Source organism: Durio zibethinus, chromosome 10, assembly GCF_047325235.1.
Source record: "Durio zibethinus cultivar Kanyao isolate XHJ-2024 chromosome 10, ASM4732523v1, whole genome shotgun sequence".
Taxonomy (NCBI): domain Eukaryota; kingdom Viridiplantae; phylum Streptophyta; class Magnoliopsida; order Malvales; family Malvaceae; genus Durio; species Durio zibethinus.
Window position 1 is genome coordinate 10699368 of NC_143171.1, and position 65381 is coordinate 10764748.

The following is a 65381-nucleotide window of genomic DNA, read 5'->3' on the forward strand; positions in this document are numbered from 1 at the left end:
TCTATATTCTTCATCTTTGACCCAATCATCATCCATATTTTTGGGATCCTCAAATGAAAATGTTCTTCCAAGTCTCTATTTTTTTACTTAAAATCACCCTTTCAGGTTTCAATTTAAGTTTTCTTTTTTTGTCTTTTTTTTTTCTTTCTTTTTCTTATCGCATCAAAATCCCAAAAAACTTGCCATAGTTTAATTCATAATTTGAGTATTCACATTTGATCAAAATGAACTTTTAAGGGACATAACATAGGCTAGAGTGAGGGATTATGAAAGAAATGGATAGAATAGGCCCAAAATATATATGAAGTGTAATCAAACCAAGGATCATTTTTTTATATGTAGAGCACATTGACATTTTTCCCATAAATTTCTTATTCATTTTCATTTTTTCCTTTTTTTTCTTTTTTTTTTACACTTTTCATCATTTTTTCTAAGAAAGATCTGAGCACAAAAGGGCTTTGCCTCTGAAATAACTAAAGATCTTCACTTTTCTTTTCGTAAACAAGCTTCTCAAACTTTGTCCCCAGTGTAGAGGTGATCTTTGGTTAGGATTTGTTAAAAGAAAATTTTAATAGGCTCAAATGGGGTAACAAAGGATAGTTTTACTCTTTTTGTGAAAAGGTAGAAGAAAGATGGCCAGTTTTCATTTTAAATATGAATACTCTCAATGAAAAACATTTATTAACCAAAAACAAAGACCATGCACTGCATCAATTTCATCTTTCAATGAGCAAAATTTTTTTCCAAATTTATCTTCTTTATTCAGGAATCCAAATTAACAATATCAACTTATCAACCATATCAATATGAATAATATTTTCAAAATCGAATCCTGAATTATTGTCATGATTGTTTGAACATTCTTTATTTGAAATCTAGGAATAGATATAGGAAAAGATGTAAAAAGGTAAAAGCATATAATAGTGATTCACATAAAAGAGGAGATGTTAGGAAAATGCATTATATCTGCCACTTTTATTAAAATGATGAAAAATAAAATAAAATTCAAGTACATAAAAGGTCCATTTTCTAAAAAAATCTTAAAATGACAAGCAGTTTCAATAAGTCTTTTCGTATCCTTTCCAAAATTATGCCTTTGGGTGATCAAGCAAAGGGCCATTATGGACATTCAGCTCTTCTGATTTGTTGAAGCTCACAAAGTCTGCTCAAATTAAACTTTACACCTTATGCCTGAAAACAGGGTAGATTTATATAGAGTAACCCACATTTTTATTATGGTAATCATATGTGGCATTAACATTATACAATTTATGATATCAATGGTTTTAAATGAATTGGTAATACCAGGTCATTATTAACCAATTTTAGGAATAGCTCAATACAGTTATGGGGATAGAATCAATATAAGCTCTATTTTGGTTGCCCCTAGATCTTTTCAAATCACTCGTTTAATTGTTAGACCTTGAGATTAGTGCAGTAACAAGACTAGGCCCAATACATGTGCTTAAAATGTTGGTTCATAAAGACTTAGGGAGATATTATTCATGGCTAGGTAATGAAGCTGGTAAGGGATTTGTGTAATATTATTAACCACAAGGTAGTAAATTGGATGAACTGTAGTGGATATAGAGCATAACTTCTGAATTTTTACCCCTAAAAACTCACAACTTGGGTTTTAACTTTTTTTTGGGCATCCCACCTTTCTTGGTACTACTAGCCTCTTCTTTCTTAAGCTTGCCACTATTGGTGACATTTTCAATAATGTCCCTTAAGATCACTATGTCAGTAAAGTTATTTGTTGTATTTTCTATCATATTCTCATAACAAGGTGCTCTAAAAATGCTAACGAATAATACTATCATTTCTCTCTCAATTAGAGGAGGTTGAACTTAAGAAGTAGTATCCCTCCACTGTTTGGCATACTCTTTAACGGATTCGATTGACTTTTTTTTTTATGTTTTGCAAAGAAAGATGATTGGGAGCCAAGTCAATAATGTGACAATACTGATTAACATATGCCCAAGCAAGCTCCTCTTAAAAATAGATGTAGATTCAATCTAGTTAAACATACCACCTTATAGTTGAGCCAATAAGGCTATCTTGGAACACATGCATCAATAGCTTTTCATCATTAATGTAGGCAATTATTTTCTAACAATATATAATGACATGTGTGATCAGACATTTTGTACCATTATTCTTATCAAACTCAAGGACTTTAAACATTGGTAGGATTAAAATTTTGGACTAAGCATAGGTTAGCAACATTTATTAAGCCATAAAAGTCTATTTTCTCAACGACCTGTAATCTCTCTTCTAGCATATTCATTTTTTGTTTAGACTTCAAGTCCTCTAAGCTTTCATCCATCTTTAATTTTAGCTTTTCACCCTCCTTCGAGTCATATAGGTTGGGAACTTGAATTTGTTCGATTGTATTTTCTATGAATATAGGATTAACAAAGCTTTAAAGTTACCCTTGAGTCAATTTAGTAGACATCCCTGGATAAGTATATCAGGCAGAAAGTGTAAATTACAGTGAAAGAATATCTTGGGTGGATTGGGCTTAATATGGGCCATAGCCATGAGGACACAGAGGGTCAACAACTTCCCATAGCATATGGTATTTAGGGTTAGGGGTGATAACAGTTTGGTTCGGATCAGATTCAATTCAATTTTTTTAAATATTGCATAATATTAAGAAATTTAAAATCTTATCTGAATCTGAATTCAAACTTTCATTCAATTTGAACTGAATCGAATCGAACCGAATTTTATTAGTTCAATTTGGTTTGGTTTATCGATTTTTAATTTTTTAATTTAATTTATATTATTTTAATGTAAAATTTTAATATTTAAGTAGATTTTGATATAAAATTATTATTTTTATTTTATAAAAATTTAAAATATACATAAAAAAAGAAAAATATATAATTCAATTCGGTTTGATTTTTTTTTATTTTTCATTTTTCGATTTGAAATTCAATTAAAACCTAACCTAACATCACGATTTCGAATTGATTTTCGAATTTCTTGATTTTTTTCTCACCCCTATTTAGAGCTAGCATATTCTTCTATGGACTTTTCCTTATTCAACTTATTCAGTGCTTTGAGAATTTTACTTAACTCTCCTTTAAGCTCTTTTTGGGCCCTCTCCAACTTTTCAACACAGCTTGCATTATCTTGCTCTATTCTTTTGGCTTGAGCTCGAGTATTATACTAATGGTGAATGGGCTAAGCTATATTTGAACCTTGATTTTTCACTATTATGGTGCAAATTTAGAGTGATATTTATGAAACTATCAGATTATGCATGAGAATGAATGCAAAAAATGCATGAATGCAATAATGAGGATTTACCACATAACAATTGTTAACAAAGAAAATCTTTATTGAATTTAAAGTTATTTCTACCAAAATCTAATATTACATCTATGAAAAGTCTAAAATTTATTGAGGAAAAAAATCCCTAATTTGTCTATATTGGCTTTGCACTTCATTAAGAAAATCTAGTATTTCTTGGTCATGTGCTCCCATTACTGGCACCCTTGTCTTCCATTTTTCAACCTTTCAGCCATATCTTTAGCTTTATAAGCGACATAGTGACTTGGTTAAGCAGAGACTTCAACTGGTTATGATTTATTATATATGCATTTTTTAATTGTTCACATTCTTCATTTACAACCTTTATTTGTGCTCCAATTTTAATCACAAACCCATTAGTATTTGGATATGCCTTTGTGCTTCAAAGAGTGCCTTCTTCCTTTCTTGTAGCTTTGCTTGTAACTGTTTATTTTTTTTCAAAAGTTGGGCCAGTTTTCGATTAGTGGATGACCGTGTTGTGTTAAGGTTTGCAAACAAACTCTTCCATTAATAATTTCCTTATTCAAGTGCTTGAACTTCTTTTTTTAGCCTTTGTTTGCAAGCTTCAACTCTTTGGACTCTCTTTTCAAGCTAGTAGAGGACTTTGCTAGGCTTTCCATAGATGTAATTGAGATTTTTTTTGTTAAAATTATTTTATGGCAAGTACTCCTTATGATAAATCTAATATTTGGATGCATGCATAGTAAAAGAAAAGGGTTAGTATACACATAATATATATATAAAGAACAATAAATACAAAGAACAACATAAAGGGTTAGTGTGCAAATAATATATATATATAAATAATACATAAATTTACAAGTAGAATAAATATCCCATTATATGTCCTATTTAGGATTTTCTAACATAAGGGAAGGTATGGCTTTAACTTAGGTTTGAACCTTTATGGTTTATTTATATGCTAGGTTTAAAGGTTTGACAATCTAAGGGTTCCCAAATTGTTCCTTACATCATTGTCTATTATAGACTAGTAAGACATCCCAATCCTCACATATTATAGACTACAAGTGAAAATGGTTTAATTTGAGTAAGAATATTTTGCTAGCCTATGCAAGACATGAAATCTCATGAAAGCGTAGGTACTTTTCTTTTTCTTAAGAGACAAAACTTGAGTGTAGAGGTCATGTTATGTATGTGCAAATAAATGATAGATATGAAAATAAATAAATAAATAAAATACAAACAAGGAGAAAAGTTCTTAAATTTATTAAGTTAGGCTTGGATAACAAGAAATTATTTACTAGCTTGACTCTCAGTCCCCCTAGTGGAGTTGCTAAATTGTCATAATGTATAGATCCGTAAACTTATCGCTAAACATCGATTTATGAAGTTGGCACCAATCTTTTTAGTTTAGGTATGATTATCCATCTAACTGAATCTGTCCCATTTTATAGAAAAATCTTAAGCTTGACTTAGATATCTTTAAATGGTGGATTTTGGTCTACTAAACTAGATTTTGGTTCAAAAGTGTGGTTACGCAAATAAAGCTTATAGCACCCTTATAACGTCTATTTAAAGGATGGTACTAGCTTGATTTCAAGTTATTCAAGCCTTAAAACATTTTTATAATTTTACCAAATAATTTAATTATTAGAAATTGAACCTAAAATTACTCTAATAGTGTGGAAGTAATTTAAGATAAATTTCTCACATCAGGAATATTCATGAAGACTAGTGTCCCGCATTGAAGAAGCTCTACCATCAAATTCATTTAATTTTGCTTGTGGTAATGAATTTCTATAAACATGGTTCATTATAAAAAATATCTTCAAATATGTTGGTAAAATTTTCTGTCGAAGATTATCTTCCAATATGTTGGTAAGATTGAAATTTTATTTATTTGTGAAATCAAGTTTTTTTAAGAAATATCTTTTAATATTTTAATAAAATTTTTCATCAAGAATTATCCTCCAATATGTTGGTAGGATTTTGAAATATATATTTTTTAAAGAAAATTCATTAAGTTTTCCAATAGTTTGGTAAGACTTAATTCAAGATTTAAATCATTCAATAATTTGATAGGATTGAAAAATATTTTTCAACCCTTTTTTAAATTTGAAAGAAAAAAATTAAAATAAAGAAAAATTATCGTGCAAAAATTATCATACAATATTAATATAATATATCATACAATGATAATAAACTATCATGCAATTATATTAATTATCATGCAATTATGCAAAATATATTTAATAGATAACACAATAAATATGAAAATATGTAATTAGATTTGAAAAAAAAATGCAAATATATTAAACTCATGCTAAAATAAGTACTAAAAAAATAAATTTATAAAAATATCATGCAAAAATGAACTATTTTTCATCTTTCTTTCTCACTATATTAATTCAAACAACCATAATAAATATAAAAATATTATATAAAAAAATAAAATAAGATAATAAAAATCAAACAAAAAAATATAAAGTAGAAAATAAACAAAAAAAAGAAAAATCTATGATTGGGTTAGGTCTACAGCACGGGTCAACACACAAATAGCTGGGTTCACATGTAGGTCAGAGCTTCCCCAAAATGAAATCGTTTCACTAGTGTATAAAAACAAAAAAAAAATGATCTTTTCTTCATAAGGCCTTTCTTTTTTTTCTCTCTCTAAAAGAAATTTTCTCTAGTTTCTCTCTAGACCTTCAAACAGAAAACTTAATTGGCCAACTAAATTCCATATTTTGGCACCTACTTCAAACGACAACTGAAATATTCAAACCAACCTAGAAATAACCCATAAACCATAGCCAAAATTCTTCGATCACCATGAAACCCATTGAAAAATTCAAACCTCTGCTGAAAAAATTAGACTAAACCTAGAAAATTTTCCAAAAACCTAGAATTTCACTATAAACCCAAGAAAAAAATAAAAAATTTTCATAAACTCCAAAACACCTCAAAATCCAAAATTAAACCAAATACCCAAATTTAAAATTTCACTTCAATGATCAAATCAGAACCTAGAAAATCGAGATCCAAGTTCTTCGAAACCCAAATTCCATAACAGAACCACACTTAGAAACAAATTAATCTAAAAAAATCCCAAACAAGTCCTAAAATCAAACTCCAAGAAATTAAACTTCCAGAATTGATTGCAAGACACCAAGAACCCAAAAACACAAAACCCATAACATTTTGATTGTTTTACTTTGTTTTTGGCTCCCCTCTATTCACTTTCCGTGTATGCCTTTTTATAGAGATTCAATCCCTTTACTTTCAAAAAAAAAAAAAAAACTCAACTAAATATTTATTTTAATGTGATTTGAATTGGTTTTATTTTGCTATGAATTGATTCTATGATTAAGTCCCAAGAATCTCCCAAAATCATCTTCACTCGTTTTTGTTCAAACTTCCTCTTTTTTCATTTTTTGACCTTTTTCTTTTTTTTTTTATTCTGACTTTTTTTGACATTTTACTTTTTGAAAAAAATAAAATTAGACAAAAAATACAATCAAATTAAAGTTTTTTCTATTGGACCCAAAGCTTCCTAATCGGGTCCAATTTACAGTCAAAGGCCCATTTTAATTTCGAAAAAACTCTCAAACAAAATGAGATGTCTATAGTAATAATAATAATAATAATAATAATAATAATAATAATAATAATAATAATATTAGTTTTTTCTATTGGACCCAAAGCTTCCTAATCGGGTCCAATTTACAGTCAAAGGCCCATTTTAATTTCGAAAAAACTCTCAAACAAAATGAGATGTCTATAGTAATAATAATAATAATAATAATAATAATAATATTATTATTATTATTATTATTATTATTAAGACTACATTTATTGTATAAATAGTATATATGTAAATATTAGTGAGTCCCATGCTTATTAAAGACACATACTATCTATGAGGTATAATAAAAAAAAAGCCAAAAAAACACATGTTATTCTTTTTTACAACAAAAAATCCCACCTAAAAGAACATGTAGATTGATGTCGGATTGTTAAGCTTTTAATTTTAATTATTAGGTTCAAATTCGAACAATCTTAAATAAACTTGATAATCTAAAACGTGATAGTGACATGGCACAAATACAATATGAAAAATGGACGTGAAAGTGATACAGTTTAAAATTTAGTAATAACAATTTATGGATTTATCAAAACCAAAAAATATATTTCATATTTTTGTGTCAACAAAAATTATGACACATAATTCTTGTGTAAAATAAAAAATGAATGTATGAATTTTAGTATTTTACACGATAAAAATACACAAATCTTCAAGTCTAATATTAAATATAAAAAATCAAATTAAAATTAATTTATCTCATATGAATATAAGGTGAAATCAATACAATATATTAAAGCCATCCCGTTTTTCAATTTGATACCAAATCATCAAATTTATTGTTCATTTTAAATGCCAAATCCACAAATAATTAGGTATTCAAAATTTAAAAAAAAAAACTAAACATAAATAGTCCACAAAATATACAAAAAACCAAAATAAAAAGAAATGGAGGTCGGCAATTTAGTGTTTAATGGTTTTTTTTATGGTTTTTAAAGGTTTTATTGGAAGAAGAATACTAAGAGAGGGAAGATAAAAAGGAAAAAGGGAAAGGAAAACCACCACAGATGGCAGTAGTAGTGACGATGGATGGTAGTGAAAGTTTTAAGGGAATTTGAATGGTGGAAAAAAAAGAATAAGAAGTGGAGAAAAACATACTTTGATTTCAGTATTTAGACGATGACAAGGGTGTTTTTGGTCGTTTTTAGTTTCAAGTTAGAGTTTTAGATTTAGCAAAATATAGAAGTTTTTTACTATAAAGAAATATAGCGGTTTTAAGGAAAATCGAATCCAATAAAAGTATTTATGAGGAAAAAAGAATTTTAGGAGTAAACCGACATTGGGAAGCGCTAATTGGGGTGGTAACCAGTTGTTTGATTTTGAGTTTCTTTAAGGTTGTTGTTTGGGTTAAGAAAGTTAGAAAATGAGTAATTTAGAGATAGGGGAGTGATGAAAATGAAGAGTGAAAATTTTTAGGTCTTTTATAGGTTAACCGAAAGAATGTAATTTTGGTTTAAAAAAAGAGAAAAAATAAAAAAATAAAAAAAGGGTTGCTTATTCGCACCTGAGGAAGGGTTGAATAGTTTTAGATTACTTTATTTTGGACTTGACTTATAAGCTTTATGAGTTCCATTCTAGAAACAATTTTAACCCATTCCAAAGCTAGATTTAAAGCTTATTAACATTGGACTTCTTGCTTAAATTGGATTTAATCCAATATTAATGAAAAAAACCTTTTTTTCAAATTTTTTATTTTTTATTATATATATTATTTGAAATATATTTATTATTATATTTTATTTCTTTTTAAATGCGTATCCATATATAGGTTTTAAGTTTGTTAGAGTTAGAGTCCATAGAAATAAAAAAATGGTTAAACAAAACCTAAATAATTAAATAATTACAATATATATATATATATATGCATGCACCATTATATTTTTTTATGTATTGTTTTCACTTAATAAAGAGTATGGGAATAAATAAAGATCTAATTAATGATGAAAATTTAAGACAATTACAAATATGTGATTGTTTTTAGAAATTTTTAGATGATAAAATTTTTTTAGTTTGTCAAAATATTGAAGAATTAAAAAAAAGATTTCATTATCAAGGACTTACATTTTGTTCCAAATTTTTTTAAAAAAAAACAAGAATTTAAAAAATATAACTTAGAAAAAATAAAATTGGAAGAAAAAAAAAATGTTAAAAGCAATGTGAATGGATAAAAAAATAATAAAAGAAGTGGGAAGAAATAAAAATTATAAAAAGATTTTACAAAGGAATGAACATATGATTATGTTAATAATTTTTTTATAATTAATAAATATATGATTATATTAATATTAATTTATATCAAAATAAAAAAAATTAAATATTTCAAAAATAAAAATTTAAATAAAAAGTTTCACTCTCACGTAAATCCATAGATAAAAAAAGCTAGTAATTTAAATTAATATCTTAAATAAACGAAATAATTATCTTTACAATAACTTTAATTACTGATTAATATTTTTATCATGCTCCCACCAAGGATTTAAATTGGATTTAAATTGCTGTTGTCACTGCATTCTCAGTCATGTCACGTTTATCACGATTGCTGATATAATGGAGACAATCACGGTTGTAAATTTTTTTAGAAAAATTTTTGCACAACTAACTATAAGAAATAGTAATTATAATTATAAAAATTCTTATTTTATAACTTTAAAGTATATTATGACACCCATGTCTTTTATTTATTCGAGTACAAAATTATTCACATTTTTTTAGATTATGATAAAATATTTATATTTAGTTTAATAACAAATTTTTAGTTAAGTCAAGTTGATATTTAATATTAATTTCAAACAAATCAAATATTAATAAATTAGAACATGTTAAAACTCAAGTATTCTTATTTAATAATATTACAAACTTAAAATATAATAACTTGACATGCCCTCTATTCCTTTGCTCATGAATTCTTTACATAGTGGCATGCTTGATATTTTGTATAAAAGAAAAATAATTTTACATTTAGAAATATATAGATTATGTTACTTATTCCATCATTAAAATTTGAATTTACCTTAAATTTTTTAAGTTTTAGTTTTTAATTCTAAGAGTATTATATTTTAAAATGATCAATCTATTAAGTAATTTAATTTTTGGCACATTAATTGATTTAATATTGTTATCATAAATGATTTTTAAATTATTATATAATGGCAGGCATTTTCAATTGTTATTTAATTGCACAAAAATAATAATAAGAACTAATCTAATACATTAATTAAAAAAATTAACAAAATACAAATGCCAAAACAAAAAAAAAAAACTAAAATTTAAATACAAAATCATAAATTAATAAAAATAAATCAATATAAAATCATTTAAGTTTAATTATTTTTCATCTAAGTTATAAAAAGAATTTATCCTTTCAATTTTCATCAAACCTTTTACTCTAAAATTTCTTTATCCAAGTTATATTAATTTTTAAATTTGTTAAAATTTCTCTCATATAGTTTTACCTTTTAAATTTTTTTCTTATTAAATTTTTTACAATTTCCTTCAATTAATAAATTACAAGAAATTGTTACAAAATAAGAAAAACTTTATATTTGTTGTTCGAGGTGAAACTCTACGTATTAAAATAATCAAAACTTTAAAAGTGTAAAAATACTTGTCTCGTAAAAGAACATTCTTCCCTTTTTTATTCTTTTTCTTCATTTTGCCCCAACTTTTCACTTATTTTTATTCTTTTATTCCCTAAATTTAAAACAAAAAATTGCAAAGTAACAAAACCCCATCCACATACGTGTTTCACCTCACACACTTTACAAACCAAAAATTTTTCCCTAGTCCGTCTTATCCCCTCACTTGTCTTATGACTCATATTTTTTTTCTTCTTTTCTTTTCTCTTATCATATTCTCATACTTTCATTCGTCTTTCACTTTTCATCTCACTCTTAGGCACAATTTTTTGCCTTCTCTCCCTCAACCCTCAAACTCAACTTTCAAAAGGACAAAACACCCATTTTCTCCTCCCTTGAAACAGCCTGCCACCTTCCCCTTTCCATGGTGCCTCTAGGCTTTGGTTTCCCATCTTAAATCCCAATTTCCACTAAAAAACTCACTGGCACCCACACAGCAACAGATGACCCCTAGCTACAACCCACTCTAGCAGCCAACCCTTGTTAAAGATTCAAAAGTTAGACGATGGAGAAGAGCCCTCACCCTCAAATTCAGAGGTAGAGCTCTCAATCCCATTCAAGATTCAATAAAAAGTTACAATTTTTTTTAAAAAAAAAGGTAATTACTTGTGTTAAATTATTGATTGTGTTGGATTGAGGCTGGATTTATGTTTGATTGAAGCGAATTTGTGTTTGATTAAAAATTAAGGTTTTTTTGGGACCTTTTTCTCGGATGCTTGAATGACTTGAAAAACTAACTAGCAGTAATAATGGGTTATTATTACAGCTATTCATAATTACATCAATTTTTGTGGCTGTGATACACTGCTACCAATGTGATTTAAATTCTCAATAGATATTTTTTTCAATAGTGGTGGCGGATGGTGAGGTTATCATGAAATAATGGCCATTATACCATTACTCCACCACTATTTAAATCCTTAGCTCTCATGACAAAGTGTAAAAAATTAGCTTGTATCCATAATATTAAAGTTGTAGAGATTGGAATAGAGTGGGGTGTCACTTTTCCCTTATTCCATTCTCTAATTTTTTGTTTTTATTTTTACTAATTTATATTTTTTTGTTTTTGGCTTTATTATTTGTTTTTTATTTGATCTTTTATTAGATAAATTTTATGAAAAAAAAGTCAATGGAGGTAGGATGATAAAGTAATATGTATCAATTGGTTTTAATTCACATCGATCCAATATGTGTGCATTTTATTAAATTGAGATTAGATCAAAATTTTTTAAAAAATGAAGTCAAGTTGGAGACAGATTTAAAGTGTTTCACCTCGTCTTGGGTTTTCACTTGGCAACTCTCTCATTTTGTTTATTTTTTAAAAGTTTTTGCTTTTTATACGGTTTTTTTTTTAATTCTCTCATTTTTTTATTACATAAATATCATAATAAAATGTCAATTGACATAGAGATGACAACATAACCTACATTTAATGGGTTTCTATTCATCCCAATTCAATTGGTCCACTTTTTCTTAGTTCGAGATAATTGGGTTGAGTTTTTTTTTTAATCAAGCTTGTGTCAAAGGAAGGTTTTGAGGGTTACACCTTTTTGATATATGTATATAGATAATATTTTATTAGTTATTTAATTCTACATTTATATATGTATTTTATTTAAAAAATGTTATTTAATACCTTAATTTAATAAATTCACGTGCCATTTCATTTGATTTTTTAATTTTATTTATTAGATAAATTTTGTAAAAAAAAAAGTCACCGAATGTTGAGATGACAAAATAACCTATATTCGATAAGTTCATTCGGCATGATTCAATCAATGTGATTTTTTTAAAAAAATAAAGATTAGGTTAAATTTTGTTGCTTTGAACTATTTAGATCAAGACAAGATTAAGTTTGGGATGCTCTGCCCTAATCCTCCTTAGATTATATAAAATAATATATTTTATTATTTATTTCATTTATATTTATATATTATAATAATAAAAATATTATTCAATAGCTTATTTTAATAAAAAATACATTTATATATAATTAAGTTATAATTTGTATTAAAAAAATAAATATATTTATATTTGTTTACAGATTATCATTCATTAAAATTTGATATAAAAATTTTACTTCTCTCACATTTAAAACATAATTTAAAAAAAAATAAAAAATAATCCCGAGAGCGAATCTAATCTAATATATAATTAAAATTTTAAAAGTTAGGGTTAATATATATCAGTCAATTCTATTAAATTAATAATTGACATATAGGTATGTTTCATTACCAACTTAACATCTTAATTACCATAAACAAACAAGATGGTTAGTATAATTTCAAGCAAACAATAAAAGTAATTATACTCCATTATAAGAAACATTATTTTATATATGTGTGTGTGTGTTAACCTACTGAAGTTGATTGCATGAGTTGGCATCAATAAACTGTTGTATTTTTATAAAAGATTTAGAATACTATAATATTAATCTTACTCTCAACATCTCTTTCAATCTTTACAGTGGTATTGGTAGTGTTGTTGAATTTTTTATTATAAATTGGTGCTAGCATTATTAATTGGCAATTTGTATAGCAAACATTTGTTGGTTGAAATTGATTAAATTGACAAAAATCATATATATTTAGTAAATTTAGATCAATTTAGTCAGTTTTGAATGTATATCAGTTTTAATTTTGATTTTCATAGTTTTTTTGGTTGGTTATTAGTGGTGAATTTTAATACTTGAACCAACTAAGGAAATCAAATTACACAAATAAAATAAAATAAATATATTATTAATATTTTAAACCTTTTATAATAAAATAAAACCAAATTATGGTTTGAGGCAGATTTAAACTAGTCCTTAAGGTTTTAAATATGGCATTTAACTACCTTATAATTTGTTTTATTACTTTTTTGTCCAAAATTATGACTTTTTCTGTTATTTTCAATTTTTTTAATTTTTTCCTTTCTTCTTCTTTAACAATTCACTCTTTTTTCTCCATTTAAACCTAGAAAACTTTTTTTTTCTTTTGTTCTTATTTTAAAAAAAAACTTTTTTATTCTTTTTTTTTTATCTTCATTTAAAACTTTTGTAATTTTTTTTTCAAAAAAATCTATCAAGCATGATGTGTTTACACCACTTACATCAACAACTTTACCTTCTATTATCATAACTAAGTAAAAAACATTAACTAAAACACTTAACCATGGAAAACACATATTGTAACCTTAAAAAAAAAAAATACTAACAACCACTAACAAAAGATGCCAATAAAGAAAAACAATCCCAAAATCAAAACCATCAAGCCATACAAGCTAGCAAAAAAAAAAAAAAAAGAAGATAAAGTAAATCTCTCTCTTAGAATTTCGGTTTAAGATGTTTGAGAGGGTTTCGAGACTTAGGATTTAGATAAAAAGAAGGTCAAAAAAAGAAAGAAAACATATTAGAAAATAGGGCTATTTAGAGCAGCAAAAGAGGAGTTTTTAAGGTTAAAGTTGCCAATTTTAAGCTTAGATCTTGAAAAAAAAAAAACTAAAAAGTTTTAGAAAAAGTTACTTTGACGGGAAGAAAGAAGAGGAAAAAAGAACCTAGAAGGATGATTTCGATGCCAACAAGCAATGGTTGGTGGTGGCAGTAAGAGATAGATATTGATAGCTTTTGAAATTGTTAAGTCTTTTGGTTGATTTCTTTTTAGAGAGAAATGAGTGGTTTGTTAGGTATTTAAAATTATTAAATTTTGGTAAAGGTTATTTGTAAACTGTTAAAATTTAACGAAAACATTTAAATCTTGGGCAAATAAATAATAAAACAAATTTTAGGGAGGTTAAGTGTCATTTTTTAAACGTTATGAGCCACAATAAATCTACCTCAAATCATAAAGTAATTTTATGTAATTTACCTTTTATAATTTTACTTCTATTTTTACCAGATGAAACCTTAGTCTCCTCTAATTTACCCTATTTGTCATAGCCTAATCCTTATGGCCTTACCACATTATAGATCTCTTGACTCCTCTAATAGTAGGCACTTGACAGCCAGTAACCATCCAGTGCCCCCACTAGTGACCATTGACCAACACACCACCAACTAGGATTTCACCCTTTCCTTTTTTAAGTTTCGATTTCTTCTCTTTTTCTATTCCTCTGAATCACAACTTAGCCTGTAACAATCACAAATCAACTTCACCACCATTGACAAATGGTCATAGGTTCTGTTTTCTTCCTCCATGGCTCCACCAGCAAATCCTGCACCAGTGAAGGACTGAAGGTTGCTCACTATTAAAAGTTAGTGGCCTAAATAGCCAAATAGCTAATTTTTTTGTATTATTTGCTTTATTTGCTTCATTTTACTTTTACATACTATTTATTCTACTTTAGAGTTATTCTAATATAAAACATTAATTGTAAGATTCTATTGTTAGGTTCTGCTTTATTTAAGTTTATATGTTGTTGATTATTGTAATGTACTGCTTTAGGTTTTATTGTAAGGTTTTATTTTAACATGTTGATTGTTGAATATTGGTGAACATTAGGTAGAACCGAGATAACAGACCATAACCAATGATTTAAATCAGTTCAGTTACTTTCAATTATCATTAGTTTCAATGATTGGTTTGGTTTTTGATAAAATTAAATCAATTAAATTAGTTTTTAAAATTTGGCAATCGAATTAATTAATATGATCAAATGCTCTCTACTGTAGTAGCTTGTTTATGCTAGATGTAATTAATTAATTTATTTGATATTGATTAAGTATTAAATTAATCGAGCCAATTACCAATTTGATAAGTTAATACTAACTTTACAATTAAAGTATTAACCTAGCTATCAAGATATAATACTCCTTCAATCTTAAATTTTTTTTATTGTTATTGATTTTTATAAGTTTAAGAAAAAAATTTACTATTAAAATTTAAAATTTTTTATAAAATTAAAATTTTATGATTTTTAATGTCAAAAAGTAAAAAAAAATCATGAAAATAATTTTAAAATATAAAACAATAGTTTTAAAATGTTCTAAGAAAAAAGGAAAGAAAACATATTTTGAGATATAAAAAAAAAGTGGAAAAAGAAAATATGACAAAGGGAGTACTTGTATAACTGAGGATTTTTTATGTTTAACATTATTTCATTTTTAACAAATACTAATAATAATCTAATTTCCTATTCAAATTTTAAAAAGAACATATTCATCTTTAAATTTTTTTATAAAATTAAAGTTTCATTATTTTTAATGTAAAAAATAATAACAATAATAAAAATAATTTTAACATATAAAAGTAAGAGTTTTAAATCTTTAAAAAATAAAGAGGACATAATTTGGAACATTCGAAAAAAGATGGAAAAAAATGGAACATAAGGAGTACAAAAAAATGGAACATAGGGAGTACTTGGATAACTGAAGATTTTTATATTTAATATTTTCCTATTTTTAACAAATACTAATAATAATCTAATTTCCTATTTAAAATTTAAAAGTAGCATATTTTTTCTAGAGAAGAAATAATAAATATTAAAATTTTTTTATAAAATTAAAATTTCATAATTTTTAACGTTAAAAAGTAAAAAAAAAAAACTCATAAAAAATAATTTTAAAATATAAAAGGTAAGAGTTTTAAATGTTCAAAAAAAGAAAAACGACATAATTTTGGAATATCATAAAAAAAAGAACGGTTAAATATATATTTGATCCCTGAACTTTTATATTTTTTTATCACATTGGTACCTAAAGAATTATAGCTATCAAATTGATACCTAAACTTTCAATGTGTTATAATGTTGGTACCTTATACTAATATTGTTAGTCAAAATTATTGATATGGTATGAATATCTAACAAAATATTAACACGTATTAGAACAAACATTGTCACTTTTACATTATCAATGCCATGTCATCATTAAAAGAAAAATCTAAAAAATTAAAAAAATTTAAAATTTTTTAAAAATTATAAAAATTCAGTAAATTTAAAAAAATACTAAAAATACTAATTTTTTTTTTAAAATTCTAAAAATTTTAACATAAATTGAAAACATTTTAGAATATTAAAATAATTTAAAAAATTCAAAACAAAAATCTAAAAAAATTCTAAAATTTTCAAAATTTCTAAAATAATTTTTAAAATTTTTAAAATTTTATAAAATTTTATAAAATTTTATAAAAATTTTAAAAAACTAAAAAAAGATTGTAAAAAAAATTTCAAAGAATTCTAAAAGTTTTAAATTTTTAAAAAAAATTCTAAAAGATTTTAAAAAATTTTCAAGAATGAAGGAAACTTAAAAATTTTCAAAAAATCTTAAAATTTATAAAAATTCCAAAAAATTTCAAAAAAATACAAAATACAAAAAATGATGATTTTATTAAAAAGAAATTTTTTAAAAAATTTTTAAAAAATTCACAAAAATTTAAAAATAGTTAAAATTAAAAATTAAAAATTTTTCAAAAAATAAAAATTATTAATAAAATACTAAAAAATTTCCATATTTTTTTAATATTACAATTTTAACTTTTTATGTATTTTTTCAATTTTTAAAATTTTTGTAATTTAATATTTATTTTTAGATTTTTTAATTCTAAAGAATATTTCAAAAAATTGAAATTATTTAAATTTTCAAAATATTTTAAAATATTTTAGATTTTTTTTATTTTTTAGTTTTTGTGATTTTTTAAACTGTAGAAAATTAATTTAATTTAATTTTCATTTTTTTTCATTTTTATTAAGATTTATAGAATTTATAGAATTCTTGAAATTATGATAATTTTTATAATTTATAAAAATTTTTCATACTTCATATTGTAATTTTTAAAAATTTGGAAAATTTTTAAAAATGTTTTAGAATTTTTAAGAAAATTTTATTTTTTTTAGAAAATTTGAAAAAATTTGAAATTTTTTAAAATGATCTATTACTGTTTGAAAATTTAAAATATTTTATAAAATTTATAAAATTTTAAAATTTTTTTAGAATTTTTTTGTAATTTTTTCAAAAAATATTTTAGAATTGTTTTGAAGTTTTCAAAAGTTTTTTTGAAAGTTTTACAAGTTTTTAGAAAATTTTCAAAATTTTAGAAATTTTAAAAAATTTGAAAAAGAATTTTAGAATTTTAAAAAAGTTTTTAGTATGTTTGAGTTATTTTTTAAAAATTTGAAAAATTTTTGAATTATTAAAAATGTTTTAAAAATATTTTGAAAGTTTTTAAAAAATTATATTTTATATTAATGTGACATTGATGATGTGATACTGATTAGATTTTTTTGATATATGTCAATATTTTATTAGATATTTATGCCACATAAATTAAATTAATTAATGACATTAGTGGTAAGCATCAACGTGGCAACAGAAGGAATGTTAAGATATAAATGTGGTAGCTATAATTTTTAAGGTACTATTGTGACATAAAGTATAAAATTTAAGAATTAAATATGTATTTAACTCCAAAAAAAATAGGTAAAAAAAAAAAAAAGATGAAGAGAGTATTTGAATAACTTAAGATTTTTTATATTTGACATTATCTTATTTTTAACAAATACTAGTAATCTAAATTCCTATTCAAATTTTAAAAGTAACATACTTTTTTGAAGAATAAATAACACATATTAAATTTTTTTATAAAATTATAATTTCATAATTTTTAATATCAAAAAATAAAATTTTCATAAAAATAATTTTAAAATATAAAAAATAAGAATTTTAAATGTTAAAAAAAAGAAGACATAATTTTAGAATATAAAAAAATGAATAAAGAAAATGGGATAGAAAATTGAAGATTTTTTTATATTTAACATTATACTATTTTTAACAAATATCAATAATAATAAAATACTTTTTCTAAAGAAATAACACATATTAATAATTTTTATATTGAATTAAATCTTATAATTTTTAATGTCAAAAAGTAAAAATAATTATAAAATATAAAAATATTAATTTTAAATATTAAAAAAGATATAATTTTAGTACATCCAAAAAATTATAAAAAAAATTAAAAAAGTGTACTTTAGAGAAAATTTTATATTTAACATTTCCTTTTTTTTAACAATAATAATCTAATTTCCTATTCAAATTTTAGAACTTTATTTGAAGAAGAAATAACACACGCCAAATGTTAAGGGTGTAAATAATTTGGTTTTAACCAATTAATCACTGAAGTGATTTGATTTGGTTATTCGGTCAGTTATCGAATTAATTTCAGTCGATTAATGAAAATAATTTTAAAAAAATTTTGATTTTTGATTAATTTGGTTTGAAAATCGAATTAATTGAAATTTTAATAGAAATATAACATAATCCAAATATAAAATGAAAAATATATAAAATAGATCACTTAATTTATAACTTGTTAAAATTTTTAACATAATACTTTAATATTTAAATATTTTATTGAATAATTTTATTTAATTTGTTTAAAATATGAAAAATTAAGAGTTTAAAATATAATTTAATTTAAATATATTTATTATTCGATTAATTAAAAAATTAATCAAACTGATTGAATTACAATTAATCGATTAAATTTTGAAATTCTTAAATTTAATTCGATTAATAAAAATAAAATAATTTAATTTAAAATTAACCACACCGATGTAACAAAGGTTATAACTTGAAAAGTTGCTCTGGGCCTCAGCTGCATAATTGCCTACCCAAAACCAAATTACCACTCAGTTGAAACGATTCACACAAACGACGTCGCTTCGAACTTAAGCCAATCAAGAGTAGCCGCGTGGAGGCCGTTGGGAGCTTGAGTTTTATTTATTTATTTATTTTCCTCCGGTGCAAAAAAAGCAAGTCACTCTCGTTGTCGTTGCCATCGCCCTTTCAAGTTTCAACTGTGGAACTGGATCCTCTATGCGTATGAATCCATTTCCCGTTTGATTTTGATTTCGTTTTTTGTTTCGTGTAATCGTGGATTTGAATACAAATTGAAATTGAAATTCTAGCTTGGTGGTTGGATAAAGATTGGGACTGACTGGAAATTAAAGAATGGCGGCCCAAAACCAGAGCGATCTGTTCGATGCTTATTTTAGGAAAGCGGATTTGGACGGCGACGGCCAGATCAGTGGAGCCGAGGCTGTTGCCTTTTTCCAAGGCTCCAATTTGCCCAAACAAGTTCTCGCTCAGGTCATTTCTCTATTTCCTTTTATATTTCTCCTACATATGGCAACTTACTTTTCTTCTTTGGGGGCTCCAGAGGCGTAGATCAGATTCGAGTTTTTCATTCCGCCATTTTTACGTTGTTCCTCTTTAATTAGGTTTATGTGCTATTAAATTATTGAAAATTTGGACTACATCAGATTTGGCTCTAATCAATCGATTAACTGCTCAATGGAATCTTTTTGGATTTCTTTTTTTTTTTTTTTTTTTGATTCAGTTGTTGTTCCATTTGTTTATTTTGGATGTTGGCTAATATAATCTGATTGAGGCAAAGGAGAACGACGAACACTGAATTGACATATGGGTGACACTAAGCTTAACAATCTAATCTGATTTGAATTCGTAATTGATAGTGATTTTGAATTTGTTAAAATCTGAAACTCGAAAGCATGGGGTTCAGTATATTGTTTCATATCTTTTTTTTTTTTCCCCGGATAATTCTTTTATCTGTTTGGTTTTGAAAACATTTATGTGGAAACATAGTTTTTATTGCAGTCAGTTGAGTTTTTGTTTATGCTTCCGTTCCGTGCAGGTGTGGATGCATGCTGACCAGAAGCAACTAGGTTATCTTGGTAGACAAGAATTTTATAATGCCCTTAAACTTGTAACTGTGGCACAAAGTAAGCGAGAACTGACACCAGATTTGGTAAAAGCTGCACTCTATGGTCCTACTTCAGCTAAGATTCCTGCTCCCCGGATAAACCTTGCAGCTACAGCTACACCACAGTCTAATGTAGCAGCAGTTACTTCGCAGTCCAGCGGCACTATATCAGTACCATCCCAAAATTTTGGCCTCAGAGGGACACCTGGTCTTGGCAATGTGGGTGTAAATCAGCAGTATGTCCGATCACAGCAAAACCAGGTTGTGAGGCCACCTCAAGCCATGCTTTCAAGCACTTCATCACAAACACAACAAGTACTTGCAGCGCAAGGCATGCTGAGGGGAGGTAACATGGTGGCTCCTCCTCATCTTCCTGCTTCAAACTCCTCAACTAATTGGCAAAGTGGAAGCTCGGGTGGCCTCACAGCGGGTGTTAAAGACCAAGTTCATAACCGAAGTGTTAGTCCTTCTGCAAGCCAAGATGGATTTGGACTTACAGCTTCAGGTTTGACACCTTCTATGCAACCAAGACCTCAAGCAACCGCTGTGCAGATATCTTCTACTGCTCCAAAACCACAAGATTCATCCATACCATCCAGCCAGTTAGTGGCAAAGGATCCCAAAACATTGATGGTTTCGGGAAATGGGTTTGCCTCTGTCTCCCTTTTTGGTGACGTCTTCTCTGCTACTTCATCACAATCAAAGCAAACTTCTTTGGCGACCACATCATCTGCAACTAGCTCTACTGTCTCAATGGACTCTATTCCTGCTTCTGGGCCCCATCCTTCTGTAAAACCAAGCCAAGCTGAGTCTTTACCGAGTACACTTTCTCAACAACCTATGGGTGGTCAGTATCATCCGGGTCATCCAACAGGGAAACAGAACCAGCATGTTGCAGTTCAAAGCAATGCTGTGTCTGGTTCAACTGGGTTTCCTGCTGGACCTGGGAACATGGCTTCTGGTCAATCAACTCAGTCTCAGGCCCCATGGCCAAAGATGACTCAATCTGATGTACAGAAGTATACAAAAGTATTTGTACAAGTTGACACTGATAGAGATGGGAAAATCACCGGTGATCAGGCCCGCAATCTGTTCTTAAGCTGGAGGCTCCCAAGAGGTAGGCTATGAGTGATTGTTAGCTTTTGTTTATCTACTACTAGCTCAATTGTGTTGGTTAAAATATATTTGTTTTTGAAGTTTATGGTGATAGTTCTATAGATGACGTGGTCTCTACATGGATATAACTGGTAGATCACTTAGCTTATATTTTATTTTAGTTACTTTTTGAACAGCTATTAATAGTCTTAAATACTTCTAAAGATGAGATTCTATTTTCTATTTTAACTGACCAATTTATATAACTTTTTTCAAAGTACCTTTATTCTCGTTGACTATTCACCGAGCTTATGTAGAGTGAATGTCTCCTTGTGAAATCTTGAAACATATTTTTTAGCATCTTGAGAATTTTATGGCTGGTATTAATAGAAATGAACTAAAAACCCTGATGAAACCATGAAGAAACATGGTAAAAAATGAAAAAGGAAAATTAAGATAGTGATATCAAGGGAAAACAAGAGCTCATGTTGAAGTAATAGGGCCCAAGCCAATAGGTCAGAGAGAAGCAGAGTTTTGCAGTATTTTTTTCTTTGTTTCTTTTGAAATTTCCAAAATGAAGAATAAAGAAATATTAAAAATTGCATTGCATGAATTCTTAAACACGTGATAGCCAGGTAGGGTGGTTGTGAAATGATGACTTCTACTACTGAATACTGATCAATGAAATGTTAATCCATATCATTGTTCTTTATTGCAATTAATTTTAAATGCCAAACTACTGTATTCATTAAGTATACAAGTGTTACACCAGGTTATATGTAATTCTAAGAAGGAAAAGAGACGAAAAGTTAAAAAGAAGGCCAAAGTCATTAGAGATTTGGTGAAACAAAATTGGAGGTTTTAGATTTATTTTCTATTTAAAGAGTTTTTCTGTCTCTTTCATTTCCAGTAGTAGTTTATGGATTTGCTATTCTTCTCTCTTTCTCTCTGTTCTTTTTTTTTTCTAATTTGCTCCCTCCCTCATTCTAAAGATAACCTAATCTTTTTGGTTTACATCAATCGATTTTGATTGTTAGAAATGTTATTGATTTACGGTGTTGTTTGGTAAATCATTGAAAACATCTATCTTCAATGATTTTTTCCTATGCATTGGGCTACTTAGTTTGAAACCATTTTAACAAAATATTTTCAATGAAAAAGTGTTGAAAAAGTTCCGTAGTTGAAACCTACTTAGTTCATTTGGTCTATGCTATTTAAATTCTTTTTTTTTTTTTTTCATTTTACTACATTAACCATTTGCTCTTTCCTTTTTGCTTTATGTTTTTTCTTCTGAATTCTTATTAGATGTCAGCTTTTTATAAAATCCTATAACTTTCTTGCATTGATAAACATTTTTGTGTTTCTTTTAGAAGGCAATTGCTGTGCCACTTTATGACATAATCATCATTCTGATATTACTTATTGGTGTTTCAGAGGTCTTAAAGCAGGTGTGGGACCTATCTGATCAAGATAATGATAGCATGCTCTCTTTTAGAGAGTTTTGTACTGCTCTTTATTTGATGGAACGCTATAGAGAAGGCCGCCCTCTTCCTTCAGTGCTTCCAAGTACTATCATATCTGATGAAACTGTATTGTCCGCCTCAGGTCATCCTCCAGCACCATATGGAAATGCAGCGTGGGGACCTGCTCATGGTATCGTTTCCCTATTGTGTCATATTTATGCAGTATTTTGCTGTTCTATACTTTTCTTCCTGGATCACCTCCCTTTACCAAAATATCTCCAACAGGTTTCCAGCAACCACAAGTTATCAGTGCTTCGCGGCCACCTTTACCTCTTGCTAGGGGAAGACCACCAAGGCCAGTGTCAGTTCATCAGACTGATGCACAGGTGCTGCCCACTCAACCAAAGTCCAAGGTTCCAGTGCTGGAAAAGAACCATGTAGATCAGCTTAGCCAAGAGGAGCAAGATTCCCTCAACTCAAAGTTCCAAGAGGCAACAGAAGCAAATAAAAAGGTACTTCCTCCTTTTGTCTGTTTTTGCCATGTTCTAGTATTGCACAAATGTGGAATTTATTGTAACACCACCACCCCACACCCTTTCTGACTTTTGATTCTTTTTGTATTTAATTGCCATGACATTTGTTTTATTTTTATTATTCTTTCTGCCCAATCAATTCTGTAAATGACACCATATCGCGATTATGGCCATCATGCACAAGGTTGGATAGTATATCATCATTTTACCTGTTTTAGAGAGACAGTTAGAGTCACTGAGTGTATGTAATAGGTTGTGAAATGTGACAAAGTATAAACAGTTCAATTTATTTTCTTCTGAGGCTCTATTTTCTTGTAAATGTCTAGCATTGTCTTCTCTGGAAATTTATGTGAATCCAGCCTCACTCTTTTTTTTTTTTTGAAGGTTGAAGAACTGGAAAAGGAGATACAAGATTCAAAAGCGAAGACGGAATTCTTTCGTGCTAAGATGCAGGAACTTGTGAGTATGCTCCTTTTGTCGTTATGATTAGAAAACTGACTGCAAGTCCCTTCATCATTCCAACTATTGTTGACTTCTATGGGATTACCCAAACCCTAATCTAATGGTATGCTAGTTTGATAAAGTCATATGAATGCCTTAGGTGGGAATTATCTTTGAACTATATTGTTGTTAAAATGTATATCTTTTGGTTTCTTTGATGTTGGATCTTCAGACCATTAATTTATTGCCCTTTTCATTTCCATTTGTCACCGCTTGGCAATAGATTTTATATAAAAGCAGATGTGACAATCGACTTAATGAGATTATGGAAAAAGTCTCTGCTGACAAAAGAGAGGTACTTTGTTTTTTATTTATTTATTTTTTATTTTTCATGTTCACAATTCAATTCTACTTTCTATGTGAATTTTTGTTGTTGGGAAGCTGAATTATTCTGTGTTTCAGGTTGAAGCATTGGCAAGGAAGTATGAAGAGAAATACAGGCAGTCTGGGGACGTAGCCTCTAGATTAACCATTGAGGAGTCCACATTTCGTGATATTCAGGTATGTAGGAATTTCCTATGTTTTTGAGTGATAGCAAATGTGTGATTGGCTTGATAGGTATGCTTGAATTTCCTTGTGCTGAAAATTTTCTAATGCTTTGTTTTCGGTAGAACTTTCTTTAGACTGACTTGAATCACTTGCAGGAGAAAAAAATGGAATTGTATCAGGCAATTGTCAGAATAGAACAAGGGGATAACAAGGATGGTGCTTTCCAGGTATACTCTAATTTTAATTAATTAGATTTAGTCATGGAGACTGTGAAACTTGTCAGTAAAAGCATAATTTCTGTTGGCTTGTGCAGGATCGTGCTAATCATATACAATCAGGTCTTGAGGAATTAATGAAATCTGTTAATGAACGGTGCAAACAATATGGATTACGTGCTAAACCGACTTCACTGGTTGAGCTTCCATTTGGTATTATTTTCACTTAGTATATGTTTGTTATATTTATTATATGACATCTGGGCTTATTTGGTTGACCAATGTACTTCTTGCTGCCCGTTCTATGATCTTTCCTGCCAAGAAAGTTCCTATTCAGAAATAACTTCTGCAGAAGCTATTTTTGCAATTTTCTGTTTAAGCTACTGTTCTCAATCTCCTCAGGAAAGTGTTGTGATATTGATATAATCGTGTCACACTTTTTAGTTTCCTTCTCATATGAATCTGTGTTTATCTGAAAATGCTTGTAAGGTACCTCTCATTTTTCTTTTTTTGATCCAGTAAATTCAAGGTATCTAGATAGCTTTAATTGGTTTTGTTTTCTGAACCAGACTACATTTTTTTCTCTTTGAAGACTTTATTATCGAACTAATCTCATGTATTTTTATAGAAGCATATACCTGAAAGATTTTTCACTTTCTTGTCAACTTTTCTAAGGCTGGCAACCTGGAATCCAAGAAGGTGCAGCTGATTGGGATGAAGATTGGGACAAGCTTGATGGCAAAGGTATGTGCCTGTAGGGCTTTTATATCTTTTAATGTCCAACCTATAGTGTTTGGTGAACCACATTCAATAATGGATTTTGCATTTCCTTAACATAATGTTACTCATAATGTATAGAATTTGATATGGTGCTTTTTTCTAAATATAGTGCAATCTGTAGACAATTCTGATGAATTATCAATTAATTCTCCATGTAGGATTCTCATTTGTAAAGGAGCTCACACTTGATGTACAAAATGTCATAGCCCCTCCAAAACCAAAATCTTCATTGGTTAAAAAAGAAACAGCTTCTGCAGCTACTCCTGATTCTAACTCAGACAAGGTTCCTGATACAAGTGAAAGGATCCCTGAGAAAGACATGGCCAATGCCAAAAGTGAGAATGGCCTGGCAAAAAGTCCATCTGGAAGTCCAGCTGTTACAGCAGATAAGCAATCTCAAGAATTCCAGGATTCCCATGTGATAAAAAGTAGTGATGCTGATGGTTCTTCCCATGCTCAGCAGACAAGTGATCCTTACGAATCTCCCCATGCCAAGAAAACTGCTGATGCTGATGGCTCACCTCTTGCTAAAGAATCCAGAAGGTGTGTTGTTTAGTTTGCAATTTTCAAACTATTTTTCCTCCCTCTGTTTTCTGCAGGGATTTTTTTTTTTCCTTTTTTCTTTCTTTAAGTCTTTGATGTTTAGTTTAAGGTGTCTTGACTAATTGGTAATTTACTTGTACAGTGATCAGGGTGGTGCTGAATCTTTATTTTCTGAAGACAAGAGTTTTGATGAACCTAGCTGGGGAAAATTTGATACTCAGTATACAGATTCAGTTTGGGGCTTTGACAAAGAAGGTGGCAAGGTAAGCAAATTTTTAATCTTGTAGCACTCATTCAGATTAGATTGCATGTGGTTTTTTTCTTAAGTCAAATTAAGAGATTGAAACCTATCTTGGGTTTTCTTAGTTACTTATTTGTTTCAGTTTTCTACTGTCAATGAAAAAAATTATGTTTCACTTATGATTGAAAAATTTATTGCTTGGTCTTTTGGCCTGGGCTGAGTAGTTTATTAAAGGAAACTTTATATTATTTTATCTCTTTCCTTGGATGTCAAGGTTTTATTGTTTGTCTTGATTTCAATCTTTTTCCAAATGGATGTTTGTTTCTTGAAAAGATTGTCAGAATTGTATTGAGAATCACAAATTGGTCTAAAGAAAACTTTTCTTGCAGGAGATGGATCCTGGGAGGCATGATGATAACTCTATATTTGGTCTTGGTGACTTCAATATAAAGCCCATAAAAACGCAGTCCTCACACACACAAAACTTGTTCCCAGGGAAAGGCTCGTTTACTTTTGCAGATTCTGTTCTGAGCACCCCTGCCTACACAGGTGACATGTTCCATGGGAAAAGCTCATCTATTTTTGCAGATTCTGTTCCGAGCACCCCGGCTTATACAGATAACATGTTCAAGGGGAAGAGCTCATCTGTTTTTGCAGATTCTGTTCCAAGCACTCCTGCCTATGCAGATAACATGTTCAAGGGGAAGAGCTCGTCTATTTTTGCTGATTCTGTTCCAAGCACCCCTGCTTATCATCATGGGAGTTCCCAGCAGAGTTTTAGTGAAGGATCAGAATATCACTCATTTGACAGCTTCTCTAGGTTTGATTCTTCCAACATGCAAGACAGTGGATTCTTTCAATCCCCGTCCCTCGATAGGTTTGATTCCATTCGCAGCTCAAGAGACTCTGATCAGGGTTATGGGTTTCCCCCATTGATGTTTGATCAACCTGACAGCGGGCCGCTCCAATCTCCACAACATTCGTTACCGAGGTTTGATTCCATGCGAAGCACTACAGGCTTTGATCATAGTCACGAGTTCCCATCATTTGATGATACTGATCCATTTGGGTCAACTGGGCCATTTAGGACATCACTGGGAAGTCTGACCCCGAGGAGAGATTCTGATAATTGGAATGCTTTTTAGTCAAGTAAAAATATAAAAATGCAGACAAATTGGCTGTTCATCTTTTCATGTTAAGCATTCTAGGTCAAGATTTTGCTCTCTTGTGTGGCGGCCTGATTCTTTCATTAGTATATAGTAACTGATAAGAAGTGATTGTGCCATGTATAATTCGCCGGTGTGATTTTGCAAATGTCGTTTCTTCCCCTTTCTGTAACTTTATACCGTAGTTCATTTTCTTTCCTTTTGCCTTTTTGCTTCATTTTTTTTTGGGGTTACTCTGGAGGACGCTCGTAATATTCTTCTTTCCAAATAGTTTGTATAAACTCATTTCTCGTGCAGTGTTCCTGAATTTTTTTGCTTCATATTTGCTGAATGTTTCTCCCGTGGTAGTGGATGATTTTGTGCGAGTGACCCACTTACACAAATGGCGACTTGAATTTATCTAATTTATTATAGCATTCTTCTGTTCACATGCCAATTGCAAGTTGTAATTGCTTGTTACAAGCATTCGCGGAGGGCGGAGGGCGGAGGGCGGAGGGCGGAGGGCGGGGGGTGCTGGGGCTTGGCTGTTGCAGCATGGGATTGGATAGAGAACATGCAAACTACAGTCCAATGTAAGAAATCATCCAACCAATCTGAAATGCTATGCTAGTATATGATACATGTGACAGAAGTGGACTGCATTCTTTTCTACCACAGTTGATAAACAACTGGACACTGAACATAGAATCAAGTCTCCCTCGGCATGAAATAAGATTGGTTTCTGTTGAAATCAGGCATCGGCTGCAAAAAATCTCCGTCTAGGAAAACCAGTCACACCAACCATTGTAGTAGTACCATCCAACATCAATTCATTCCACCCTAACACCTCTTTGAACACCATAAATTAAAATGAAACAAATTACCACCCCAATAGCTGCAAAGATCAACCACGCATTTGGCAAAGATATTCTATAAGGAGCCAAATGTGTTAGAGCCGAAATGCATTTCAACCCCAACTGAAAAGGAAACCAGCCTATATGTATATATATATATATATATATATATATATATATATATATATATATATATATATAGAGAGAGAGAGAGAGGCTGGTTTAGCAATAAAACTAGACATAATAATTTGTATATCATATTATATCTGTTTCATATCAAATATATATAAAATATGATATAAAAATTATTATGTCAAATTCGTATGAAATATATTTTTTAATTTGTCAAATTTATATATAATTTTTACTAAAATTTTAAATTATATATATATATTTGTATCTTATTAATAGAGAAGGCAAAAAAAACTCGAAACCTTCGATCCGACCCTATCTTTTAAGGTCAGTTTTTTTTTTGAAAAATTGGGTATTGGTTTGGATTGGATTGAGTGGCATGAAAAAAAATCGGAGTCGAGTTGGAGTCGGGTTTTAGGCAAACCCGATCCTACCCGACTCGATATATATATAAAAATAAAAATTTTAATTATTTATTTAATTTTATAATTATTTATATATATTTTTATATATATTTAATTTTATATTTATATTAAAAATAATATTTTATTAATTTCGGATCGGATCAAATTGAATATGATTTTATATAATATCAGATCGGATCGGATTCAAATATAAAAATAATAAAAAATTATCGGATCGAATCGAATTCAAATTTTACATGTTTAATATCGGATTGAATTTGAGACGAACAAAAATCCGATCCGACTCGCCCTTACCGTCCAACTTATTAACTAGGAAACCTACAATCATCATGATTTAAATGAAGGGAAGATTTCATTGTTTTTTAATCACTTCCTACAAAGGATGTAGAGCTTCTCATAGTCACTAGAAAGCGTATCAACAGCAAATCCACTAACTGTTTCTATATGAGAAGTTTTCTTGCGAAAAAGATTAAAATAAGTCCGCCTATCTTGAAGCTTTAGGTCTGTAAACAACTTGAACAAGAAGCAGGATTGAATCCAGCGTTTATCCAATCAATATCCTACCATGACTATCGTACCAGTAGGTTAGGTTTCCTTTGAGGTAAATACCCGTCTGCCTCTTTCTGGAAGATAGGGTCAAGAGAATTTTGTCCATCATCGTTTACATTCTATTCCAAGATGCACATGCACATCAGTTTTTAAACTGGCTTCTAGCATTTTCTCTTTTTGTTCTAAGATATTTTTAAGAAGCAAAATATTATGTGGCTTACACTAAGTACCAATTTGCAGAAATTTCCATGAGCCTCATGGAGATTTCCTGCAACTTTTTGCAGGACTTGCAGAGATTACAAATTTGCTCCTGATTTGCTGAATTTGAAATTTCATCAACTGACATGTGATGAGGTTGGTTCTTAAATGGATCCATCAGGTGTCCAATTATGCTCATATGCGGATAACAACATCAACCTCAATTGCCATTCTGGTCCTGCTATCTGCATATGTCTTTTTCCAAAGTCGAATTCAGCCGGTGTTTAAGTTCATTAAGACTTAAACACCAACCTATGCTCTTCCCTACATTAAGGAAGCATTTTCTACGAGATCTAAAGACCAAATTCCTCTTCAAATCTTAACAACTCCAACCTGAACGCCATGATTTAGCCATTTGAAGCAGTGCTAAATTGTATAAAAAAGAAAGAAAGAAGTGCACAATGAAAAGTTATGAAATACACCAATTTCTGGATGAATTCGTACGTAGGCAAATTTTATTATTTTCTCCTCAATCCTCAGTGTGGAATTTAACTGATATTCTACGGACAGTCGTTGTTAATATGGCAAAAACAAATTCAGACATTGGACGCAAAAATTTCCATCAGAGAAGACGAGGTTCCGGAGACTGCCATAATCACACCTAGAACCACAATAGCCGCATCCAAAATCAATCCATTCCAGCCTAACTCGTTCTTGAATACCATCAAATGAAAGGAAGCAGGCAACACAAATCCCAGAGCACAGCACACACTACTGCCCACAAGAGACAGGAAATCTGCAAAATTGGGGACCAGCAGAGCGACCAAGCTCACTCCAAGAACCACTACCCACCTCAGCCACAAGCAGTACCTAGAATCACAGAATCGCCTCTCAACCACCTCATAAACCGGGTTCATCATCAATGGGAACGTAAAAAACAGGTTGATACAGAGACCCAGCTGCACCACAGTGCTTACTAACCCTCCTCCCATGTTGGTAGTGACTATATCTTTGGTTTCTTCACCAAAAGCAAAGTATCCCAAAAATCCAAATGCTCCATACAGCAAAGAAATGAATGCCATGCAAAAGCCCAACACCTCCCCAAACTTGTCTTTGTATTTAGCCTCTAATTCCAATGGCAATATCATTCCAACTCCTTCAAAAGAATAAACAGCCACACCCAGACCGTAAAAGAATACAGAGAAACCACCAAAAGCCTTCAACACCGGCCTATTCTTCATGAAAAACAACACATCCTCAACCATCACCACTCCGATAACTCCAAGATCTACAACATCTGCAAAGATACTCAAAGGAGCCAAATGCGTCAATGTTGCAATTGAATTCAAACCTAACTGGAATGGAAAACAAGCCCACAAATACATAGTCTTTGGACTGAGCCCCAGAAAACTGGTATGATTATCAGCATTAAAAACATAGGCTAAAGTGTTGGCAATAAAAATGAGGTAACTAACACAGAAGCCAGCTTGGGCAAGAACTATCATGACATCAACCGCAAAGCGACCGAGGGGGCCACAAACCATGAAGCCAAGATCACCAAAGGAGTTGATCTTGGAGAAGCCATGGAGGGACTCCAGCTTGCGGCGAGTAAAAACCAAAAGCATCATGCAGTAATAGGTTAGGAGGGCGACAGAGAAGAGCATAAGAGAGCCCATAAGCCAACCCGTTTTCTTGAAGGTATAAGGAAGGCCGAGAACTCCTGCTCCAACTATAGCAATGAAGATGTTGGCAAAGGTCTTTGACTGGGAAGAGAGCTGGCGTGGTTGGCCCAACAGGGGGGTGTCTTCTCTTGGTAGGGGTGGCGCTTGTATCACATGCGAGGATGAGCTTGCTTCCTTATCAAACCCCATATCTGGACTAAAATCTGATGTCCTATCGGGAATGATGTTTGTTTGATTTTGAGGAAAAAGTTGCAGCACAAGATTGGATATGTAGAGTTGTTGCAGAGGCAGAGTCGTTTCTTGTTTTCTCAGACGGATGAGATGCGAGGTTTAATTTCTACGAGGAAATGGGGTGTTGTTTCACTTGCTTCTTAGATAGATACCACAGCCCGTCGGTACAAATTGACTGCAATTCTAACTTTTAATACTGCAAGTTGGTGGATAATCGTGCCGGTTGATACAATCATGAAAGAGAAAAGCTTCTGTAATTAGTAGTATTATATTCAAATGAAGATAATTGTGCAACTCACCAGTTCATTTAACTTTGAAGAGCAAATCAACGTATCTAAAATAATCTAGGGTAGGTTAAGAGTTTTTTTTCTTTTGTCGTTTTTCATAGGTACCTTTTGCCAACTCAACTCAAATGCACATGAGATGAAAGAGCAGAGTTGTTGTGTCGTCTGTTGTGTTCACCGTAACTAAAAACGTAGAAGGAAAGCGGATAAGCCACGCCAACTATCTAATCTTCAACCGTTGAAGGGGTGTGCGTGTGTGTACACAAGTTAAAGTTTAACACGGCAAATGAAAAGGAGAAGTCACCTATCTTCACTGTCGGTTTGCCGCTTCCAAAATAATTACTTCTTTCTAGCTTGTACGGATGATGCTATCGGGTTTATGCTGATGCTTGAGCTGAGCTGGAGGAGGAGAGCTATCATCTCGTGGACCCTTTCGATTGAGACCGCTTTGTCGTTCTTTTCATATCATAATGTCCCATTCAATTCATAAATAATTCCCCTTTTTTTTTTTCTCTTTTTCTTCAGCTTCTCCGGATTTTCTTGATAAGATAAGATTCATACTCAACATACTTCGCTTATTGCTTTCTAATTTCTTCTTTTTGTAGTGTCTTTTTTTTTTTTTTGTTTTTTATGGCATGTGTCAGACCATATGCTCAAACCACTACGCCATGAATGGATTGAACAAGAACATGGAAGGTAAAATTTAAATTTCTAGGTACATTTAGTATAACATAGTAGAACAACAATTAAAACTTCAATTTCACAGACACAGCAGAATACCCTTTCAGTCCGTTTAAGTTTATTAGTAGAAATACCCTTCCGTTTCTTCTTTTGTTTCAATCCGTTTTAAGTTTATTAAGTTTATTAAGTTTTGTTTCAAGAAGTGACTGATATGTTGTACAATTTTAATTGAATTTTAATAACAATTGACCAAGCACCAAATGTCATACTCAGACAGAGAAGAATCCTCAACTGACCTGCTTTTCTCATTTTCTTTTGATTCACCTATTCTCCTCCTAGTTCTATAATCCAATGTTTCACATCTCAATAATCCGCTGTAATAGGCTATTTACATGCAACATCTTCTTGCTCTTCAACCATTCTCTTTCTTGACCAAGACAGAGAAGTATTGAATTCCATGTGAAATCATCAGGTATAATACTCTTTTGCAACATTTGTAGTAAAAGCATTACAGCCATTTGAATATCTCCCATCCTACAAAGAGCTTCGATCAATGGACTATAACTTCCTCGATCAGGAATGCAACCTCTTTCAACTATATCCTCCATTAGCTTTAAAGCACTACCAAGTTTACCATGAGTGCAAAACCCACTAATTACAGCATTGAATGTTGATGCTACCGGAAAATAACCACAGTCAACCATTTCATTCATCAGCTCAACTGCTTCTCGCACACACCCTTTTAGGCAAAATCCACGAATTAAGCAATCATAAACAAGAACACTTGGAAGCCCACCTTCCCCAGCCATCTGATTATAAACTCTCTTTGCGTCCTCAACACTGCCCTCCTCACAAAATCCCAATATTGTGAAGCTCCTATCAACATTTCTAGGAAATAAATTTTGCATCTTGGAAAGGAACTCCAATGCTTCCTCCAAACGGTTCTCCTTGTATAAACCATACAACACACTATTATAAGGACTAATATGCCCTCCCGAACCCCCCTTACTCTCCTCCATTAGCTCTAAAATCTTAAAGCCGTCTTCCATTCTCCCTGCTGAACACAGTTCTTTAATCAATGTATCATAAGTAACAAAGTTCCAACTGATCCCATCTGTCTTCATTTCATTGAACATATCCAGAGCTGAATCCAACATGCCAGACTCACAGAAACCAGAGATTAATATGTTGTATGTGTCGGCATTTGGGAGGCAGCCCTTATGCTCCATTTCCTTCAAAAGGCGCAGCCCAAGTTTCACCTTTGCTATTCTACAATAACCCTTTATCAAAGTATTATGAGCTACCACATCGACTACACCTCCCTTGCTCTCGACTCTCTCTAAAATCTCAAGGGCTTCCGCTACACGACCCACATTGGAGAGAGTTTTCAGCACTTTAGTCAGGGTGATGACATCCGGTACAAACCCCATGGTGAAGCTCTTCTCTAACAACACAAGAGCTTGAACTAAGTTTTCCTCTTTACAATAAGCAGATATCAAGACATTAAAGGTAACATCATTAGGGTCCTGCATTTCGTTCATCAAGCTTCTTGCTCTCCCAACTTTGCCATTCTTACATAGAGCGTGAATCAAAGTGTTATAGATCACAGTGTTTGGCTTTACAGGGCTGGACTTGATAACTTGCAAAAGCTTAAAAGCATCAGCAATTTTATTAGTCAAGCAAAGGCCTTTCATCAAAATCCCAAAAGTGTAATCATCACCTTGAACACCAGTTGGCATCATCTTCTTCCTATAAAAGTGCCTAGCCAAATCAATATCTTCCTTAACAAGAACGTCGAGTATTGAATTAAAAATCTTCAAAGAAGGGGTGTTGTTAAATCTAGAAGCCAAGTCAAGAACCTTGATGACATCCCGGATCATCCGGGCTCGGCCCAGGCCTCGAACAAGGGTGACAAGAATATCTTCATCTGGGGGCAAGCCTAATGAGGTAGGCATTTCGTCGAGCAGTTCCTTGACAGTGTTGAAACGGCGGAAGGCACAGAGCTTATGGATCAAAGCACGGTGGGTGGATTGAGAGTGGGTGAAATTTGGGAGCTTTGAAGCCCATTGGAAGGTTTGTAAGGCTGCTTCTGCCGAGTTCTGGTCTAGTATGAGATGGGCAATATGCTCATGACTTGGGATCCAAAGGGAAGATGAAGAAGATGAGGACGTAAATCTTGAATGAAAGCTTAACAATGATTTTAGGTGAAGATGGGTTTCTATGGATGACAAAGCTGAAAGTCTCCAACTCCAAAGTTGTGGGAGCTTCGGCATAGGACTCACTTTAGTACCGGCTAGGCGTTGTGAGAAAGTTCTCCTCTTTAGATTGATGCCTTATTGAGATTTTAAATTTCTAGATGAAAGGATAAATTTTCATGCTTTTTTTTTTGGAGGGGGACAAAAACAATACAATATTACAGTAGATGCATGCTATGCCATATTATATTAAGGATAGTTTCATTATTAGAGGAAAAAAAAAAACTATTGTTAAATACAGACTAGAGGTTGAACACAATTTTCAACACACTGATCCTATTCCTAGGACAAGGAGGAAGCCAAGCCAGGTGACAAGGAGGAGACTTGTAGTTTTAAACATGATAAACACTAAAAAATGACACTAACAAAATTATAAAAATTGTATTTAAAATTTTAGAAAAAATGTATTTTAATTTGGTAAAAATAAATTATTTTATTTATCATATTGATACTTCGATAAGAATAACACACAAACACAATGCAAATACAAGAATTAACTGGTCTAGAAGAGCCTTTCTCTTTGATCTTATATATTACTACTACTAGTCCAATTTTATATTTTCTCATGCTAAAAGTCAATGTGTTCCTACCTAAAGCTTTCCAAATGCAGACATTTAATCAAAGTGTAATGTAGTGGCAGTATAATTAAATTTGAAACTTTTCATAGTGTTTGATCAACTTGTACCAAATGTTGTTAGTATTAAAAACAACTATTGAGAAATGAAGCATTGAATTGAAATAATATTTGAAAGTTGCAGAAATCATCCAACAAACACGTCCAAGTTTTCCCATTCAGACAATGTTTCGAACGGCTAAGACGCAGAACACAAGAGAAGTAACAAAAAACACATGTCAAACTTTTCCCATACAGACAATGTTTCGAACAACTAATACGCAGAACCCAGGTGGCCACCAAAATCAAATAGCAGTAACAAAAAGAGCATTACAGTTTTAGATTTAAGAACAGATGAAAAATCTAATCCAAGTCCTTGACCACCTTAATTCCCATAGTATTAGCAGTCCCAGTAATGGACTTGCAAATACTCTCAAGGGACATGTATTGACAATAAGGATCCGATTGCTTAATCTTCGCAATCTCGTAAATGTGTCTGACGGATAACGTGGTGGCAATCACGTGGCCTGGGCGGCTGCTCCCTGACTCAATGCCCGCTGCCTTCTTCAGGTACCATGTCACGGAGGGAGACTTCACAGTGAACTCGAAGGTGTTGTCTTTGAATGCTGTAATGGTGACGGCCATAGGGGTGTCGGGCTTGTATTTTTGGGTTCGTGCGTTGAAGTCCTTGCAGAAGGCCATCAGATTCAGGCGGTACTGCCCCAGGGCTGGACCCACAGGAGGTGCGGGTCGTGCTCCTCCTGCTGGCACAGTCAGCCTGATGGTGGCTGCCACTGGACGCCGGGTAAGGATCTCTTTCAGAGTCGACATGCTTTTGCTTTTGTTTTGATTTAGCGGTGGTTTATAGCTTTTCCGCTTTTAAGGGAAAGTGCGAGCAATTGAAGGTTATACTTGGTACTTAATAGGCCTTTGGTTTCAATGAATTAGGTTTATGGTTAAAAGTGGCCCATGTTGGACGCCTGGTAAGACTATTAGCTTTGTTTTACGGATAAAAATATAAATAGTTTATGAGCTAATTTTTTTTAATTAATGTAACTTTTCAATTTCACAAGCAAAATAACAATTTTTTTTATTATATCTAATATATATCACCTAATTAATTTTATTTGTGAAATTTATAAATAATTCTTTCTTGTAGTATGATTAGTTACCCTTCCAATATCACAAACGAACTTGAAATTCAATCCTACTTTCACTAAGTTTCAATCGGTTCAAAGTATTTATATAATAATAATAAAACATCCTAGTAGCATTACAGTCTCTGTCAGTAGCATGTAAAATTCGACTAGCCTCAATGATAACTTCAGAATGTGTAAGCTTTTACTTACTGAGGAGCTACACATAGTAAATTGTTACAAAGAAAAACAGAAGAATCCTTGCTGATGCTTTGAGCTTGCCACTGAGATCCTGAAACCAAGATCAAATTTGCTGAGGTTGCCACAACCAAAATTCAGGCAACTTATTACCAGTTTAGGACTACAACTCAAAAAATTACTGAATGAAAATCCAAAAAAACCAAGTGTATCAGATATCCAGGATGCTTGGTTCAACAAATCATCAACTCTTGCTCATACGTTGTTCAAAACACCCTTGAGGAGATCCAGCCCTTCCGCTGATATACTCCTTCTCTTATATGATCTAGGAATTTCAATCTTTGGAGGTGGGTCTGGAGAGAAACAGACCACAACAACAGTTAGATTATCACATGTGTTGCGTTGTAGTGCCTCCTTGACAAGTGCTCTAGAGCACCTTTCAGGATCATTATACTGCATCAGCTCCTTCCGCACCATTGTAACCGCGCATTGGCTACTCATCACATCCCAAAGGCCATCGCAGCCCATTATCAAAAATTCATCTTCATCAGTCAGTAAAATTTCTTCCAACTCTGGCTCACAGCTTAAGGGGCTTTTTGAACCTTTAGAGCCCTTAATATGCCAGTCTCCAAGAGCACGTGCTACTGAAAGCTGACCATTGAGGTAGCCATCATATATGACACCACCTAGTTTCTCAATTCTTAATCTTTCAGAGGTACAATTGGGTTTGTGGTCTTTAGACAGCTCGATTGCTCTTCCTCGTTTACCTAATACAGCTCGAGAATCCCCAGCGTTAGCAATGAGCATGGTCCTGACAGAAACAGTCACAGGTAAAATCATTTCAAGACAATAATAATAGACAAAAGGAAGCCATACTTTGTCATATCAGTGTCAAACTGCAGAATGCATGAAGATCTACCTTAAAATAAGAAGTAAATGTTAGCATTAAGATTTAAGTTTCTTACCTTCCCAAAATGAGAGCAGTCAAAGCAGTGGTACCAGAGGATCTATCGAGAGATTTAGCATCTGCAAGTGCATGATCAGCCTTGAGAAAAGCACTCTTAACAGCCTTTTTCGTTCCAGCTGCAAAATTGGAATCTTCAACAATAAACTTGAGAATGTTCTTTCTGGTAAAGGATGCAGCATCAAGGCCACCATGTCCATCAAATACCTAGAGAAAAAAACACAAGCTCAGTGCATTGCATCAATGAACCGTTCTTTCTATGTTTAAAAATGATCTACAGCTGGATAAAATCTGATATTATGCAACTGGTTTTTGAAACAGTCGTCGTAAGGTGACTGATACGTGGACAAAATTCATTTGGCAATCGCAATTGCAGAATGAATAGATTTCAACTATTGTGCACCAGAAATTCTACTCATAAAATTGTTCCACTCAAGAGGGAAATTACAAAGAACAATCCGCTTAATGAATTTAAGTATTCTAACCTAACAAAAGTTACACACCCCATAAAATGCTCCTGGGGAAGGGAAGTTTGCAGCCGAACCAAGATATTGAAAGAGATTATCAACACATATAAACTCATCCTCCATATACTGTTTTGGACCTTTCTCAGAACAGCTTCCTGAACGAAACACAGGTAAAAAGCCACAATTCTCACTTAATGATGGTGCCTTCAAGCCCAAAGCACCCATATCTGATTCCTACACCAACGAGAAAAGAGAACTGTTTTACATGAATAGAATATGTTAAAACTTTTGCTGCATCAGCTTAAGTGCCAATGGAATGGACTGGGGATGGGTAAAGTTTTTATTTCAAATTTACCTCAAAACCACCTTAGGATCATGTAGACGGACACAGTAGGGGCAGATCAAAAAGAGGTTAATAACTCAAAGAATCCCATGAAACAAAAGCATCAATTTCAGGAAACACCGAAAATATACTATAGCAAAAAGCACAATCTTTAATAACCAAGCTGGAATCATCAAAAAAAACTTTTACATCGACGAGCTTTGCAATGCAATTCTTTGCATTTTTGCAAGAACTTGCGAGCTTGGTTTAGTCCAAATATAGTGCATAACTGCACAATATTAAGGACGGGAGAAAATCAATATGGTAGTGTACCAAATGAAGTTCATATTTTGGTTCTATAATAGAAAAAAAGGTGATGTTTTGGAAATTGAACTCGATTGGATGAGGTATTTTTCCCACAAATTTATGTTAATGTAAATTCACATTTACAGATTAATCTGATTATACGGCCCAATTATTGGAGAAGGGCAAGCCATAGAAACAGAAACAATCCATAATCCATCATTTGATGACATGAACATCATTCCTAGACGGTGAAAAGCAAAAAGGCTGCATTAGAATGCCGAAAGAGCAGAAAAGGCTAACCCGTGTGGTTATCCAAGCAGAGCTGGTGCAATGGCGCATAGCAGAGAGGTTTCTTGGAGGTTTGGCGGCGTTGGTTTGGTTCATATTCTCCAATGTGTCTTCATTTTCATCCTCCATTGAATTGAAACTGCCCTTGAAGCTTCCACCTTCTAGTCTTGTTGTACGTGGAGATACATCTGTCGCTGGAGCCATTGATCTTCCTCCATAGCCCACAAGATAATAATAATAATAATAATAATAATAATAATAAAAGATTTTTTCAGAGAATAAAAAAAACCAGATTAGATAAACAGACAGCTCATATTTGGTATGAACCAACTGCCCAAACGGTAAAGCTCTTGATCCAAGATTCAATTAAAATTCACTTCAACCCAGACGTATGGTATGAAAAGAAGGCTGTGCTTTTGAAAGCTGCAAACTTTATTCGAATGTGTGAGACCATTGAAAAGTTGGGTACACTATCTCTGTGTGATTATGAAGAAAGTATGAGACGAAACGATTCAACCAAACAAAAAGCTTAGAATTTATGTATTAGTAGTAATAAACGAAGAAGAAGAAATGCAAAACCAAAGCATGGTAGTAGGAAAGGGAAAGGGAGGACCGTTTAGAGAGAGAAGAAACAAAAGTCTGTTATATATGTTATGGGGTTGCAGGTTTTCCGCACTATATTATAGCGCTTGAAGGGGGGTTGGCTTTTTGACACGTGACTCATTTCCCTATGGTTGACCGCTTGCCAATCATTTCTTTTCCCGTGGATTTGTTCACTTGGATTAGTTTCAGCATCAATCAACTCTCTCACCTCATTCTTTTCTCTTCAATTCCGATGAGTGATCCATGTTCAACCCAATAAGCTCCACCCTAAAGAGTTCGAGTTAAAATATGCAACGCAATGAGGCCAGTGAGTGTATGAACGTCATGGGCTTTTGAAATTTGCTTTGAACAGAAAATTAAGGAAGAATCAAGCCATGCCTTCATTTTTATCAAAAAAAGGAAAATGTTTAATAATGGTCATGGATGCTACATAGAAGGATTTAGAGAATCAATGGGATGATGAGAAAAATCACAAATTAAGGCATTAAGTGGATTACACTTCATCAATAAATTCTGAGAAATAAAATCGCATATCAAGGTCAATATGTTAGCCGGATGTCGTTAATAGTTGGCGTGGCTAAATATAATTAGCCAATGACAGCATTCCCATAACCTAAATTAATTAAATTGAATGGTAATTATTGATTGAACAAAAAAAAACAATGGTAACTATGCGTGCACTGTGCTGGACAAGAGATGGATTCTCCCAGCGATCAGAAATAATCTTGGAGACATAGAGTGACAACATGAGATTGACGTTCACTAGCCACTGATGATGGGATTGGGAATGCCTCATCAGCAACCATTCAAACAACTAAAGCCAATTGCCTAAAGATTTAGAAACTAGTCATTGTGTCTATATATACTGTTTTTGGCGTAATAGGTATACTATTTCCAGCTATTCTGTGTCTGATAAATTAAATTCCATTGGATACCATAGTGATGCCTTATATGTACTACTGGTACTAATCAAAAGTTAGTCTTTGAGTTCGGTTCAGTCTTCAGACACAGCATAAGATTAAATACAGAGGCTTCCTAGGCTTCTGCAGAGATAACTATACTGCTGCAAAACAGGCAGTGAAATATTATTTGTTGAGATTCATATAGGCTATCATGGGGCTATTTAGAAAATGATGAAGTTGATAATTGAAGGTACGATACGAGTATAAAGTGGTACAGCAGTTTACCTCTGCAAATTATTGGCTTGGATTAACTAATGAATTATATATGATGCTTCAAGTCTGTTCCACACTAATAAAACGAATGGTAGCTAAAAAGTTATGGCTTTTTCATTGTCCTGTGATTGATATTATGCGCAAAAATACAAAGGATCCATCAAACAGTTAAAAGCATGATTTAGTTGTTGTCAAATGCCAATGGAGCCTGATTAGGTTTTCTTTTTCTTTTCTCTCTTTTTTCCTTTGGCCAGAAGTAAAAACCAAAAGTACCAATTATCAATATGTAGTTTCTATACGTAAACTAATTAAAGGTCATTAATTTGACATTAATCATTTCTTCATTTAGTCCATTCTAGCGTCTGAAAACTTCCTGTTAATAGGTTTATCATTTATGTACTTCATATGATTATGGACTTTCTGAAATATTTTTGTTCCTTTTAGTTTTAACGACAATCTTTGGATATATTTACACACAGTTCTTGTTCTTCATTTTTCTTTTTTATTTCCTGTCAAAGTTATAACTTGTTGGTTTCTGGTCATTGAGCACAACAAATCTGGTGCTTGCAATTTTTTATGATACCCTTTGGCCTACATAATGTGATGTTTGAAAATTTTGATAGCTTTAATTATTAATTTGGCTTACATGGGTTTTTTTTCTTTAGTTGTGCATTATACTTATTGTGAGGAACAGTAGAGTAGATATGAATGTTATTCAACTGAATATTAAACGCATAATTCTGGGGAATTTCTTCACGTAATTGAAGAAAATATGTTCTGCTATTCTCTCCAACATGCTAGTTTGCATCAGTTTAGGGATAGAGCCTAGTAGTATGAGTTTGATCAAGGATTTTCCATTCACAATCTCTATTTTCATCTTTCAACAGTTTTTCATATTTCTTGGTTTCAGATATATGACTCCATGTCCTCAGATAATGATATTTGAGACTGCCACATGCATTCATCTGATATTTGATTTCATGTTCTTATCTTTCTTCTCTTAACTGTATACTAAAAAATAAAAATCATCTCATGTATTATATTCCATTGCCTATTTTTAAGAAATCTTTGTGTCTGCCTGCCTTTCTTTCCTGATTATTCTTTAGGAAGCTATTTGCCATTATACCTTATACTCCATTTCTTCTATCTATTTGACTAAATTATTTCTGCTAAATGCAGATTCGTTTTGAACCTTGATATAGTTTGAGCGATTAAGCAGATCACAATGAGCGAAGTTTGGCTTCTGGTTTTTGTGCTTTTCAACGATGACCCTTTTCTGTTTGGGAACAGTGTCAATGTTGGGAACATTGGAGCTATTTTCTCCTTCAACTCTACTGTTGGTAAAGTTGCAAAAGTTGCCATAGAAGCTGCTGTGGATGATGTGAATTCTGAACCAGCTATCCTCAACGGAACTAAACTGAAGCTTACAATACAGGACACAAACTATAGTGGATTCCTGGGCATCGTTGAAGGTAAGTCCTTTTACAAAGATTTTCAGTCATACACTGTATGTTTGCATATTTTTCAGTCATATCCTCTCAGGCTTTAATTTTGATACTCATTACAGCTTTAAAGTTAATGGCAAATGAAAGATTGGCTGTAGTTGGTCCGCAGTTTTCTGTAACGGCTCATATTGTTTCTAATATCGCAAATGAGCTTCGTGTCCCTCTACTATCATTCGCAGCAACAGACCCCACTCTGTCTTCCCTTCAGTACCCCTTCTTTGTCAGGACAACACAGAGTGATCTCTTTCAAATGACTGCAATAGCAGATATTTAGAGTACTATGAATGGAGAAATGTAATAGCTATCAACGTTGATGATGACCACGGGAGAAATGGCATCTCTATACTCGGAGATAAACTGGCAGAGGGCCGTGCTAAGATCTCATACAAGGCACCTATGAGCCCTAGTGCGGATTGGTCTGAAATCACCAATGTACTAGTTAAAGTGGCTTTAATGGAGTCTAGAATTCTTTTTTTTTTTTTTCATACTTACGTTGATTGGGGACTAGAAGGGCTTGACGTGGCTGAACATCGTGGTATGCTGGGATCAGGCTATGTTTGGATTGTTAGTGATTGGCTTTCCACACTCCTAGATACCTACTCTCTTCTTTCTTCAAAGTCAATAGATAACATTCAAGGAGTTGTTACACAGCGCATGCATACGCCAGATTCAAAACTAAAAACGAATCTTGGCTCTAGTTGGCGCAACTTGACTAGTAGAAAGGCAAGCAATGGCCCTTTCGGGTTGAGCACTTATGGTCTTTATCCTATGACACCGTTTGTCTGTTGGCTAATGCAATAGAAAAATTCTTCAATCAAGGGGGAAATATCTCGTTTTCAAATGATTCTAGGTTGACTCACCTTGGTGGAGGAAAATTGCACATTGATGCCATAAGCATCTTTGATGGAGGTAATTTGTTGCTCCAGAGCATTTTAGAGGTTAACATGAAAGGGGTGACAGGCCCCTTCAAGTTTACTTCAGATGGTTACCTCATTCATCCTGCATATCATGTGATCAATGTTGTTGGAAATGGGTATAGGAGAATCGGTTGTTGGTCTAATTATTCAGGATTATCCATTGTGCTGCCAGAAATACTTTACACCACGACACCTAATGATTCCAGCTCGACCCAACAACTATATGACGTAATCTGGCCTAACCAAACAACACAGAAGCCACGCGGCTGGATTTTCTCAAACGGAAGGGAATTGAGAATTGGAGTCCCTAATCGAGTGATTTATCGTGAGTTTGTGTCATTAGTGCAAGGTCCGGACACCTTTGGTGGCTTCTGCATTGATGTCTTCACTGCAGCCTTGAAGTTCTTGATCTATGCTGTTCCATATAAGTTGATTCCATTTGGCGATGGTCATAACAACCCCAAAGTCGGTGACCTTGTGCGCCTGCTTTCAGCTGGTGTGAGGGACGACTTCAAAACTTGTTGAAGCACGCTAGACTTTTTTGCCATCTCCCCTGATTTGTTGGCTATCTTTGTTCCCTACAGGTTTATGATGCTGCAGTGGGCGACCTTGCCATCACCACAAATCGAACAAGGATGGTAGATTTTACACAGACATACATTGAATCTGGTTTAGTCGTTGTGGCACCAGTCAGGGAGCAAAATTCAAATGCATGGGCCTTTCTGGGACCTTTCACTCCAATGATGTGGTGCATTACAGGAATATTTTTCCTTCTTGTGGGAGTGGTTGTTTGGGTATTGGAACATAGGATAGATGATGATTTCCGGGGCCCTCCCAAGAGACAGATCGTCACTATCCTATGGTGAATGCCTTAATACATAATGCTAATCATTTTATGAGAATTTCCTCACTCTTATCATTAATCATTTAAATGGAGTCAACTTCCTAAGAAGATTGTGCAAAATTATCAGGCAATCTTTGCCCTTGTCTATGTAAAAGCTGGCAAGCAAACAAAAAAAAAAAAATGATCTGGGTGGGTCTGTTTATGTAGAATTCTGATCTCTGTCCTTTACAGATTGCTAATATTTGCCGCTTCTATTCTGCAGGTTTAGCTTTTCCACTTTGTTCTTTTCCCATAGTAAGTGATATGACTGGAGCACAAACACTAAGGAGATTCATTATGGAACTCAATCATGTTTTTCTTGTTTGATTCATGCAGGAGAAAGAACTATAAGCACTTTAGGCCGAGCAGTGCTAATCATCTGGCTGTTCATAGTTCTAATTCTGAACTCGAGTTACACTGCTAGTCTGACCTCAATCCTTACTGTGGAATAGCTTTCGTCTCCTGTTAAAGGAATTGGAAGCTTAATATCAACTGGTGATCCAATTGGCTATCAACTTGGTTCATTTGCTGAAAATTATCTGTCAGAGGAGCTAAGCATACCAAGATCTAGACTTGTTCCTCTTAACTCAGCAGAAGACTATGCCAAAGCCCTGAAGGATGGCCCCAAGAATGGTGGTGTTGGTGCAGTGATTGATGAGCGTGCCTATATGGAACTCTTACTCTCAACCCATTGTGAATTCAGTATTGTAGGTAGCGAGTTCAACAAAATTGGGTGGGGATTTGTAAGTTTTTATTCCATAGTTAAAGTCCTTTATAGCTTAACAGGAAAATTGCCATTTGATTGTAAGCATCAAAGAGCATTTGAAGATAGTAAACATGCATATCGTGAGAAAATAGTTATTTACAGCTGATTGTAATATTGTAATATGTATATTTATATTTGTATCTCTAGAATTAAGGACAAAAAAAATTAGGATAGACAATCTCTCAATTATAAGATTAGTTTTTAGAAAGATTTAGTTTCCTAGTTTACCTACTAGTTAGTTGTATATAAACCTTAAGTGCTCGTATAATTCTTTATGAGCAGTTTTTCAATATACATTTAGTTTTACTTTTAGTTTTTCACACAGTTTTATTTTTTAGTTTTTTCACATAGTATCAAAGCTTTAAGCTCTTCTTGAGAAGCAAAACTTTCAGCCTTTATTACTGACTTCTATTTTAAGCATATATTCTCGAACCCTATTAAAGCCTTCATAGCCATTTTATTTTTTCATTTTTTGGCCTTCATTGTTAAGAGTCATTTCTGATTATATTTAAAGACTTGTTTTAGTTTAAAGAAAGTTATCATTACCACCCAATTTAAGAAAGTGTCAAGTGAGAAAATCACCGAAGTACTGTAGATATTTTGGAAACAAAAAGAGTAGGACAGAGAAGAGATTGAGAAGCTGAGAAGCCCATTGAAAACCCTTGAAAAGCTTACTGGAGTATGTTTTTTGGGTAAGGTCTCTAGTTCAAATAAAACTTATAGTTCTCATAGATTAAATGTCTCGATTAAGCCTATTACGAGTTCTTTGGTCATTGACTCATGAGTTATAGACCATAGGATACATTCTTTACAGAAGTTTAGTACATATACCTTGTGTCCTAGTAATAAAAAAATTATTGTTGTAGATGGTTCACTTACTATAGTGGCAAGATTAGGAGATGTTTAAATTAATCCCTCATTTGTTCTTAAAAATGTTCTTCATGTTCTTGGATTGTCTACTAATATGATATCTATACAAAAACTTACTAGAGATATGAATTGCAAAGTGACTTTTTATCCCTCTTATTGTGATTTTCAAGACCTGAGTTTGAGGAAGAGGATTGGACTTGCTAAGGAGAAGGATGGACTATATTATCTTGAGATAACACATAATATAAGTAATATCAAGAATAGTTTACCTTTGTCATTTTTTTCTAAAAAATATTCTAATAAAGATAAAATCTAGCTTTATCATTTTTATCTTAGACATCTTTCTTTTGGAGCTTTGAAAAACATGTTTTTTTCTTTGTTCAAAGGATTAAATGCCAAAAATTTTCATTGTGATATTTGTGAACTTGCAAAGCATAGACGTGTATTTTTCAATTAGTAATAAAAGAAGTTCTACTCCTTTTTACTTGATTCATAGTGGCATATGGGGTCCCTGTACAATTTTTAATATTTTGGATGCAAGGTGGTTTGTTTCTTTCATAGATGATTGTACTAGGGTCTCTTGGATATTTTTACTTAAATCCAAATCGGATGTGCATAGTATGTTTTTAAGCTTTCAAAACATGATCTAGAATCAATTTGAAGTGAAAATCAAGAGATTTTGATCTAATAATGCAAGAGACTACTTCAACCAAAGTTTATCTATTTATTTCCAAAATGAGGGGATTATCTATGAGTCATCTTATGTTAATACTCCACAGTAGAATGAAAATGACAGAGAGAAAAAATAGTCATTTACTAACCACAATTTGAGCTTTACTTTTTCAAGCAAACGTACTCAAATCCTACTGGGAGGAAGCTATTCTCACTACCATACATATTATAAATAGGTTACTTTCAAGGGTTTTGAAATTTAAAACTCCTATGGAACTACTCTCACAATTCTGTATCAACTTTAATACCACAAACAACCTTACACCTAGGATATTTGGTTGTACATCATTTGTTCATGTTCACAGCCACAATAGGGAAAAGTTAGATCCTAAAGCAATTAAGTGTATTTTTGTGGGATATTTATTAACCCAGAAAGGGTATAAGTGTTATCATTCTCATACCAAAAAATTTCGTGTCTACAGATATCACTTTTGAGAAAAGTAAACCATTTTTTACTCAATCTTATCTTTAGGGGGAGACTTCATTCATGGAAGATAAGGATAAAGACTTCTTTTTGCTTGATTTGTTTTCTTCTATAACATTTTCACCCATTAATTCTTCTGAGTTGAAATCTGTTTCTTTTGAGTCCAAGTTAAACACTGAATTTAAGTCTGAACCCATTACAAACACAAAAGATGTGACAAAGGATAATATTATTCTTGATTCTATGAGAGAATTACGGGTGTACTTAAGAAGGAAAGTTTAAGATCCTAAACCAGTGACAATCTTAAAACCTGTTTCTAACTTTGAAAATGAGGTAATTACAGTCTTTAACTTTGTTTCTTAAAATGAGCATGAATCTCCTAAAACTATAACTAGTGATTATGATTTATCTATTGCCATTAGAAAAGGAACTAGAGAATGTACTAAACATCCACTGTACCCAATCTCAAACTTTGTATCATTTGAAAATTTTCTCTCCATCCCACAAAAATTTTTTTATGAGCCTAACACTATTTTTGTTCAAACTACATTATCCAAGGCATTATCCATTAAGAAATGGAGATAAGCCATGAAAATAAAAATGGAGGCCTTAGAGAAAAACAAGACATGGGAACTAGTAGAGTTGGCTAAAGGAAAAAATCTAGTTGGTTGTAGATGATTTTTCATTGTAAAATACAAGACGGATGGTACTGTTGAATGGTATAAAGCCAAGTTAGTGGATAAGGGCTACACTCAAACTTATGGAGTGGATTATCAAGAAACTTTTACTCTAGTTACTGAAATGAATATAGTTAGGATTTTATTATCATTGGATGCAAATTACAATTGGCAGCTTCAACAATTGGATGTAACGAATGCTTTTCTACATGATGATTTGGAAGAAGAAATATATATGAAGATTCTACCGAGATTTGAAGGTCATATAGAAGCAAACAAAGTATGCAAGTTAAAAAAGGCTTTATATGGCCTTAAACAGTCTCATAGGGCTTGGTTTGGTAGATTTGCAAAGTGATGTTGGCAATGGGATATGAGCAGAGTCAAAAAGATCACAAATTATTTATCAAGCACTTTGATTCAGGGAGAATCACAGTTCTATTAATATATGTTGATGATGTAATTATAACTGAAGATAATGAAAAAGAGAGAGAATCTCTAAAATAATGTTTGGCTAGAGAATTTAAGATAAAAGAGCTAAGGAGATTGAAGTACTTTCTAGGAATTGAAGTAGCTCACTCACAGTATAGTATTTTATTTCACAACAAAAATATGTGATGAATCTTCTAAAAAAAACTTAGAAGCTCGCATGTAAACATGTAAATACCCCTATAGATCTTAATCATAAACTTGATAAAGCTAATGAAAATACTGCTATAGATAGAGAGATATACCAAAGATTAGTTGAAAGACTCATTTGTCTCTCATATATTAGACCTAATATAGCATATGCTTTGAGCGTGATGATTCAATTTATGCATAGTCCTAAATAAGTGCACTTATAGGCTGTTTGCCATGTATTGCACTATTTGAAGGCTAATCTTAGGAAATGTATCTTATTCAAAAGAAATTCGAGGCTAGTTCTAAAGGTATATATAGATACCGATTATGCAAGTTTAGTAACTGATAGAAGATCCACATCAGGCTATTGCACTTTTTTAGATGATAATCTTGTGACTTAGAGGAGTAAAGAACATAATGTGGAGGCAAGGTCAAGAGTTGAAGTAAAGTTCAGAGCAATAACTCAAGAAATTTGTGAACTATGATGGTTAAAAATTATCCTAGAAGACTTGAAGATCAAGTGGGATAGATCAATAAGACTCTACTATGATAACAAGTCTGCAATAAGAATTGTACACAATCTTGTGCAACATAACAAAACAAAACATATTAAAGTAAACCGGCATTTCATAAAGAAGAAACTAGATAATGGGTTGATTTGTACACTGTAAGTATCAATCAAGTGTCAACTTGCAGATGTGTGGACTAAAGATCTTAGCAGTGCAATATTTCAAAAAATTATTTCTAAGTTGGGAATGAAAAATACCTATTCACAAGCTTGAGGGGGAGTGTGGGAAAATAATTATTTACAACTGATTATAATCTTGTAATCTGTATATTTGTATTTGTATCCTTAGAATAAAGGATAAAAAGTTAGGATAGACAATCCCTCAATTATATGATTAGTTTTTAGGAAGATTGAGTTTCTTAGTTTACCTATTAGTTAGTCGTATATAAATCTAAGGTACTTATATAATTTTTTATGAGCAGTTTTTTAATATACATTTAATTTTATTCTTAGTTTTTCACACAGTTTTATTTCTTAGTTTTTCCACACATACTAAAAATATATAAAAAAAGTAGTTGTACATCTCCACCCTCTCCAATTAGTATCTATTTACATCCTTATTAGTTATTCCAAATGTGCGTAATATGCAAAGCATCAGATATGGTCCAAATGCACTCTTTGAAATTCAATCTACTCAAAGTTGTCTTGCAGTTATATAAAGTTGTTTTTCATTTATCATCAAGCCTTTCCAAGGGACTCCCAAATAGCAGTTGACATGTCAACTGCAATTCTCAAGTTATCAGAGAATGGAGATCTCCAGCAGATTCATGACAAATGGCTTAAAGGCAATGCTTGCAGGTCACAAGGAACAGAGGAAGATGTAGACCGCCTTCAACTAAAAAACTTTTGGGGCCTCTTTGTTTTGTGTGGTTTTTCTTGCTTGCTTGCTTTCTTAGTATATCTCGTACAGTTACTGCACCAGTTTGCTAGACACTACCCTGATTCAGAGGATTTTGCATCTTCATCAGGCCAAAGCTCATGCTCTGCACGTATTCAGACATTTATTTCCTTTGCTGCTGAAAAAGAAGAGGTAACAAACAGGCGGTCCAACAGGAATCAAATGGAGAGGGCCTCAAAAAGAAACACAAGTGATGATGGATCCTTAAGCAGCTTAAACAGAAGCGTTAACAACTAAGTCTAATATATATAAGTATCTCTAGAGACCTTTAGTAACAAAATTCGCCAATGGAAATATGCCGGTCTTTTGTGGCTGCCACTGCAGGATTACTGAAATTCGGTTTTGGTATCTGTGTTTACATTTGTTGTCAGTTTTCATGATAAATATTAAAGTGGTTGCAGACTATTGTGTTTGAATTATTGTATGTAAATGAATTAGTAGAAGTCAAAATGAGGTGGCTAATTGCATGTGCAAATTTATATACTGGTTTGGCATGCATGTATTGACCTCATCTACAATGCAACACAGCAACAGAAACTAATCACGAAAAGAGAGAAACTGAGCATTGGACAAGGCTAGCCAGTAGTACTTGTCACGCCTCCCTAAACTACTGTGAGGAAGGGAATTAAGCTTGCAGCGTTGAACAAGATGTTCACCCAGATCAACTCCAGAACTAATTGAATTCATCCACTATATGTTGTTTTGGTGCTCACTTCTGGCGGGACTAAAATGCAGAAATTGTCTTTAGAGTTGTGAATTTTTTTTTTTTTCTGGGGAATGCTCGTTTGTTTTAGTTTCGTATGGGATATGTTTGGAGATGCTAAAAACTACTTGATATGTCTAAAACCTTCAAATGTAACATATAACATGAATGGAAAGAAACCTAATTGAACAAAATCTAAACTAATTGAAACGATTCAAAAATCCGAAACTTGACAAGCATTTTCCCCAAACATGATCTTGAATTAGTGAGGGCCAAATATATATTATCTCATTTTTCAAGTATGGCATAAATATTTAATGGGAAAACCATTAACAAAGCAAAAGTTCTTTCTGTTTTTAGGGTGACAGCAGCTAAACTCTAAGCAGTTAACTTTTCTATCTCTTTTCTAGTTTTCGGCCATTGTTATGCTTTGTGTTTGTACCGAGCTATCTATGTAATACCTTAGTCCAAATGATAATTTAATTGGGTTAAATTATTATTAAAGCCCGTTAATTTAATTAAGAGGTTAATTACTAAAGAAAAAGTAGTTGAGATATTTTATTAGAGAAAATCTAACTATCATGAAACCCAAAAAAAAATTGAGAGTTTTTCTTTTCATCTTTCTTAAGGTTAGAGAGTATGAAAAATTAAGTTAAGAATCCAAAATGGGAGACTACAATTGAGTTAATCTCTTAAAGGTGAGTATATGATATCTTTTTATTTAAGAAAAATACATATTAGTTACTATTATTTGGAGTTAAAGTTTTAAGAGAAAAATTAAAAAATATTGTGAAATCTTTCAGTAATTTTTATGATCTATTTGGGTAAATTATTGGATTTTATTTACTTTATGTTATTAAGATTTAATGATGATTATTGAATGAATTTTAAAGGTTGAAAGTGGAGATTTGAGTTTTTAAATATTGAAGGAGAAATTCTGTTTTTGGACTATATACTATAATATACAATAGTGAATTAAAATGGAATTCTATATTAATGGATATATTATCACTATAAGTATTTTATATCGTTGGAAAGATTACTGAATCTACTTTTTAAGGAAAGAAATGGAAGTTGATTCTAAATTTTCTATAAAAGTTGTTTTATTTTTACTTAAGGATGTGCAGGCTGCATGGTAGCAATATCAATAATAAATTGCAAAAATTGTCTTAAATTTTATACAAGGAATTACAGATTAAGCCATATATGTTTGAAAATCTTATTGAGTCTACTTTTCAACGAAATAAGACGAATTGAATTGGAGTTTTCTATGAATAAATATGCAATTTTTATTAGAAGGTATACATACTGTCTAGTAGCAGCAAATGACATGAATTTCAAAATTTAGTACAATTAAATTACAAGGAATTATGAGATAAGCCATATATGGTTAGAAAAATTATCAAGTCTAGTTTCTAACGCATTAAAAAGATCTTAATTTCGGGTTGTATATCTTAAGATATGGTCATTTTAGTGAAAGTAGCGCAGGTTGCTAGAATTAATTAGTTGAGTTAATTCTTGAATAACTTAGTTGTTTTTAGTATAAATGATCTCAAAAATGGTTGATTAATTTTTGATATGTTGAAATGATCTTGAATAGGCTGTTAATTATTTTAGAGAAAAACTAAGTGGTGAAATCGAAATGAGAAAAGTAGAATCTTACACACTTTACTTATTTTTGAACCTACGTATATATATATATATTTCTAAATGAGTAAACGTTTTATATTATTATTTTCGGTATATGAAAATAGGATCAAGCATATGATTATTTTGTGTTTTACTATGTAAATGATGGATCATACTTATGAATGAATTAAGAAAAGAATTTATGCTTAAATAATGATTTTATGATAGTTACGAATTTACATCATTGAGAAGTGGAATCATCGACACCATAACTAGTTCTATGGTCCTGACTAATGGATTATAGTAGTTAGCATAGCCATAATCATACGGCTCTATTAATGGGTTATAGTAGTTAGCATAAAGTACTGACTAGTAGATTATAATAGTTAACAATGATCATGAAGATAAAATTGTTGATACAATAAATGTCACAGGTTATAGCAATGACCTTAGCTAACAATAAACGAATGATAATCATGATTTATGACGATTTTTAAAAATTGATCTATGATTTGGTTTGATTACAATATTTGAATGATAGCATATTTTGAAATGATTTATGTATTGATATGTTTGATATTTATTTACGATCCATGAAATGTTTGATAAAGCGATGATCTTTGAAATGTTTTAATATTATGATTTGATGAATGTCTTATATGATCTATATGATATGTATGAAAACGATACTTGATCTAGTAAGATGTGTGAGCCTATACTTATTAAGCTGTAATTTATTTATTTCTCTTTTTCTTTCTTTTTACAGATGAATAAGTGATAAGTTTCCTTAGTCTTATGAGAAGCTAGAAGATCAAATTGGAAAAATTAGTTTGGCATTGGAAACATTGTTAGCCAGTGAGATCTTATGAAATGATTTATATTTTTTATTAGTTTACATTTGAGTATATAGAGATTTTTTATTAGCTAAATTAAATATATGAATTTTACATGAACAAATTATTTTATCGAAGAATTTTAGAATGATTAAGAAAAAATGTTTCGTATCAATTCAAGATTTTACTTCAAGGTAATATGGTCGTGTTGCGTCTTGATCTCAAGGCATGCCATAAAGTGATAATAGAGCTTAAGTTGCAATCTTTGAAAATTTTATTTAAAAGTTAGATTATGATGAGATTTTCTTTAAAAGCTTAAGTTATGATTTTTGAAGATTTTTTTAAAAGTTCAGGTTATGATCTTTAAATTATGTGGGATGCTTAAAAGCTTATATTATGATTTTGAAAATTTTCTAAGAACCTAATTTATGATCTTTGGAGATTTTCTAAAAGGTTAAATTATGATAATTAAATTAATGGTGATTTTCTAAAATCGAAGGTTATAATCATGAGACTAAAAGTGACTTTGTATGAGTATGGTTATGATCCTTATATTATGTGGAGACTTTTAAAGACTTAGATGATGATCTTTGGATTATGATATGATTTTCTAAAGATTTAAGTTTGATCGTATACATAAATGATTTGATGAATTTAGAGTAGTTAAAGTTTCAATAAAATTTGAGGAATCAATGATTCAATGGATTTTTGGAGTAATTATTTTGGTTGATAATTATGTATTGCTTTTGAGATTTTGTAGTTAAAAATATGCTAATTACTTTGATATAATGAGATTTTATAAGTTGAAAAGATTTTATATGACTTATGACAAGACATATTTATGAGTTAAATGATTATCAAAGAGAATGATTTAATCATTAAAGATCTTATGGGTTGAGAAAAGACCTTCGAGTTTATGAGATTTGAAGTTATTTGATGAGTGTTAAGTGAATTTTTGATCATAGATTAAGATTAGAATAAGAGTATACATTGTTGGAATTAAAAGTATAAAAATATTGGATTTGAATAAAATGATGCTTTGAAATTTTGAAGTAAATAATTCTCAGTTACAAGGTTGAGAATTTGTCTTCATGGATTTAGTTCAAAATATTATAATTGTGGTAAATAGTTTTATATACATAAAGGAAGATATTTACTTAATTTTGTTCGTCATTTTTATTGAGAAAATATCTAAGGTTTAATCATGCGAGTTGGATGTTTGTATAGTTAATTCAAAATTTGATCATTGTAAATTTATTTGGAGTGTAAAGAATTCTCTCAATAGTCAAAGTGATTATTTGTGGTTATAGTTTGTATCATATTATTGGATTCTTTGGAATTATATACTTATGGAAAATATTGACTATTGTGGTATATGGTGTATGAACTTAGCGGATAATTAAATTTGTGGATAAAAATTAAAGTTATAGTTATCTAAATGATTTAGGTAAGAAGTTGAGTTTGAAGGAGTAATCGATTTACCGAAAAATATATACGTTTTGGTTAAGAATGATTTTTTTGAAATCTTATTGGTGATGCTGAGCATGTATTTAATTTTATAGAAGTTTGAAAAAACTTATGAAATAATGTGATGCATTTGGCTATTGTTCATAACTATACTTTTGGCACAAATTCAAGTATTTGGAGTTCTTATTGTTTAAATTCTATAAGAGAATTTTACTTATGGGCTATGATGCATAGGTTTTGATTTTGACTTGGCGATGATAGCAATATATTTGGTAAAAGAAAAATTTGAGACATTATGATATTTGTGGGAATTACGAAGAATTAGTTGTTATATGATAATTAGTGTATTAAATTGGAAATAACAATATTCGAAATTGGAGACAACTTGGGTAACTAAATATTTATGTTTGAATTTGCATGTATAAATTTATAGATATGATCTATTGCATCGATTTCCTATTTATTCTAATGGTTAATTGATAGAAATTTTCATATTATCAGTGAAGAAGAAAAGAAAATTAATGTATGTAATATCTTTTTGGTAACTAAATGATTTGTTGATCTTGTTATTCAATGTTGTTATGGTTATGAACACACAGTGTTAAATAGATTACATGAAATTTTGTGGACATATGTTTTTCTTGTTATAAAATAATGTTATGGAAGTTAATTTGTTATTTTAGAATTTTATTGGAAGGAAATATTATAGTGTACAGTGGAAGATTGATTTGGTTTAAGTTATAAATTCTTGGTTATTGTTAGTTGAGAAAAGTGATGAATATTTAGTAAATAAAGACTAATAGATTTGGGTAAGAATATTTTATATTCCTTCTATTTTTGGGAGGTTTTATCTTTGATTGACATTTCAAAGAAATGTTTATGTCATGACTTGAAGAGAAACATTTTTATAACAATAGTCATAAAACAAACATTCAATTATTCATTATGAGGTTTTTTATGGACACCCGCACTTAACATGCAAGGTATTGTTTGTTTTGACGTGAAAGTCTCATGATTTTGTCCCACAAAAGATACCTCATAAATTTGGGTTTAGATCTCTACATATATATCGTAGTAAAACCTTAGATTATCCTGATGTTGGATTGGGGAGTCACAAACTCCTCCCGTTAAAGCTTGACATCCCCATAAAGCCTAATACAAAGCACATAGATCCACCAAATCATGCCAAAAGTTAGGCAAGCCCAACACAAAGCACACATAGATCTATAGGATCACACCAAATGTTAGGATTCTAGAGTTGGCTCTCATAGTGTAGCATTTAGTTCCCATTCGACTAGTGATCGCTCTGATACCATTTGTGTAGACCTACACCCAACCTGAGAGGAATCATCCATTTTGACCTGAAGGTCTCACAAATTTGTCCCACGAAAGGTGCCTTACAAGTTTAGATTAGGCTTTTACTTATATATCATAGTACATCCTTAAAGTTTCCTAATGTGGGATTGGGTTGTCACATTTTATATAGAAGTAGATCTAAGTCTTAAACTTATTAGGATAAGGACAAAGAAGAAAAACTTTTATTTCTTAAATTTATGGAGCAAATGGTTGATAAATTTTAGTTCATTAAGAAACAATTTAAAGTAAGTAAAAGAAATATACCAAAAATTCAGAGATAAGATTTGTAGCTTCAAGTAGTTAATCATTTGTAGTCAAATGTGTTATCATTAAAAGTGTTACAAGAAGTGTTAACTTTATGATATGTAAGGACATTTGAAGTTTTTGGTAAAATGGAAGAAGTTCAATATAAAGAATCTTGCCACCTCAGATATCTACTATACATAATGTGTTATAAATTTATGTTGAGAGAATATGTTCATAATCCAAGCTGGGTGGTTGAATATTAGTATTTATAAATTTAAGATGACATAAGCTCTAAAATATTAAAAATATCTTATTTGAATGGTTGATTGGAAAGAATAAGCTTTTGAGATAGAATAATTACTTTTGAAAAAAATTCAAAAAAACAAACATAGATAAAAGAAGTAATTTGAGAAGTGGAGGAATAAGATGTAATTGTAAATCAAGTTTCCAGGATGAAACTTTTTATAAAGAGGAGAGAATGTAATATCCCAGCCCAAATGATAATTGGGCTATACTATTACTAAAGCCTATTAATTTAATTACAAGGTTAATTGCTAAAGAAAATGTAGCTAAAATGTTTTACTAGAGAAAACCTAACTATTGTGAAATAGAAAAAAAATGAGAGTTTTTCTATCTTCCTTAAAGTTAGAAAGCATGAAAAATAAAGTTGAGGATCCAAAATCAGATACTACAATCGAGTTAATCTCTTAAAGGTAAGTATATAATATCTTTTTCTTTAAGAAAAATCTTATATTAGTAACTATTATTTGAAGTTGAAGTTTTAAGAGAAAAACCAAGAAAATTTATGAAATCTTTCATTAATCTTCATGATCTATTTTGGTAAATTATTGGGCATTGTTTACTACATATTATTAAGATTTAATGATGATTATTGAATGAATTTTAAAAGTTGAAAGTTGAGATTTGAGTTTTTAAAGATTGTAGGAGAAATTCTATTTTTGAATGAGATGCTATAATCTATAATAGTGAATTAAAATGAAATTTTGTATTAATGGATTGATTATTACTATAAGTATTATATATTGTTGACAAACTTGCTAAATCTACTTTCTAATGAAAGAAACAAAAGTTGATTTTGAATTTTTTATGAAGAGTTGTCTTATTTTTATTAAGGATGTGTAGGCTGCATGGCAGCAGCATTAGTGATGAATTAAGAAAATTGTCTTAAATTTTATACAATAAATTATGGATTAAGCCATATATGTTTAGAAAGCATATTGAGTCTACTTTTCAGTAAAAGAAGCAAAATTGAATTTAGAGTTTCATATGAATAAATATGTAATTTTTATTAGAAGGTGTATATACTATCTGGCACAGCATATGATATGGATTGCAAAATTTATTACAATTAATCTACAAGGAATTATGAGATGGGCTATATATGATTAAAAAGATTATCAAGTCTAGTTTCTAATGCATTAAGAAGATATTAATTCTGAGTTGTATATCTTGAGATATGATCATTTTAGTGAAAGTAGCGTAGGCTGGTGAATTAGTTGGTTGAGTTAATTCTTGAATAACTTAGTTTGTTTTTAGTATAAATGGTTTCAAAAAGGGTTGATTAATTTTTGATATGTTGAAATGATCTTAAATATGCTGTTAATTGTTTTGGGAGAAAAACTAAGTAGTGGAATCGAAAAAAGGTAAGTAGAATTTCACACACTTTGCTTGTTTTCTAACCTATATATATATGTATGTTTCTAAATGAGTAAATGTTTTATTTCTTTATTTTTGATATATGAAAATAGAATCAAGCATATGATTATTTTGTTTTTTGCTATGTAAATGATGGATCATGCTTATGAATGAAATGAGAAAAGGATTTATGCTTAAATAATAATTTTATGATAGCTATGAATTTATATCACTAGAAAGTAAGATCATCAACACTAGAACTAGTTCTACAATGCTATCTTAGGAGCTATAATAGTTAGCATAGCCATGATCATACAGCCCTACTAATAGGTTATAATAGTTAACATAAGGTCCTAACTAACGGGTTATAATAATTAGCAATGATCATGATGATGAAATTATTGATACGTTTAATATCATGAGTTATAGCAACGACTGTAGCTAAAGATAAACAAATGATAACGATGATTTATAATGATTTTTAAAGATTGTTCGATGATTTGGTTTGATTACGATATTTGAATGATAGAATATTTTGAAATGATTTATGAATTGATATGTTTGATATTGATTTATGATCTACAAAATATTTGATGAAATGATGATCTTTGAAATGTTTTGATATTATGATTTGACGAATGTTTTGAATGATCTACATGCTATGTATGAGAATGATGTTTGATCTAGTAAGGCGTGTGAGTCTATACTTGTTGAATGTGATTCACTCATGTTTCTTTTTCTTTCTTTTTACAGATGAATAAGTGATAAATTTTCTTAGTCCTATGAAAAGCCAGAAGATCAAATTGAAAAGATTAGTTAGGCATTGGAAACATTGTTGGCTAGTGAGATCTTACGAAATGGTTTTATATTTTTTATTAGTTTACATTGGGGTATATGGATATTTATTATTAGTTGAATCAAATATATGAATTTTATGTGAACAAATTATTTTATCGAAAAATTTTAGAATGATTAAAAAAGAAGACTTCATATTACTTTGAAATTTTACTTTAAGGTAATATGGTCGTGTTGTGTCTTGGTCTCAGGGTGTGACAATCTATGAGGGACAAAACCTTGAAATCATAGCAAAGAAGAAAAAAAATGGTTAATACAAAGACTGAAAATGGTTCCAATGTTTGTACTTCAACGCTCAAGTCAATAGTCGATCTAAAAAAGGAATGAAAAAGAAAATATAATAAATATGAAAAAGCTAAATGGTTGAAAGGTACTTGGCAAGTATTATTTATACTTGTAAGATGGGGGTAATAGGCAACCTAGACTGCTTGAGGTTAGCCTTAAGGGCGAGAGATGATCTGGAAGGTCTGAGCTAACCTAGTAGTTGACTTCTACTCAAGGCGTGTCAAACAACACCTTGGCACTCCCACACATGGACTTCATAAGGTGAACTAGCTAATGTGAACTTGTGAATTCAAGTTGGTCTAACACATCAACTTTGTAAAAAAGTCCAAAATACTCCTGGTTGTCTGCTAACTTATACTAATAAGGAAAAAAGTTCATTTTGCCCTTTGAACTTAAAAATACCCTTAACCCTTCACCGAACATCTAAGGTGTTAGATTGATAATTAGCAATTAAACTGATCCAACTTGCCTTTGATAGGACCAAGTTGTTTATATCAATGATTATTTTGACCTTATTTTACCTAGGTGATGGTTAGTAATTGTTGGCATGGATAAGGGCAACAATGATTAGGTCTATGGTAGTGTTATCGACATGGATTGGTATAATCAACATCATACTTGATGGAATCTATAATTCTTTCATTGTTTCATTATCTTTATAGTTGATGTGAGACTTGTAACTTTTCTTTTATGTTAAACCGTGAGGAATGTAGTATGCCATGAATGGATGGCCAATGTGGTGCTTTGATACTCTAAACAATAAAATTAATGTTGAAATGACTAAGATATCCTTTGTACAAATTCATCTGAATTTGTATTTATAACTAGAAAGAAAGTTTGGTAGTTAAATGTATAAAGGTTAAGAATACGAAAAGTCATCATCACTAACCATTATAATGATGTGGCTCAATCTGGGACATCATCTGATTTTTGATATGGCTATATATATAAGAGGCCTTATAAGGTCACAATATCTCACATCACATACTTTTAGCTCTCGAGTTGACTAGATTTAATCTTCATTTAACTTTTAACCTTTTTTCATCTGACTTTCTTACTCTCAAACTTTTTAATAAGTTTTATTTCCCTTGTAATATGTCTTTTGATTCTAGCATATCTAATAACTTTAGGGTAGAAGTAAAATGAGGTCAACTCGATCATGAAACTTTTTATTCGGATGATCTGGTTTCCTTTATCATTGCAAGAATGGACTATAATCGAGTTGCTTATTGGTTAAATTTGATATCTATTAAGGGCCATAAACAAATTAAGGACAACACCCAAGCAATGAGAAAATGGCTTTATCATGGGATCGATAAGCTCCTTGCCACAATTGATTTTAACTTTCAAAATCCTTTAATCCCAATTATTTAGTCAGTCCAGCTTCTCTAGTTGATCTTTTTTTCTTTTTCTTTTACTCTTTCCATGATTATCCTTGTCTTTCTCTCCCTTATTACCTTTTTTCTTTTTTCCAATGATCAAATAATTCGAGTTTAGAGTCCAACTCTAACTTATCCTCTTAGTTTAAAAAGTCTTCTAGCTTCTCTTTAATTTTTTTCCTCCAATGAAGTGGAGATCCCTGCCCCTATCCAGACTTAAGGATTGCTCCATCTCTAAAAGCCAAGTAAATGGGCAATAAGGCTCTGAGTAGGTGGAAGGGTCCGACCATGCTGCAAAGAAGGGTGAAGGTGTAGGGGAAGTAAAAGTCATCGAAAATGATAATGAAGACCTCTACCTTACTATACCCTCTAGGTATAATCCTGAATAAAGTGATGTAGAGTTTGAAGGGCAGAACTAATCCCAATGACTGCCCTAACTTGTACTCAGTTCATCACGCTTCTGTAATTAATGTCAAATTTAACTTTCCTACAAAGGGATATAGTATACTAATGTCGACCTTCGATGATATAATCACCACACCTTTAGACTTTTGTAAAATTTAGGTGTATTGGGAGTTTATAATGGCCAGTCTTATGTTTCTTTTACATTTTTTTATTGTTAAGCTTCTTTTATCTTAGAATCTAACTATTACTCAGCTTACCCCAAAATGTTTTTAGTACATAGTAGGTTTTATTATTCTTTGTAGAAAGCTAAGTTTAGTTACCACCGTCTTACTATTTAGGAAACTTTTTAAGGTGAAGAAGCATCCATATGATAAGAGTTGATTTTATGTGATAACTTGTCTCATGAAAAGTATTTTTGCTTATTGCCCGAGCTTAATAAAAAGTTGAAAGATCTTTTTCCTATTACCGAAAGAGGTTAAAGGGGTTTAGGAAATAAATAATGGGCTTGGCATTTTTAAATAAGCCTAGGTCGATCCCCTGAATAAAGATGAGCTAGGTGCTCGAGATACAATAATAGACTTTCTCTAAAAAAGAAAGTTAATAATTGATGATTACAAGCTGAGATCCCATAATGTTCTTAAAGAAGTCAAGTACTATGGTAGGTATGAGGTAACTTTGCCTTGAGTTTTCTTTTTTAGTTTTGTTCTAACTCTTAGTTTGGTTTTTTTTTTACAGATATGTTTAGTTAAGGTGAAGCTTTTGACATGTCTCATTTTGTTTAACCTTTCAAAAGGAAAGAGAAGGGTAAGATGCCATTTTCAACTCAATGCCCCTTCAAAAGGTATTAAAATAATTAGTTAACCACCTTCTCAATAAAGTTGGGTCGGTGGTAAGAGCCCTACCACACTCTAAAAGATAAAGCAAAAAAATGTGGCTTAAAGCCTTGAGAAAAAGCTGAGGACTGAAACCTCTCCTTCGGAGCCTATGGTCGAGCTCCAGTCTAACTTGAAAAAGATGATGACAAAAATAGAGTTGGACTTCTAAGAGAACCTCTGTGAGGATCTCAAGGTGGTGAGAAAGATCACCTGGGTTACCCTCTCTAAGAAAGGTATTCATATCCTTGAGTTCAACTCAAATCTTTCTTTTCTAGTTTAAATTATTTCCTATCACTAAGCTTGGATTTTTTTTTTATAGTTTTTTATTTACTCCCAACCTTTGTATCCCAAAATACAGGGTGGGGCTTGATGCATTGTTATCAAGCTTTGGCTCATTACTTTAAGATCGACTAGGATAGCAAGACTTATGTTTGGGACATCAATGCCCCCATGAAGATGACGAGTAAACTTATAGCCTCTAACATTAAGTTTAAGAAGACCAACAATGAGCTCAACAAGAAAGTCAAAGAACTAACTTAAAAGCTTAAAGGCATGTTAGTATAAAAAGCCATAACTGAGTCCTTGCAGCAACAACCAAACCTCAAATTGAGTGAGGCATTGGCAAAGGTGAAAAGGTTAAAAGGGGAGCTTGAAGCTGCAAAGAAGGTCGAGTAACGGGCTGTAAAAATTTCCATGAGTTTGACCAGTTTTACAATATGCAAATGGACTTTGCCTGGGACCAACTCTTCAACTTCTTTAACTTAGCATTAAAGGACGTGAAGTTCCTTCAAGTTGTTATGGATAGTTGATCTGGACCTATCCTCGATCAACATCAATAACCTGAGGTCTTAGGACGATAAAAACTTGAAGATTGAAGTTGTCGTGAACGTTGCCTTTAAGGTTGAAGTTGAAGTCTCTTAAGATGTGGAACCTGACACAAAAGCTCAGGCCGATGAACCTTAAACACTGACTCTTAAGGAATAACTCAAGAAAAAGGCTTACTATAATTTTTTTTTCTTTCTTGTTTAATATTTTTTGTAATTTTTGTTCAAACTTTGTACATATATTTTTTGATGAATCGAGTCATTCTTTGCATAATTGTTAGCTCAATTTCCCTTTTCTTTACTTCATAGTTCATGTTTTAAATATGAAGTGTGAATGATTTTAAAGTCAGAGCTCGATATTCATAAAATAAGAAAGTTCAAATGAGTAAGAATTTGGAATGACTTCAGACGTTAATTTAGCTCGGTAGTAGATTTTAGCTCAGTTCTTAACTTAAAATATTAATCAATATCCAAATGATTTTTAGGAATAGACAACTCTTAGATCAATCTTAAGAACTTAGTCGATCTAAATAAAGGGTTTCATATTTTAAGGAATTCCTTATATATTAGCTCGATTTTTTTATAATAGCTCGAGCAGTTTGGTTATAAAAATTTGGATTTTAATACAAAGTGCAAGATTGGTTTGTGTCCGAGTTCAAACTTAGGATCTTTTGATCATTCACATGATGTTATCACCTCAGGTTCTATATACAATAAGTAGATATAATAGTATTTAAGCTTTTATTTAGCTTAAAACTTCAACTATACAACACATTTCCAAATTACAAGTATTAGCTTGGTTTTGAAACTTCTATTCATAATAAATTTTTAAATTACCCATGTTTTATGTCCTTATAATTAGATTTTCATTTAGATCTTCCAGCCTATACGTCATATCTTGGATGACTTCTTTAACTATATAGGGCCTTTCTAGTATGGCACCACTTTTTCACCTCAATTATCAACTCTTGAAATTTTCACTTTTCTAAGCACAAGGTTACCTTTTTTATATTTTTTCATTGAACTCTCTTATTGTAGAAATTAAAGACCCTTTGTTGATACGTTGCTATTCTTGTCAAATTTATATCTTTTTACTTTTTTGTTAAATCCAAGTTGGCCCTAAAGGCCTATTCATTCCTCTCTTTAGACTCGAGCTTAACTTAGAGACTAAGGAAGTCAATCTCCACATGCACCACAACCTATGTTTCAAAAGCCAAGTTGAAAAGAGTTTCTCTTATAAGGACTTTGGTTGTTTTTTTGAAGGCCCACAATACTTTAAGAAGCTCAATGACCTATTTGCCCTTTGCTTTGTCTAGCCCTTTTTTAAGAGCCCCAAGTATGGTTTTATTAGCAACCTCGACTTGACCATTAGACTAAGAATGTGTGACTAAAGAGAATCTCAAATTAATGCTAAGGGTGGAACGCCACTCCTTAAACTTTGGATTCTCAAATTTTCTTTCACTATCAGTTACTATGGCCTGAGGTAAGCCAAATCAGCATATTATATTTTTCTAGATAAAATTTTCAACCTGGGACTCAATTGTGGTAGCCGGTGCTTCAATCTTAAGCCACTTGGTGAAATAATCAATGGCTACTAGCACAAACCTCTTTTGACTTGTGGCTAGGGTGAAAGGATCGAGTATGTCATCCCTTACTGCATGAACGACCATAGACTGATTATAAGGGTGAGCTAAATCAATGGGAGATGTTGTACATAAGCAAACCTTTAGTATTTATCACATTTTTTCACTAGCTTGATTGCCTCTTTTTTTGATGGTCGATCAATAATATCCTTGTTTGAACACCTTATAAGCCAATGGCCAAGGTCTAGTGTGAATGATACATATTCCCTCATGGATAACTCTAAGTACATAGCTTGCCTCTTCTTTATCCATACATTTTAAGTAGGATAAACTAAAAGATCTCTCATACAATTTTTTATTAATGATGGTGTACCGATGAGCTTTTCTTGTCAGAGCTTTAGCTTATACTTTGTCCTTAGGTAGTTCACCAGTTGTTATAATGTATAAATCTATGAACTAATTGCTAGACATAAACTTAAGAGTCATCACCAATCTTTTATTGACATGTGATTGGTCACCTAGTTGAATCTATCATTTCAAGGAAATTCTAAGCTTAACTAAGGGTTCCTAAAAGAATAAGTTATGATCTACTAATCATAACAAGGTTTGGGAGTTCAATTCTGTATGAAGAAGGTTATAATAGCCCCACATAAAAGATAATACCATTATATTTTAAATTATCCTAAAGGTCTAGGATTCTAATAGTTTTAAATTTAAATGTTTAAATATTGAAAATAATTCTTAAGATTTCTCCATCAATCTAGTAAAATTCCTAAAAATACTCATCACCTCAAATGTATTCAAAAATTCTATTTGCTTTCTTAAAGAGGATCCGTCATTGTAAAAACTTAATCATTTACTTTTATTTAGATTTTATTTTATTAAAAATATATGTAATTTTTATACTATTTGGACCGAATTAAAAATATTTTGTTATCTATAAATTTCTTAAATAATCATCCATTTGTGATTATTATTTTTTATTTTTTTAGTTTACAAGTTTTATTTTTAAATTTTTTACCATTTGGTTTAAATTTAGAATCCAAACTTTTGTTATTCGTCATTTATTTCTTAATCCTTAAAAAAAAAATAATATGATAATTATTTTTGTTATATTTTTAATTTTTAAATTGAAAAAGAATACAATTTCTATTTAGAAGTCCTCACCTAAAGATTTCTTAAAAAATTTACTATTTGAAATTTCTATGAATCTCATCATTGGATAATTGTTAATTCAATCTCAATTTTTTATTAAATTCACCTTTTTATTTTTATTTTAAAATTGAAAATAAATATTGATTATTGTTATTGAAACTTTATCTAAATTTTTCCTCAATTTGGGTTAAATTTAGAAAAAAAGTTTTCACCTAAATTTTCTCTAGAAATTAGCCATTTGTAATTTTTAAAAATTTCATCATTGGATAATTATTATTTATTCTCAAAATTTTACTAAAATATTAATTTATATTTTTAATTATTTTTATAATTTTCTCTAATTTTTCCTAAAATCTTCTTGAAATTTTTCTAAAAATTTAATCATGCAAAATATTTCAAAAATGAATAAATAAAACAAAACAAATAAATAAATAAATAAATAATTAATAAGAAATACCAAAAATGGGCGTCAGCTCGGCTTGACTGATAGGCGACTCAGCTACAGACACAAGAACTGGTTAAAGTGGCTCAGGATACAACTTAGCTTTACTTGGGTGCTGGCGGTTGGAATGGTTAGAAAACGGGTCAAGCCATGAGGGTCGGATCAGGTACTTGGTGCAGCATGCGGATCTTGGGTGTTAATGGA

The 65381-nt window shown here is 31.2% G+C and overlaps 4 protein-coding genes and 2 pseudogenes across 9 annotated transcripts; 2 read left to right on the forward strand and 4 right to left on the reverse strand.

Annotated features, from left to right (window-relative positions):
• Positions 1 to 19289: 19289 nt before the first annotated feature.
• LOC111293467 (uncharacterized) lies at positions 19290 to 27604 on the forward strand. Of its 3 annotated transcripts, XM_089766787.1 has the most exons (15): positions 19290 to 19355; positions 19444 to 19624; positions 20190 to 20509; positions 20686 to 21375; positions 22788 to 23006; positions 23102 to 23328; positions 23734 to 23808; positions 24074 to 24145; positions 24253 to 24351; positions 24495 to 24566; positions 24653 to 24767; positions 25230 to 25298; positions 25493 to 25877; positions 26020 to 26140; positions 26508 to 27604. In XM_089766787.1, the coding sequence occupies exons 3-15, from the start codon at positions 20497 to 20499 to the stop codon at positions 27261 to 27263; spliced, it is 2913 nt and encodes a 970-aa protein (XP_089622913.1). In that variant the 5' UTR covers positions 19290 to 19355; positions 19444 to 19624; positions 20190 to 20496; the 3' UTR covers positions 27264 to 27604. The 3 variants fall into 3 exon arrangements, with proteins under 3 accessions (XP_089622913.1, XP_089622912.1, XP_022741929.2); XM_089766786.1 differs by having other exon boundaries at positions 19290 to 19624; XM_022886194.2 differs by having other exon boundaries at positions 20190 to 21375.
• Positions 27605 to 29906: 2302 nt separating this feature from the next.
• Positions 29907 to 31776, reverse strand: LOC111291770 (amino acid transporter AVT3C pseudogene; annotated as a pseudogene). The gene has a single exon (XR_016345761.1). The product of XR_016345761.1 is annotated as an amino acid transporter AVT3C pseudogene (transcript).
• Positions 31777 to 31906: 130 nt separating this feature from the next.
• Positions 31907 to 34965, reverse strand: LOC111291769 (Pentatricopeptide repeat (PPR) superfamily protein). Of its 2 annotated transcripts, XM_089766789.1 has the most exons (2): positions 34159 to 34237; positions 31907 to 34048 (listed from the first exon to the last, which is right to left on the reverse strand). In XM_089766789.1, the coding sequence occupies exons 1-2, from the start codon at positions 34167 to 34169 to the stop codon at positions 32656 to 32658; spliced, it is 1404 nt and encodes a 467-aa protein (XP_089622915.1). In that variant the 5' UTR covers positions 34170 to 34237; the 3' UTR covers positions 31907 to 32655. The 2 variants fall into 2 exon arrangements, with proteins under 2 accessions (XP_089622915.1, XP_022739507.2); XM_022883772.2 differs by having other exon boundaries at positions 31907 to 34965.
• A 302-nt stretch (positions 34966 to 35267) lies between these two features.
• Positions 35268 to 36136, reverse strand: MRPL11 (mitochondrial ribosomal protein L11). The gene has a single exon (XM_022883775.2). It carries the CDS (start codon positions 35996 to 35998, stop codon positions 35531 to 35533), a length of 468 nt encoding a protein of 155 aa, XP_022739510.1. The 5' UTR covers positions 35999 to 36136; the 3' UTR covers positions 35268 to 35530.
• Positions 36137 to 36407: 271 nt separating this feature from the next.
• Positions 36408 to 39214, reverse strand: LOC111291771 (Protein phosphatase 2C family protein). Its single transcript, XM_022883774.2, has 4 exons — positions 38861 to 39214; positions 37969 to 38166; positions 37467 to 37672; positions 36408 to 37312 (listed from the first exon to the last, which is right to left on the reverse strand). Exons 1-4 carry the CDS (start codon positions 39050 to 39052, stop codon positions 36757 to 36759), a joined length of 1152 nt encoding a protein of 383 aa, XP_022739509.1. The 5' UTR covers positions 39053 to 39214; the 3' UTR covers positions 36408 to 36756.
• A 1671-nt stretch (positions 39215 to 40885) lies between these two features.
• LOC111293311 (glutamate receptor 3.6-like) lies at positions 40886 to 49721 on the forward strand (annotated as a pseudogene). Its single transcript, XR_016345470.1, has 6 exons — positions 40886 to 42098; positions 42194 to 43546; positions 43633 to 43910; positions 44155 to 44186; positions 44268 to 44678; positions 49270 to 49721. The product of XR_016345470.1 is annotated as a glutamate receptor 3.6-like (transcript).
• Positions 49722 to 65381: the final 15660 nt, after the last annotated feature.

Excerpts from the sequence above, each read along its gene's own strand:
- LOC111291771 (XM_022883774.2), bottom strand. The coding sequence starts at position 39,052 with ATGGCTCCAGCGACAGATGTATCTCCACGTACAACAAGACTAGAAGGT. Across the intron at positions 38,167-38,860 it reads CTGCTTGGATAACCACACGG|GAATCAGATATGGGTGCTTT; the intron begins GTTAGCCTTTTC and ends TCGTTGGTGTAG. Across the intron at positions 37,313-37,466 it reads ACTGCTCTCATTTTGGGAAG|GACCATGCTCATTGCTAACG; the intron begins GTAAGAAACTTA and ends TGTTTCTGTCAG.
- LOC111291769 (XM_022883772.2), bottom strand. The coding sequence starts at position 34,572 with ATGCCGAAGCTCCCACAACTTTGGAGTTGGAGACTTTCAGCTTTGTCA.
- MRPL11 (XM_022883775.2), bottom strand. The coding sequence starts at position 35,998 with ATGTCGACTCTGAAAGAGATCCTTACCCGGCGTCCAGTGGCAGCCACC.
- LOC111293467 (XM_022886194.2), top strand. The coding sequence starts at position 19,487 with ATGGCGGCCCAAAACCAGAGCGATCTGTTCGATGCTTATTTTAGGAAA. Across the intron at positions 24,146-24,252 it reads TCTCTGCTGACAAAAGAGAG|GTTGAAGCATTGGCAAGGAA; the intron begins GTACTTTGTTTT and ends TCTGTGTTTCAG. Across the intron at positions 25,878-26,019 it reads CTTGCTAAAGAATCCAGAAG|TGATCAGGGTGGTGCTGAAT; the intron begins GTGTGTTGTTTA and ends TTACTTGTACAG.